The sequence below is a fragment of the Rana temporaria genome, chromosome 1 (genome assembly GCF_905171775.1).
Source record: "Rana temporaria chromosome 1, aRanTem1.1, whole genome shotgun sequence".
NCBI lineage: Eukaryota > Metazoa > Chordata > Amphibia > Anura > Ranidae > Rana > Rana temporaria.
The window spans coordinates 2,056,374-2,127,315 of record NC_053489.1 but is presented as its reverse complement, the minus strand read 5'-3'; the positions used below and the strand labels follow the sequence as shown (position 1 = coordinate 2,127,315).

The 70,942-nt window shown below is 51.5% G+C and overlaps 3 protein-coding genes and 4 non-coding genes across 8 annotated transcripts; 2 read left to right on the top strand and 5 right to left on the bottom strand.

The window, feature by feature from the left end:
- The first annotated feature begins 2,103 nt into the window (after positions 1-2,103).
- On the top strand, positions 2,104-8,531 carry LOC120920388 (RING finger protein 39-like). The gene is made up of 2 exons (XM_040332485.1): positions 2,104-2,237; positions 6,381-8,531. The coding sequence occupies exon 2, from the start codon at positions 6,383-6,385 to the stop codon at positions 7,373-7,375; it is 993 nt and encodes a 330-aa protein (XP_040188419.1). The 5' UTR covers positions 2,104-2,237; positions 6,381-6,382; the 3' UTR covers positions 7,376-8,531.
- A 4,101-nt stretch (positions 8,532-12,632) lies between these two features.
- Positions 12,633-41,360, top strand: IDH3B (isocitrate dehydrogenase (NAD(+)) 3 non-catalytic subunit beta). 2 transcript variants are annotated; one of them, XM_040332361.1, is made up of 12 exons: positions 12,633-12,742; positions 12,874-12,954; positions 16,050-16,148; positions 16,547-16,667; positions 16,774-16,834; positions 18,459-18,591; positions 19,389-19,522; positions 19,810-19,912; positions 22,465-22,611; positions 22,729-22,823; positions 23,811-23,871; positions 40,732-41,360. In XM_040332361.1, the coding sequence occupies exons 1-12, from the start codon at positions 12,710-12,712 to the stop codon at positions 40,807-40,809; spliced, it is 1,146 nt and encodes a 381-aa protein (XP_040188295.1). In that variant the 5' UTR covers positions 12,633-12,709; the 3' UTR covers positions 40,810-41,360. The 2 variants fall into 2 exon arrangements, with proteins under 2 accessions (XP_040188295.1, XP_040188211.1); XM_040332277.1 differs by lacking the exon at positions 40,732-41,360 and adding an exon at positions 34,536-35,141.
- LOC120925165 lies at positions 14,676-14,867 on the bottom strand. The gene has a single exon (XR_005746553.1). It is a non-coding gene; the product is annotated as a U2 spliceosomal RNA (small nuclear RNA).
- Positions 41,361-44,506: 3,146 nt separating the features above from the next.
- On the bottom strand, positions 44,507-61,130 carry NOP56 (NOP56 ribonucleoprotein). Its single transcript, XM_040332153.1, has 12 exons — positions 61,047-61,130; positions 54,074-54,163; positions 53,720-53,834; positions 52,021-52,182; positions 51,644-51,842; positions 50,781-50,968; positions 49,523-49,674; positions 48,917-49,017; positions 47,315-47,463; positions 46,837-46,958; positions 46,368-46,514; positions 44,507-44,958 (listed from the first exon to the last, which is right to left on the bottom strand). Exons 1-12 carry the CDS (start codon positions 61,047-61,049, stop codon positions 44,656-44,658), a joined length of 1,731 nt encoding a protein of 576 aa, XP_040188087.1. The 5' UTR covers positions 61,050-61,130; the 3' UTR covers positions 44,507-44,655.
- On the bottom strand, positions 46,613-46,680 carry LOC120925391. The gene has a single exon (XR_005746666.1). It is a non-coding gene; the product is annotated as a small nucleolar RNA SNORD57 (small nucleolar RNA).
- LOC120925392 lies at positions 47,040-47,115 on the bottom strand. The gene has a single exon (XR_005746667.1). It is a non-coding gene; the product is annotated as a small nucleolar RNA SNORD56 (small nucleolar RNA).
- On the bottom strand, positions 51,048-51,180 carry LOC120925413. Its single transcript, XR_005746687.1, has one exon. It is a non-coding gene; the product is annotated as a small nucleolar RNA SNORA51 (small nucleolar RNA).
- Positions 61,131-70,942: the final 9,812 nt, after the last annotated feature.

Sequence of the window (70,942 nt, the reverse complement as noted above, 5' to 3'; positions counted from 1 at the left end):
TGTGTCACCCAGTCCTGTGTCACCCAGTCCCCTGTGCCACCCAGTCCCCTGTGCCGCCCAGCCCTGTGTCACCCAGTCCCCTGTGTCACCCAGTCCTGGGTCACCCAGTCCCCTGTGCCACCCAGTCCTGTGTCACCCAGTCCCCTGTGTCACCCAGTCCCCTGTGTCACCCAGCCCTGTGTCACCCAGTCCCCTGTGCCACCCAGTCCTGTGTCACCCAGTCCCCTGTGTCACCCAGTCCCCTGTGTCACCCAGTCCCCTGTGTCACCCAGCCCTGTGTCACCCAGTCCCCTGTGTCACCCAGTCCCCTGTGTCACCCAGTCCTGTGTCACCCAGTCCCCTGTGTCACCCAGTCCCCTGTGCCACCCAGTCCCCTGTGCCACCCAGCCCTGTGTCACCCAGTCCCCTGTGTCACCCAGTCCTGTGTCACCCAGTCCCCTGTGTCACCCAGTCCTGTGTCACCCAGTCCCCTGTGTCACCCAGTCCTGTGTCACCCAGTCCCCTGTGCCACCCAGTCCCCTGTGTCACCCAGTCCCCTGTGTCACCCAGTCCTGTGTCACCCAGTCCCCTGTGTCACCCAGTCCCCTGTGCCACCCAGTCCCCTGTGCCACCCAGCCCTGTGTCACCCAGTCCCCTGTGTCACCCAGTCCTGTGTCACCCAGTCCCCTGTGTCACCCAGTCCCCTGTGCCACCCAGCCCTGTGTCACCCAGCCTTGTGTCACCCAGCCTTGTGTTACCCAGTCCTGTGTCACCCAGTCCCCTGTGTGACCCAGCCTTGTGTCACCCAGTCCTGTGTCACCCAGTCCTGTGTCACCCAGTCCCCTGTGCCACCCAGCCTTGTGTCACCCAGTCCTGTGTCACCCAGTCCCCTGTGTCACCCAGCCCTGTGTCACCCAGCCCTGTGTCACCCAGTACCCTGTGTCACTCAGTCCCCTGTGTCACCCAGCCCTGTGTCACACAGTCCCCTGTGTCACTCAGTCCCCTGTGTCACCCAGCCCTGTGTCACCCAGTCCCCTGTGTCACCCAGTCCCCTGTGTCACCCAGTCCCCTGTGTCACTCAGTCCCCTGTGTCACCCAGCCCTGTGTCACCCAGTCCCCTGTGTCACCCAGTCCCCTGTGTCACCCAGCCCTGTGTCACCGAGCCCTGTGTCACCCAGCCCCCTGTGTCACCCAGCCCTGTGTCACTCAGTCCCCTGTGTCACTCAGTCCCCTGTGTCACCCAGTCCCCTGTGTCACCCAGCCCTGTGTCACCCAGTCCCCTGTGTCACCCAGTCCCCTGTGTCACCCAGCCCTGTGTCACCAGCCCTCTGTCACCCAGTCCCCTGCTGTTGCCAAGTTCTCTGTCGCCATGTCCTCTGTTACCCAGTCCCCTGCTGTCACCAAGTCCTCTGTCACCCAGTCGCCAAGTCCTCTGTCACCCAGTCCCCTGCTGTCGCCAAGTCCTCTGTCATCCAGTCCCCTGCTGTCGCCAAGTCCTCTGTCACCCAGTCCCCTGCTGTCGCCAAGTCCTCTGTCATCCAGTCCCCTGCTGTCGCCAAGTCCTCTGTCACCCAGTCCCCTGCTGTCGCCAAGTCCTCTGTCACCCAGTCCCCTGCTGTCGCCAAGTCCTCTGTCACCCAGTCCCCTGCTGTCGTGACATGCTGAATCTGGTGACAAGGGACAAGTGGCAAGTGACATTTCTGAGTGTCTACGATGCTCTCCTGTGCCCACTACCTCTGGCCACATGCGGTATTGCATGCAATTGAAGTCAATGTGGAACAAATAATTTTCGTTTCCATTGACTTCAATGGGGAAACTCGCTTTGAAATGCGAGTGCTTTGGATTACGAGAATTCTCCTGGAATGGATTATGCTCGTAATCCGAGGTTCCACTGTAATATATATATATATCTCCCTAGCCCTATGTGCTTTCATATCTGTCTTATCTTTATATAATACGCTCTTTAAATGTTTCTTTAAAATGTCTGGTTTTCTCTTTTATGAACAAGAAAATAATGACGTTATGATCTTGGGCTGGTATAATAATGCTATGGGGCTGGTATGAAATGTTTTCCAGGGCTGGTTTTTACTCCCAGTCCGGCCCTGATGGTGTGGGGGGAGGGGGAGCTAAGCTCAGAGAAGAGCAGAGCATTGTGGGAAATGGAGTTTTCTGTTCCTACAATAGTAATCTCTTCCTGGAACACACACACGGTCTACACTGAATAGAGAGGCTATGAGGAGGACCAACCCTCCACCAAGGTAAGTTCTGCCTTCCTATGGAAGCTCCATGGACTCTGATTTCCAGACACATTTAATATCCCCTTCTAGCCAACTACGTCAAAGTGATTCCTCTCCTCTCTGGCCAACCTGCGTCAAAGTGATCCCCCCCCACCAGCTGCGTCAAAGTGATCCCCCCCCACCAGCTGCGTCAAAGTGATCCCCCCCCACCAGCTGCGTCAAAGTGATTCCTCTCCTCTCTGGCCAACTGCGTCAAAGTGATCCCCCCCACCAGCTGCGTCAAAGTGATCCCCCCCCACCAGCTGCGTCAAAGTGATCCCCCCCCCACCAGCTGCGTCAAAGTGATCCCCCCCCCACCAGCTGCGTCAAAGTGATCCCCCCCCCACCAGCTGCGTCAAAGTGATCCCCCCCCACCAGCTGCGTCAAAGTGATCCCCCCCCCACCAGCTGCGTCAAAGTGATCCCCCCCCCACCAGCTGCGTCAAAGTGATCCCCCCCCACCAGCTGCGTCAAAGTGATCGCCCCCCCCACCAGCTGCGTCAAAGCAATTCCCCTTTTGGCCAACTGCATCATATTGATCCCCCCCCTCTGGCCGGCTGCGTAAAAGCGCCCCCCCCCCCTGGCTAACTGGGTCATATTGACCCCCTCTCTGGCCGACTGCGTCATATTGACCCCCTCTCTGGCCAACTGCGTCAAAGCGCCCCCCCCCCTCTGCCCAACTGTGTCAAAGCGACCCCCCTCTCTGGCCAGCTGCGTCAAAGCAACCCCCCCCCCTCTGCCCAACTGTGTCAAGGCGACCCCCCCCTCTGCCCAACTGTGTCAAAGCGACCCCCCTCTCTGGCCAACTGCGTCAAAGCGCCCCCCCCCCCTCTGCCCAACTGTGTCAAGGCGACCCCCCCCTCTGCCCAACTGTGTCAAAGCGACCCCCCTCTCTGGCCAACTGCGTCAAAGCGCCCCCCCCCCCTCTGCCCAACTGTGTCAAGGCGACCCCCCCTCTGCCCAACTGTGTCAAAGCGACCCCCCTCTCTGGCCAGCTGCGTCAAAGCAACCCCCCCCCCCTCTCTGGCCAACTGCTTCATATTGACCCCCCCCCCCCTCTGGCCAACTGCGTCATATTGACCCCCCCCTCTGGCCAACTGCGTCATATTGACCCCCCCCTCTGGCCAACTGCGTCATATTAACCCCCCCTCTGGCCAACTGCGTCATATTTACACCCCCCCCTCTAGCCGACTGTGTCATATTGATCCCCCCCCCTGGCCAACTGCGTCATATTTACACCCCCCCCCTCTAGCCGACTGTGTCATATTGATCCCCCCCCTCTGGCCGGCTGCGTAAAAGCGCCCCCCCCCCCCGGCCGACTGCGTCATATTGACCCCCTCTCTGGCCAACTGCGTCATATTTACACCCCCCCCCCCCCCCCTCTAGCCGACTGTGTCATATTAACCCCCCCTCTGGCCAACTGCGTCATATTTACACCCCCCCCCCCCCCCCCTCTAGCCGACTGTGTCATATTAACCCCCCCTCTGGCCAACTGCGTCATATTTACACCCCCCCCCCTCTAGCCGACTGTGTCATATTGATCCCCCCCCTGGCCAACTGCGTCATATTTACACCCCCCCCCCTCTAGCCGACTGCGTCATATTGACCCCCTCTCTGGCCAACTGTGTCAAAGCGACCCCCCGCCCCTCTCTGGCCAACTGTGTCAAAGAGACCCCTCTCTTGGTCAGTTGCGTCAAAGCGATCCCCTCTCTGGCCAATTATGTCAAAGCGATTTCCCCCCCCCCCCCTCTCTGGCCAACTGCGTCATATTGACCCCCCCCCCCTCTAGCCGACTGTGTCATATTGATCCCCCTCTCTGGCCAACTGTGTCAAGGCGACCCCCCCCCCCTCTGGCCGGCTGCATCAAAGCGATCCCCTCTCTGGCCAACTACGTCAAAGCGTTTGTTTTTTTTCCCCTCTGGCCAGCTGCGTCAAAGCGCCCCCCCCCCCTCTGGACAACTGCATCATATTGACCCCTCTCTCTGGCTGACTGCGTCAGAGCGACCCCCTCTCTCTGACCAACTGCGTCATATTGACCCCCGCCCCCCCTGGCCGACTGCGTCAAAGCGACCCCCTCTCTCTGGCCAATTGTGTCAAAGCGATTACCCCCCCCCCCCCTCTGGCCAGCAGCATCAAAGCGACCCCCTCTCTGGCCTACTGCTTCATATTGACCCCCCTCTGGCTGACTGCGTCAAACCCCCCCCGGCCAACTGCATCATATTGACTCCCCCTCTCTGGCCTACTGCGTCAAAGCGACCCCCCCCCTCTCTGGCCAACTGCGTAAAAGCCAATAAGCGCCAGCTGGAAGTGAAAACAACCCTGGACAAAAATCAAGCAGTGCACATCCACAATAAGGAAAACAAATACAAAGTATAAGGGTGGACAGCAAAATAGTGATCTATGCCAGTAACAAGGCCAGTAGACAGTGGACAGCAAAATAGTGATCTATGCCAGTAACCAGGCCAGTAGACAGTGGACAGCAAAATAGTGATCTATGCCAGTAACCAGGTGGATCCCCACAAAAAAAAAAAACCCTCAAAGTAATTAATATATATGCAGCGCCCTCTAGAGTGTGCTACTGGTAGTGAAAGTATGTAAAGCATAGCTGGCTCTGAGTAAGTCCTGAGTCTTTCTTTATATCTGGGTCAGGGTTACTAGGGGCCAGGGCAGGGTGACTCATTCTGGCAACTCTCTGGTGCCTCCCCCGGCCTTTACACGCACATGAACTTTAATGGCCTCCCAGCCTTAGTCTGTAGGGTTCAATATTGAGTTGGCCCCGCCCTTTGCAGCTATAACACCTTCACCTCTTCTGAGAAGGCCGTCCACAAGGTTTAGGAGGGTGTCTATGGGAATGTTTGACCGTTCTTCCAGAAGAGCATTTCGTGAGGTCAGGCACTGATGTTGGACGAGAAGGTCTGGCTCACAGTCTCCACTCTAATTCATCCTAAAGATATTTTATCAGGTTGAGGTCAGGACTCTGTGCAGGCCAGTCAAGTTCCTCCACCCCAAACTCACTCATCCATGTCTTTATGGACCTTGCTTTGTGCACTGGTGCGCAGTCATGTTGGAACAGGAAGGGGCCGTCCCCCAAACTGTTCCCACAAAGTTGGGAGCATGAAATTGTCCAAAATGTCTTGGCATGTTGAAGCCTTAAGCCTTCCCTTTACTGGAACTAAGAGGCCAAGCCCAACCCCTGAAAAACAACCCCCCACCATAATCCCCCCTCCACCAAATGATTTGGACCAGTGCACAAAGCAAAAATGACCAACTGAGCAGGATTGCTTGTGACATTATTGACCTAATATGGCCGTGTTGGGTCAATGGGGCCCACAAGGCCAATGTTGAGTCAATGGGGCCCACAAGGCCAATGTTGAGTCAATGGGGCCCACAAGGCCAATGTTGAGTCAATGGGGCCCACAAGGCCAATGTTGGGTCAATGGGGCCCACAAGGCCAATGTTGAGTCAATGGGGCCCACAAGGCCAATGTTGGGTCAATGGGGCCCACAAGGCCAATGTTGGGTCAATGGGGCCCACAAGGCCAATGTTGAGTCAATGGGGCCCACAAGGCCAATGTTGAGTCAGTGGGGCCCACAAGGCCAATGTTGAGTCAGTGGGGCCCACAAGGCCAATGTTGAGTCAATGGGGCCCACAAGGCCAATGTTGAGTCAATGGGGCCCACAAGGCCAATGTTGGGTCAATGGGGCCCACAAGGCCAATGTTGAGTCAATGGGGCCCACAAGGCCAATGTTGAGTCAATGGGGCCCACAAGGCCAATGTTGTTTCAATGGGGCCCACAAGGCCAATGTTGAGTCAATGGGGCCCACAAGGCCAATGTTGGGCCTCAGTTCATTGGGTAGAAGTGACCGCTTCCTTCCAAGTTCTGACCAAGCCAGAGCTCATCCTTCGTCACCATTACCACACATAAGGTGTCTGTGGTGTCCACCAACCAACCATCATATTCCAACTGAAAACGACCTCTTGGGAATGGGAGTGTGAATGTGATTGGTGGCTCTGGGGTAACACTGACAGTTCATATTACGGATTAATGGACTTTCTACATGTTTTCTATCTTAATAAACAATCCTGAGAGTCTAATCTTCTCGCTTTCCTCTTTTTTTGCTCCCAGCCATGGCGTCTTCTCATCTGAAAGTGTTGCTGGAATGTTCCATCTGCCGTGCGGTTTATACGGACCCCGTCAGCCTGAAATGTGGACACAGCTTCTGCTGGGACTGTATTCATTGCTGGCTGGATACACAGGAGGGGTCCGGAAGTTACTCCTGTCCGGAATGTAGAGATGAGTTCCTCAGACGGCCTTCACTGAGGAGGAACGTAACGTTGCATAACGTAGTGGAGAGTGTCATGTCTGCTGAGCCCGGTGAGGAGGACACCGGGGTCTCCTGTATTCACACTCCAGTACCTGCTGTTAGATCCTGTCTACATTGTGAAGCTTCTCTGAGTGACGATCACCGGAGAGTTCAGTCGTCCAGGCCACGCCCCCAACCTACCTCCACATTACAGCGCTCATACCACCCTGCTGGAGGACCAAACGTTGGGGCTGTACAGCAACCACAGAGGCTGTCGGTGTTTGCGGATATCTTACTGGACGTGGGCACAGCCGGTAACCGTCTACAAATATCAGAAGATTTGAAAACGATCACCTCGTTGGATGAGAACCTGGATCGTCTAGAAACGCCCGAGAGATTTCAGAGTCCTCAGGTGTTGAGCAGTCAGACTTTCTCCTCGGGGCGACATTACTGGGACGTGGACGTGGAAGAATCGGGGTACTGGAGAATCGGGATGTGTTACCCCAGTATAGGCAGGAGGGGAGATCAGTCGGAGGTTGGATACAATAGAAAGTCCTGGTGTTTGAAGGGAAAGTGGGTCAGTGAGTATTCGGTGATGCATAACGGCTATAAGATCCCGGTCCCCGTGCCTTTGGATGACTCCATTTACAAAATCAGGATCGATCTGGATTATGAGGCCGGGAGGATCTCCTTTTATGATCTGTGTGACCCGATCCGACACCTCCACACCTTCACCACCACCTTCACCGAGCCCCTCCATGCTGCCTTATATATTTTGGAAGGTTCTACAAAGATATGTGGGGGGAATCAGATGTGAGAAATCTGCCCAGAGACTGGTGACATCACAGGGCGGAGAATCTGATTGCAATACTCAGCCAATGGGAGGAAACATGGGACAAGAAACAACACTACTAATATTTAGTGTTCTGTAATGATGAAGACGTTGTGTAGCTTCTCCAAGCCACTACTTCAGCTCCACAAATGTCGGGAAGATACCCCATCTATTATAGGAACACCTGAGGGCCCATTGACCCAACGTTGGCCTTGTGAGCCCATTGGCCCAACGTTGGCCTTGTGAGCCCATTGGCCTTGTGGTCTCATTGACCCAAAACAGCCTTGTGGGCTCATTGACTCAACACTGGCCTTGTGAGCCCACTGACCCAACGTTGGCCTTGTGGGCTCATTGACCCAAAACAGCCTTGTGGGCTCATTGATTCAACACTGGCCTTGTGAGCCCATTGACCCAACGTTGGCCTTGTGGGCCCATTGGCCTTGTGGGCTCATTGACTCAACACTGGCCTTGTGAGCCCATTGACCCAACGTTGGCCTTGTGGGCCCATTGGCCCAACGTTGGCCTTGTGAGCTCATTGACCTAACATGGCCTTGTGATGTACATGGTTGAAGATGTGAATTGTCAAATCACAGAGAGATGGTAGAACGGCATTATATGTGGTAGTACGATGATGAAGAAGGCCCCCAACCGCTATTCAAGGATGGTTGTTCCATTTGACAGAGATTCATTCTTGAGAGGACAACTGTTTTTCGAGAGTCAAGGCCATCTACATCACAATAGAACTACCACCCCGAAACATGGGTGAGGGCCTTTTCGACACCTTCTTCCCCGTCCTGCTCTTGGTAAGCTAAAGAACGTCTTCAACACGACAGGACAAGTCCAGTTGAGTGCAGCTAAGTGTTGGAGAATAAAAGGGACTGGGAATCCTAAGCGAGGTCAGTGACCCCCGACCCCCCAAAAAAATCTCCCATAGACTTTCATTGGGGTTCAGGTGCAATGTTCGAGGTTTGCAGAATTCCCGAGTTCAGCAAACGTCTAGTGATCTGAAGTGTGGTATGCTTAGTCATCACTTGTTATGTACGGGGGAGGGGCGAGGGGTTTATATCTGTTGACTATCAATGTTATTTTTTACTTTCTATAATAATAAATGATAAACAGATGTCGGCAAATCACTGATTTATTATAGTTGCATTCTGTGTGTGATTGGACCTTTTTTTGAATTTGGAGTGCGCAAAGCCCAACATTTACCTGTTACTAACCATCTACACTACAGCTTGAGGCCGAGGTTCCTCACACGTGGGAGGCCTACAGGTTGGGGCCGAGGTTCCTCACACATGGGAGGCCTACAGGTTGAGGCCGAGGTTCCTCACACGTGGGAGGCCTACAGGTTGGTGCAGAGGTTCCTCACACGTGGGAGGCCTACAGGGAGAGCCAAGGTTCCTCACATGTGGGAGGCCTACAGGTTGAGACCGAGGTTCCTCACACGTGGGAGGCCTACAGGTTGAGACCGAGGTTCCTCACACGTGGGAGGCCTACAGGTTGAGGCCGAGGTTCCTCACACGTGGGAGGCCTACAGGTTGAGGCGGAGGTTCCTCACACGTGGGAGGCCTACAGGTTGAGGCCGAGGTTCCTCACACATGGGAGGCCTACAGGTTGGGGCCGAGGTTCCTCACACGTGGGGGGCCTACAGGGAGTGGCCGAGGTTCCTCACACATGGGAGGCCTACAGGTTGGGGCTGAGGTTCCTCACACGTGGGAGGCCTACAGGGAGAGCCGAGGTTCCTCACACATGGGAGGCCTACAGGTTGGGGCTGAGGTTCCTCACACGTGGGAGGCCTACAGGGAGAGCCGAGGTTCCTCACACGTGGGAGGCCTACAGGTTGATGCCAAGGTTCCTCACACATGGGAGGCCTACAGGTTTGGGCCGAGGTTCCTCACACGTGGGAGGCCTACAGGTTGAGGCCAAGGTTCCTCACACGTGGGAGGCCTACAGGGAGAGGACAAGGTTCCTTACAGTGGGGGCCTACAGGGAGAGGACAAGGTTCCTTACAGTGGGGGCCTACAGGGAGAGGACAAGGTTCCTTACAGTGGGGGCCTACAGGGAGAGCCGAGGTTCCTCACACGTGGGAGGCCTACAGGTTGGGGCCGAGGTTCCTCACACGTGGGAGGCCTACAGGGAGAGGCCGAGGTTCCTCACACGTGGGAGGCCTACAGGTTGGGGCCGAGGTTCCTCACACGTGGGAGGCCTACAGGGAGAGGCCGAGGTTCCTCACACGTGGGAGGCCTACAGGTTTGGGCCGAGGTTCCTCACACGTGGGAGGCCTACAGGTTTGGGCCAAGGTTCCTCACACATGGGAGGCCTACAGGTTGAGGCCGAGGTTCCTCACACGTGGGAGGCCTACAGGTTTGGGCCAAGGTTCCTCACACGTGGGAGGCCTACAGGTTGATGCCAAGGTTCCTCACACGTGGGAGGCCTACACATAGTTGCCAACAGTCCCGAGACAATCCCGAGTTTGGGACCCTCGTCCCGAATTAAGCTTGTCACGATTATTTTCCCAGGATTTTGCTTTTGCCCCAGGAAAATCGGGAATGTTTTAGGCTGAAAACGGCAGCGGCTACACAAAAAATGGCTGCCGCCACTGCCACGAGTGTTGTTTGCCCCTTGTGTTCAGTGCGGAGTAGACTGGCACAGCCAATCAGCTTCTTTCCCCACTCTCCACTGAACACAAGGAAGCACAAGCCAGGAAGCCTGCTGCACCCGCCGCCGCCAACAACCCTCCGCCCCCACCGTGTGTCCGATGAGCGGGGATGGAAGGACCGGGGCTCCGCTGGCTGGGGACACCATGAAAATATAGTCCGGCTGCTCGGTAATGCGGAGATCTCAGCCTCCCTGTGATGTTCCTCCCTCCATGAACAAATAACCGTTAGACGTGATTAACCCCTGAGGAGCCGCACTGTCCCCCGTCACCAATCCACTTCTCCGCACTTCCTATAGTGACATTATGTACCCAGCGGTGATCCCCCCCCTCCCTCCATTATTCCCTCCGCACTCTGCTCCTTCCCGCGCCCTGTCACCCTCTGCTGTCACTGAGCTAGATTCAGGTAGGGGCGCGCATAGTTACGGCGGTGCAGCGTATCGTATTTACGCTATGCCGACGCAACTTACAGGAGCAAGTGCAGTATTCACAAAGCACTTGCTCCGTAAATTGTGGCGGTGTAGCGTAAATGGGGCTGGCGTAAGCCCGCGTAATTCAAATGTGGAAGGGGGGGGCGTGTTTTATGTAAATAATGGATGACCTGACGTGATTGACGTGTTTTACGAATGGCGCATGCGCCATCCGTGTACATATCCCAGTGTGCATTGCTCCCGAGTACGCCGCAACGACGTATTGGTTTTGACGTGAACGTAAATTACGTCCAGCCCTATTCGCGAAACGACTTACGCAAACGACGTAAAAAATTCAGATTTCGACGCGGGAACGACGTTCATACTTAACATTGGCTGCGCCTCCTAATAGCAGGAGCAACGTTACGTCGGAAAAGCCTTAATGCAAACGACGTAAATAAATTGCGCCGGCCGTACGTACGTTTGTGAATCGGCGTATCTAGGTAATTTGCATATTCTACTCCGAAAACGCCCCTAGCGGCCAACGTAATATTGCACACAATTATACGCCGCCGCATTCAAGCCTATCTGCCTTTGAGAATCGGCGTAACGATACGCCGACGCAGATTTGAAATTACGGCGGCGTATCTGGAGTTACGCCGCCTTTTACGGTAACTCCACTGTCATCCTCGGAGTCACATGTGCAAAAAGTGGGGGAGGAGAGAGTAGTCTGACTTGGGTTGTGGAGCTCTCGCCGCACAGGCGCAGTGCTCCCATCTCACACATCGGACTCGCTCGGCCAGCCATGAGTCTCTTCCAAGGTCCGGGTCACATGACGACATCGGCCGGGGGTGTGGTCAGAGCGGAGGGAGGGACCTGTAATCTGAGATCCGCCCCACTTCCACCCCAGGGCCCCGCCCCCGGCTTCTCCTGTCGGTGTCACGCGTTCGGACCGCACCAGTCTGTCTGGGGACTCACTCACCCGGGAAAGTCAGGTGACGCCCTGTGAGGGCGGTGATTGGCTCCTGTCTCAGACCTTCCCCGAGGCATACGATGAGTGACTCCGCCCCCCACCTAGGTGGGAGTGGTGCACTCGGCACGTGACCCCGGTAATGAGCTTCCCCTCACCCGGATGTATAGTGTTTCCGAGCTCCTTATAAACCCCGCCCCGGGCACAGACGGGCAACTCATAGGGAGCAATCCGTCCAATCACAACCCGCTCTATATATCCTCCCGCCTTCTCTCTATGTCTTCTATAACTCCTATCTATAGATAAATCCGCACTATCCGTCACCCGCACACCCCGATATCACCCGCCGGGCTACCCACAACTCCCCGCGACATCTATGCAAATATCGGGGCGGAGACATCGCGTCCTATCCACACAGATCACCGGGGGGCGGGGCGACAGAGCCTGAGGGGGCGGATATCTCCACTCTTCACACACCCACCTATCATCGACTCCCTGAGACATCTATGCAAATATCGGGGCGGAGACATCGCGTCCTATCCACACAGATCACCGGGGGGCGGGGCGACAGAGCCTGAGGGGGCGGATATCTCCACTCTTCACACACCCACCTATCATCGACTCCCTGAGACATCTATGCAAATATCGGGGCGGAGACATCGCGTCCTATCCACTTAGATCACCGGGGGGCAGGGCGACAGAGCCTGAGGGGGCGGATACCTGTCACTCTTCCCACTCCCATCTATCATCGACTCCCTGACACAGCGATAGGGGCGGAGACACTTAGATCATTGAGGGGGGGGGGCGGATACCTGTCGCTCTTCACACACACACACACCCACCTATCATCGACTCCCTGAGACAGCTATGCAAATATAGAGGGCGGAGACATCGCGTCCTATACACTCAGATCATTGTAGGGGGCGGGGCGACAGAGCCTGAGGGGGCGGATACTTGTCACTCCTCCCACCTATCAACAACTCCCTGAGATAGCTATGAGGGGGCGGAGACATTGCGTCCTATACACTCAGATCATTGTAGGGGGGCGGATACCTGTCGCCTATCAAATTGAATGGCCCTATTGACAGAAGGAGGAGGGCGGGGACTGCGTAGGGCGGGGTTGGGTGGCGTGTAAATATGTAAGCGGGCGGGACTTCAGTGATAGAGGCGGAGTCAGGATCTAATGGGGGGGGGGGGCGGAGTTTATCACGCGCAATGGGTTGAGGACACCGGAAGTGGCTGACTGTCCTCTCTTCTACTTCCGGGTCACTTCTATTTCTATCATGGCGGTCAGGCAGTTGTTTGCAGCGGCAGAGGTGAGACTCCCTGTGTGGTAAAGCTGTATAGAGGGTGTCCCCTCTGAGGGGAAGCAGCATGCTCCCAGTGAAGGTCAGATCTCCTCATTCTGTGACCTGTCAGTAATTCTTCTCTCTCTCTGTCTCCATAGAGATGTGTCTGGGGTTCCTCCCTCCTCCGGAGGTCACTCTCCTCCTCCTCCTCCGTCCTCCAACAGGCCGCCAACAGCCAGGTGAGTGTGCCGTACCGCGGGGGCGGAGCCCCGCCACCCCTAACCGCCAATTAGCATTCATCCCATCCCTCTCGGAGCCGTTCCTGTTTAATAACCCATTTTTAGGCCTGAAAATGACATAAAACCCCCAAAACATGATATATATTCTGAAAGCAGAGACCCCGAAGAATAAAATGGAGGAGGTTCCACCTTTTTATGTCACACGGTATTAGCGCAATGCAAAATTTCAGTAAAAAAAATACACTAAAGTTCATTTTTTGGGTACAAAGATGCAATAAATCCCACAATGTTTTGGTAAAATATAAAAGATGAGGTGGCACCGACTAAATTGGCACCCAACATGCCGAGGCTTAAGATCACATGTGACCTGCGAAACCGCAACAGTCTTCAGTTCCCAATATTGTCCATAGGTGGTGCTATGAAAGCCCCTACAGGTCGTCCGTTTACACGCATGTATTTACAGTTATAGGGGTCCTCAAACATTTTGGGGGGGATGTTGGGTTCTTCCATGGAATTTGACTCTTTTTTTTTATACTAAACTTTTTTTATTTATTTTTTTCATCCCATAGAGGACAAAAAAGTCACCTATGAGATGCATATTTTGGTGACAGGTTCTCTTTAATGAGACATCGGGGGTCTAATATCAGCGAGCCAAAGTTCAGTGATCTCCACCCCCCACCCATCCTCCTACTCTCCTGATCGCAGGTCCACTGATGGGTTTCCGGGGGGGGGGGGGAAACACTTTAAAGCCACCGATGTAGGTTTTTTTTTCTATTGAAAAGCCTGTGGCGTGCAAAACACAACCCAAAAACTCCACCCGGTGCAGGGAAAAATGTGCACACACATAAAGAGGTGCAACAAAAAACTGTGACGGGTGCTGCGTCAATTGGCCCTCCAAAAAGGACCCAGCTCTGATCCCCCGGGGCGTTAGGCTCCTGGCAGGGAAAAGAGTAATCTGTGGTCCAAGCAGCCGAAGCCATATGGACCCATCTCGGTCCAAGCAGCCGAAGCCACAAGGACCCAACATCCTTGGAGGGACTGCCGAAACAGAACCCTCCTCGGTGAGGCTCCCCCGAAGGGAGACCCCATGAGAGCCGGTGAACCTAACCAGAAGGCCGAGTCCACCAACTCCCAAGACTTTCAGAGCAGGCCCGAGGACCAGCACCCTACTCGTCACACATAAAAGTGCTGTGCACCAACAAAAAGAAGACGTAACGTGACAAACAGTGGGTAAAATAAAAAAGAAAGTGAGGGAGAAGGAAGGTGGGAGAGGTGAGTGGAAATTGACCAACGTGCAATACATTGGCCGGCCCTCGGGCCAGGAAACAAAAATTCCACTGGTCCTAGCCAAAAGGCTCGGCCCTAGAGGCAGGTGTTAAAAAGTGTGTGTGTGGAGATCAGTGGCCTGAAGGTGCCACACGATGAGTGCCCCTCAAACACTCGTGCAATGTATGTCACCCCTGGACTGCCACTCCAGGGGCACTATCTCCACAGGCTTTCCAACGGTCCCTAGCCCCCGGTCTGGACCGGCAGCACCCTTCCCAGCCAGGAAGGTAGGAGAAGCCCACCCAAGAAGGCTACTACCCACAACCCCCATCCCTCCCACCTAATCACATTCGGGAAATACTACCTGCTCCTCCTGACGAAAAGAGGATCAAGGGTTCTCTCCCGAACAACTGACTGGGGCAGACACCATCAAATCCAGGCCAGGGACCCGGCCCTTCAGCTTCGACCTCATGCCTCTCTGTCCAAATCAGAAGGCTTTCACCTCCACACCAGCAGGCTTAGTGTCCACCGACTGCCATCCCTTTCCCCCTTGCCGGGTACTGGGGACAGTCAGCATAGAACCACCTACTGGCAACTGATAAGAACAGATACTACACTTGATCTTAGCCAAAAGGCTGAGAAGCGATGTAGTTTCCACAGCAGTGGTAGTAAAAGGGTTAAAGAGACCCCATCACTACCCTTCCCTCCCCCCTCTCCTGCCTCCTACACAGGGGGTGGGGCTTATTGGGAGGGGTCAGCGTTTGTGCATGCCACGATGGAAAGTCCCTTCCCTTAGTGACAGGGTCTCTTTACAAACACCTTCCCATAAATTACCCCAATAGATGTGTCTCCAGGGGGCGGAGTTGTCCCTCCAGTGGGCAGGCTTGTCTATTAGGTGGTAAGTAGAGTCCTGTGGGTGGGATCATCTCTCCTCTGTGTGGGTGGGTGGGATCATCTCTCCTCTGGGTGGAGTTCTCTACTGTGGGTGGGATCATCTCTCTCTCCTCTGTGTGGGGTAATTTCTCCAGTAAGTGGCGTTGTCTCTCCAGTAGGTGGGGTTGTCTCATCAGGGGGGGGGGGTCCATGTCTTTTCAGTGGGTGGGGTTGTCTTTTTTTTCATTGGGTCGGGTCATCTCTCCAGGGGGTGGTATTGTCTCTTCAGAGGGTGGGGTCATCTCTCCCGTAAGAGGAGTTGTCTCTTTATTGGGGGGGGGGGGGGTCATGTCTCTAGAAAGTGGAGCTGTTCCTTCAGTGAGTGGGGGGTCATCTCCCCTCTTGGTAAAGTAATTTCTTCAGTAAGTGGGTGGGGTTGTCTTTTCAGTGGGTGGGGTCATCTCTGTAGTAAGAGGAGTAGTCTTTTCAGTGGGTGGGGTCATCTCTGTAGTAAGAGGAGTAGTCTTTCGAGTGGGTGGGGTTGTCTTTTCAGTGGGTGGGGTCATCTCTCTAGTAAGAGGAGTAGTCTTTTCAGTGGGTGGGGTTGTCTTTTCAGTGGGTGGGGTCATCTCTGTAGTAAGAGGAGTAGTCCTTCCAGTGGGTGGGATTGTCTTTTCAGTGGGTGGGGTCATCTCTCTAGTAAGAGGAGTAGTCTTTCCAGTGGGTGGGGTCATCTTCCCTCTTGGTATTGTCATCTCTTCGGTAAGTGAAGTTGTCCCTCTAGTGGGTGGGGGTCATCTCTCCAGTGGGTGTGGTTGTCTCTTTATTGGGTGGGGGTCATCTCTCCAGTAAACGGAGTTGACTCTCTCGTGGGTGGGGTTGTGTCTCCAGTGGGCGGAGTCGTCTTTGTCCTGAGTGTAATGTAATGTCATTCTCTGTCTTCTGTGATGTCATAGGGGGAGGCGGGCCTGTCGGAGGGGGCCTTCCGTGTCACTATGATCCCCGGGGACGGAGTGGGTCCGGAGCTCATGCACTCTGTGAAGGAAGTCTTTAAGGTGAGTGACTTATATGGTGACATCATCTGGGCACCCCCCCCCCAGTCCCCAGAGCTCGGATCAGCTGGCAACCAGACTGAACCACCTTCCTCCAGAACTCTATATTCATGTACCATGAATGTACCATATTCTTCTACCATGTGACCCTTCTGTGTGCCCCGCCCCCTGTGTGTGCGACATGTCAGTTTGCCCCGCCCCCTGTGTGTGTGTGTGTGTGGTGCTGCCCCGGGGGGTAAATGTAAACTGTTAGCTGCTAGTGCTGGTACATGCTCCTCCTCCTCCATACCCAGAAGTACTGTGTATTTCCTTCAGCTCTCCATGTTGATTGGCCCAATGCTGTCACATGCTCCTTCATACTTGCAAGTACTGTGTATTTCCTTCTCCTTCTCCTCTTGCAGGCTGCCGATGTCCCGGTGGAATTCGACGAGCATCACCTGAGCGAGGTGCAGAACATGGCGTCCCCTGAGAAGCTGGAGCAGGTGCTGAGCTCCATGCAGGCCAATAAAGTGGCTATTAAAGGTAAGTCATCATGGCCACACAGGTCACATGGTACGGGGTGATAAAGTGATAAGACGGAGGAGGGGATAGACTGTGTGTTTGTGACGTGTCCTCTGTCTCTCTGCAGGGAAGATCCACACCCCCATGGAGTACAAAGGTGAACTGGCCTCCTATGAGATGAGACTCAGGTATGATCTGTATACCTGTATAATGGACCACAGGAGATTGGGGGGGGGATAATGGACCACAGGAGATGGGGGGGGGGAATAATGGACCACAGGAGATGGGAGGGGGAAGTAATGGACCACAGGAGATGGGAGGGGGAAGTAATGGACCACAGGAGATGGGAGGGGGAAGTAATGGACCACAGGAGATGGGAGGGGGGAATAATGGACCACAGGAGATGGGGGGGGGGGGGGGGGGAATAATGGACCATGGGGGGGGGGATAATGGACCATGGAAGGGGGAAATAATGGACCATGGGGGGGGGGGAGATAATGGACCACAGGAGATGAGGGGGGGAGGGAATAATGGACCACAGGAGATGGGAGGGGGAAGTAATGGACCACAGGAGATGGGAGGGGGAAGTAATGGACCACAGGAGATGGGAGGGGGGAATAATGGACCACAGGAGATGGGGGGGGGGAATAATGGACCACAGGAGATGGGAGGGGGAAATAATGGACCATGGGGGGGGGGATAATGGACCATGGAAGGGGGAAATAATGGACCACAGGGGGGGGGGGGGGATAATGGACCACAGGAGATGAGGGGGGGAGGGAATAATGGACCACAGGAGATGGGAGGGGGAAGTAATGGACCACAGGAGATTGGAGGGGGAAATAATGGACCACAGGAGATGGGGGGGGGGGGATAATGGACCACAGGAGTTGGGAGGGGGAAATAATGGACCACAGGAGATTGGAGGGGGAAATAATGGACCACAGGAGATGGGGGGGGGGGGGGGGGGATAATGGACCACAGGAGATGGGAGGGGGAAATAATGGACCACATTAGATGGGGGGGGGGGGGAATAATGGACCACAGGAGATGGGAGGGGGAAATAATGGACCACAGGAGATGGGGGGGATAATGGACCACAGTAGATGGGGGGATAATGGACCACAGGAGATGGGAGGGGGGATAATGGACCACAAGAGATGGGAGTGGGGGGGTACAATGGACCACAGGAGATTGGGGGGGGGGGATAATGGACCACAGGAGATGGGGGGGGGGGGGAATAATGGACCACAGGAGATGGGAGGGGGAAATAATGGACCACAGGAGATGGGGGGGGGATAATGGACCACAGGAGATGGGAGGGGGGGGGGGAATAATGGACCACAGGAGATGGGGGGGGGGGATAATGGACCCCAGGAGATGGGAGTGGGGTATAATGGACCACAGGGAACAAGGCCCTGCAGAACCACCAGGCATGGGGCAGGGTAGTGAGGGACTGTTGGGGATGGGCAAGGGAATTGTCAGGCATGGAACAGGACAGTGAAGGAACTGTTGGAGATGGGCTGGGGCCACGATGGAGCTGTTGGGCATGGAGTGGGGCCACGATGGAGCTGTTGGGCATGAAGTGGGGCCCCATAGGAGCTGTCGGGTGTGGGGCTAAGGGACTGTCAGGAAAGGGACGGTGCTGTGAGGCACCATAGGTGATAGAACACGGCTGTGAGGAACCACAGGGGATGAGGAAGGTAGGCCTTCACTCTGAACTGATGATAGGAGCTGCCTAATTGTGTGACATCACACTGGATTATGATTTCCCAGAATCCCCAGTAACAGGAAGTCTCCTCCCCCTCACAGACGGAAGTTGGATCTCTTTGCCAATGTGGTTCATGTGAACAGTCTACCGGGATACAAGACCCGACACAACAACCTGGACCTGGTCATCATCCGAGAGCAAACCGAGGGCGAGTACAGCTCCCTGGAACATGAGGTACATTGGGGGTCGGGGGTGGGGGGGTGGAGCACGAGGTACACAATGAAGGGAAGTATGTAGTATATTGGGCGTGGATGTGGGTAGGAGGTTGGTTGGGGGGAGGTTGAGTGGACGTGGTTGGGGAAGGTTGATTGAACGTGCTTGGGGTAGGAGGTTGATTGAACCTAGTTTGGGGGAGGTAGGAAGTACATTGGGCGTGGTTGGGGGTAGGAGGTTGATTGGACGTAGTTTGGGGGAGGTAGGAAGTACATTGGGCGTGGTTGGGGGTAGGAGGTTGATTGGACGTAGTTTGGGGGAGGTAGGAAGTACATTGGGCGTGGTTTGGGGTAGGAGGTTGATTGGACGTAGTTTGGGGGAGGTAGGAAGTATATTGGGCGTGGTTGGGGGTAGGAGGTTGATTGGACGTAGTTTGGGGGAGGTAGGAAGTACATTGGGCGTGGTTTGGGGTAGGAGGTTGATTGGACGTAGTTTGGGGGAGGTAGGAAGTACATTGGGCGTGGTTTGGGGTAGGAGGTTGATTGGACGTAGTTTAGGGAAGGTAGGAAGTACATTGGGCGTGGTTGGGGGTAGGAGGTACATTGAGCGTGGTTTGGGGGAGATAGGAGGTACATTGGACGTTTTTGTGGGGTGGTAGGAGGTACATTGGGCGTGGTTGGTGGGAGGAAGGAGGTTGATTGGACGTGGTTGGGGGAGGAAGGAGGTTGATTGGACGTGGGGGGGCACTGAAGGTATGTGGGGGAGGTGCACCTCATAGCAGCCCTTGTGTGATGGATTTGGTGTGTTTTGGGGTGTAGAGTGTCAGCGGAGTCATCGAATGTCTGAAGATCATCACCAGAGTGAAGTCCAACCGGATCGCCAAGTTTGCCTTTGATTACGCCACGAAGAAAGGACGTTCCAAAGTCACCGCTGTCCACAAAGCCAACATCATGTGAGTCCCGGGGGGGGGGGGGGGGGAGGGGTCGTTCCGTCACTCCTCTGACGGTGTGGGGGAGGGAGCGCTCGGATTGGAAGGGAAACCTCTCCCCCCTCTTTATGGTTCCTTCCTCCCAGGGAGGTCTGAGGTCATCACCTCCTCTACACAACCGGAGGATGGGCGGGGAAACATAGCTGTAGGCGGTTCCTCTATTACTGTGACACGCCCTCATCCTTCTCACATAGTAAATTGTTCATTACCTTCTCTGTGACTAATTCCTGTGATCTGTTTCCACCAATCAGGAAGCTGGGTGACGGTCTGTTCCTGCAGTGCTGTAAGGAGGTGGCGGAATTGTATCCCAAAATCCAATACGAGACAATCATCATCGATAACTGCTGCATGCAGGTGAGGACACTCCCCCTTCACCCCCCCCCCCCCAGGACACTCCCCCTTCGCCCCCCCCCCCACAGGACACTCCCTCTTCACCCTCCCCCACAGGACACTCCCCCTTCACCCTCCCCCACAGGACACTCCCCATTCACCCACATTACACCCGCAGGGCACTCCCCCCCCTCACCCACAGGACATTCACCCTCACCCGCAGGATGCTCCCCCCTTCACCCTCATCCACATCACACCCTCAGGACACTCCCCTTCACCCTCCCCCGCAGGACACTCCCCCTTCACCCCCCCTGCTGGACACTCCCCCTTCACACTCACCCGCAGGACACTCTCTCTTCACCATCACCCGCAGGACACTCCCCCTTCACCCTCACCCACAGGACACTTCACCCTCACCCACAGGACATTCACCCTCACCCGCAGTAAACTCTCCCTTCAGCCTCATCCACATTACACCCTCAGGACACTCCCCCTCACCCGCAGGACATTCATCCTCACCCGCAGGACACTCTCTCTTCACCCTCACCCACAGGGCACTCTCCCTTCATCCTCACCCGCAGGACACTCTCCCTTCACCCTCATCCACATCACACCCTCAGGACACTCCCCCTCACCCGCAGGACATTCATCCTCACCCGCAGGACACTCTCTCTTCACCCTCACCCACAGGGCACTCTCCCTTCATCCTCACCCGCAGGACACTCTCCCTTCACCCTCATCCACATCACACCCTCAGGACACTCCCCCTCACCCGCAGGACATTCACCCTCACCCGCAGGACACTCTCTCTTCACCCTCACCCACAGGACACTCCCCCTTCACCCTCACCCACAGGACACTTCACCCTCACCCACAGGACATTCACCCTCACCCGCAGGAAACTCTCCCTTCAGCCTCATCCACATTACACCCTCAGGACACTCCCCCTCACCCGCAGGACATTCACCCTCACCCGCAGGACACTCTCTCTTCACCCTCACCCACAGGGCACTCTCCCTTCATCCTCACCCGCAGGACACTCTCCCTTCACCCTCATCCACATCACACCCTCAGGACACTCCCCTTCACCCTCCCCCGCAGGACACTCCCCCTTCACCCCCCCTGCTGGACACTCCCCCTTCACACTCACCCGCAGGACACTCTCTCTTCACCATCACCCGCAGGACACTCCCCCTTCACCCTCACCCACAGGACACTTCACCCTCACCCACAGGACATTCACCCTCACCCGCAGGAAACTCTCCCTTCAGCCTCATCCACATTACACCCTCAGGACACTCCCCCTCACCCGCAGGACATTCACCCTCACCCGCAGGACACTCTCTCTTCACCCTCACCCACAGGGCACTCTCCCTTCATCCTCACCCGCAGGACACTCTCCCTTCACCCTCATCACACCCTCAGGACACTCCCCCTCACCCGCAGGACATTCACCCTCACCCGCAGGACACTCCCCCTTCACCCTCCCCCACAGGACCCTCCCCCTTCACCCTCACCCACAGGACACTCCCCATTCACCCACATTACACCCGCAGGGCACTCCCCCCCCCTCACCCACAGGACATTCACCCTCACCCGCAGGATGCTCCCCCCTTCACCCTCATCCACATCACACCCTCAGGACACTCCCCCTCACCCGCAGGACGCTCTCCCTTCACCCTCCCCCGCAGGACACTCCCCCTTCACCCTCCCCCGCAGGACACTCCCCCTTCACCCCCCCTGCTGGACACTCCCCCTTCACCCCCCCTGCTGGACACTCCCCCTTCACCCTCACTCGCAGGACACTCCCCCTCACCCGCAGGACGCTCTCCCTTCACCCTCCCCCGCAGGACACTCCCCCTTCACCCCCCCTGCTGGACACTCCCCCTTCACCCTCCCCCGCAGGACACTCCCCCTTCACCCCCCCTGCTGGACACTCTCTCTTCACCCTCACCCGCAGGACACTCTCTCTTCACCATCACCCGCAGGACACTCTCTCTTCACCATCACCCACAGGACACTTCACCCTCACCCGCAGGAAACTCTCCCTTCAGCCTCATCCACATTACACCCACAGGACACTCCCCCTCACCCGCAGGACATTCACCCTCACCCGCAGGACACTCTCTCTTCACCCTCACCCACAGGGCACTCTCCCTTCATCCACATTACACCCGCAGGGCACTCCCCCTCACCCGCAGGACACTCCCTCTTCACCCTCACCCACAGGACACTCCCTCTTCACTCTCACCCGCAGGACACTCTCCCTTCACCCTCATCCACATCACACCCTCAGGACATTCACCCTCACCCGCAGGACACTCTCCCTCACCCGCAGGACTCTCTCCCTTCACCCTCACCCGCAGGGCACTCGCCCTTCACCCTAACCCGCAGGGCACTCGCCCTTCACCCTAACCCGCAGGGCACTCGCCCTTCACCCTAACCCGCAGGGCACTCGCCCTTCACCCTAACCCGCAGGGCACTCGCCCTCACCTGTAGGGCACTCACCCTTCCCCTTCACCCACAGAACACTCCCCCTTCACCCTTCTGTGTAGTAATTGGTGTTTCTCTCACAGCTGGTACAGAATCCATATCAGTTTGACGTGTTGGTGATGCCGAATCTGTACGGGAACATCATTGATAACCTGGCGGCGGGTCTGGTGGGAGGAGCCGGTGTGGTTCCCGGGGAGAGTTACAGCGCGGAGTACGCCGTGTTTGAGACGGTGAGTTCATGCTGTAGGGGCGGGGTCGGCTGGATTCCCATAATTCTCTCATTCATCCGACCCAGGAGGCTGCAAGCCAAACATTTACCCAGCATGCTGCTTGTTCTGTCTCCCCAGGGGGCCCGCCATCCCTTCGCCCAGGCCGTGGGCCGGAATATCGCCAATCCAACCGCCATGTTACTGACCGCCACAAACATGTTACGCCACCTCAAGTAAGTGACGGCCAATGTGTCCCCTCCAGTATGTCATGTGACTTGGGGCCTGTGTATGTGACACTGTGCTGTCTGCGGCCATATTGGTGGGGGGGTGTCTGTCTACACATCACTCTGTGGGGGTGGGGTCTTCTTCCAGAGGGCGTCTTTATACAGATCATTCCCTGGGTGTGGGGTCCCCTTCAGTTGCCTCAGGGGATCTGTATACACATCACGCCTCGGGGGTGGGGTCTTACTGCTGCCAGAGGGCGTCTGTATACAGATCACTTCTCAGGGGTGGAGTCTTACTGCTGTCAGGCGTCTGTATACAGATCACTCCTCGGGGGTGGGGTCTTACTGCTGCCAGAGGGCGTCTGTATACAGATCACTCCTCGGGGGTGGAGTCTTACTGCTGCCAGAGGGCGTCTGTATACAGATCACTCCTCGGGGGTGGGGTCTTACTGCTGCCAGAAGGCGTCTGCATACAGATCACTCCTCGGGGTGGAGTCTTACTGCTGCCAGAGGGCGTCTGTATACAGATCACTCCTCAGGGTGGAGTCTCACTGCTGCCAGAAGGAGTCTGTATGCAGATCATTCCTCAGGGGTGGGGTCTCACTGCTGTCAGAGGGCATCTGTATACAGATCACTCCTCAGGGGTGGGGTCTTACTGCTGCCAGAGGGCATCTGTATACAGATCACTCCCCCGGGGGTGGGGTCTCACTGCTGCCAGAAGGAGTCTGTATAAAGATCATGGGGGTGGGGGTCTCACTGCTGCCATAAGGAGTCTGTATACAGATCACTCCCCTGGGGGTGGGGGTCTCACTCCTGCCAGAGGGCGTCTGTATGCAGATCACTCCTCGGGGGTGGAGTCTGCTGAGAACCCAGAAAATTGTAAAAAGGTAGTTCAGTCTTCCAGGGTTGACCTATCGGAGGAGGCGGAGTCACTCTTTAATATAACAATATGGCTGCTGGTCGGGAATGACGAGAATTCTGTTTTTTTATTTCCAGCCTGGAATATCACTCCACCCTCATCTCTGACGCTGTGAAGAAAGTGATTAAACAGGGAAAGGTGAGAGACTGGCCTGCTTTTTGTACTGTTTGTGGAGGTCCAATAACAATTCTGTATCGCTTGTATAACAGGTTAACTCCACCCACTACACCAAATTACCCCACCCACCTCCCCCTCTAATGAAGGGCATTTCCTCCATCGTCCAGCGAGGGACACAAGAATTCGGTTGGGTTATACCACTGCCTACATTGTAGCGCTTTTTTTTTCTAGAACTTTGTCCAAACGCAGACCCCAAGCCCCTCCCACCAACTTCCTGTATACACCAACTTCCTGTTTCAGCTCCAAAACCTACCCAACTGGTTTGTTTACATATCAATTGAGGGGGCGTGGCTTCCTTAAAAAACACACAGTCTCAAAAATATATCTAACTCCATATTATGGCAAGACAATAAAAACACAACACAATCAGATCCCCAGCTCCTTCGTATCCCCCGTTCAGCAGATCCCCAGCTCCTTCGTATCCCCCGTTCAGCAGATCCCCCCAGCTCCTTCGTATCCCCCGTTCAGCAGATCCCCAGCTCATTCGTATCCCTCGTTCAGCAGATCCCCAGCTCATTCGTATCCCTCGTTCAGCAGATCCCCAGTTCATTAGTATCCCCCGTTCAGCAGATCCCCAGTTCATTAGTATCCCCCGTTCAGCAGATCCCCAGTTCATTAGTATTCCCCGTTCAGCAGATCCCCAGTTCATTAGTATCCCCCGTTCAGCAGATCCCCAGTTCATTAGTATCCCCCGTTCAGCAGATCCCCAGTTCATTAGTATCCCCCGTTCAGCAGATCCCCAGTTCATTAGTATCCCCCGTTCAGCAGATCCCCAGTTCATTAGTATCCCCCGTTCAGCAGATCCCCAGTTCATTAGTATCCCCCGTTCAGCAGATCCCCAGCTCATTCGTATCCCCAGTTCAGCAGATCCCCAGCTCATTCGTATTCCCGTTCAGCAGATCATTCGTATCCCCGTTCAGCAGATCCCCAGTTCATTAGTATCCCCCGTTCAGCAGATCCCCAGTTCATTAGTATCCCCCGTTCAGCAGATCCCCAGTTCATTAGTATCCCCCGTTCAGCAGATCCCCAGTTCATTAGTATCCCCCGTTCAGCAGATCCCCAGCTCATTCGTATCCCCAGTTCAGCAGATCCCCAGCTCATTCGTATTCCCGTTCAGCAGATCATTCGTATCCCCGTTCAGCAGATCCCCAGTTCATTCGTATCCCTCGTTCAGCAGATCCCCAGATCATTTGTATCCCTCGTTCAGCAGATCCGCAGCTCATTAGTATCCCCAGTTCAGCAGATCCACAGCTCATTAGTATCCCCGTTCAGCAGATTCCCCAACTCATTGGTACCCTCGTTCAGCAGATCCCCAGCTCATTAGTATCCCCCGTTCAGCAGATCCCCAGCTCATTAGGGACACGCGCCTGGGCCCCTCTTTTGAGGGACACATCTCACTCATTTTATACTGACCCTGTATCCTTCTTGCTCAAAACGGGAATGCTGGTAGTCAAATGGGTTGGCTTACAACCTTTCTGTTTGCCGGTGTCCTGACCTCCTCTAGGCGACAGTATAACCCGACTCCACTGAATTTCTGTGTCCTCCAATGGACTGCAAGAAATAGATTTTTACCGCAAGTATAAAAAAAATCGTTTAACACTCTTACTGCATCCCCCCCCCCCCAAAAAATACACCCTCGCTCTGTATCTCCACCCAGAAATAATCCCTCCCACTCTGTATCTCCACCCAGATATAATCCCTCCCACTCTGTATCTCCTCCCACTCTGTATCTCCACCCAGAAATAAACCCTCCCACTCTGTATCTCCACCCAGATATAATCCCTCCCACTCTGTCTTCACCCGGATATAATCCCTCCCACTCTGTCTTCACCCGGATATAATCCCTCCCACTCTGTCTTCACCCGGATATAATCCCTCCCACTCTGTCTTCACCCGGATATAATCCCTCCCACTCTGTCTCCACCCAGATATAATCCCTCCCACTCTGTCTTCACCCGGATATAATCCCTCCCACTCTGTCTCCACCCAGATATAATCCCTCCCACTCTGTCTTCACCCGGATATAATCCCTCCCACTCTGTCTCCACCCGGATATAATCCCTCCCACTCTGTCTTCACCCGGATATAATCCCTCCCACTCTGTCTTCACCCGGATATAATCCCTCCCACTCTGTCTCCACCCGGATATAATCCCTCCCACTCTGTCTTCACCCAGAAATAAACCCTCCCACTCTGTATCTCCACCCAGAAATAAACCCTCCCACTCTGTATCTCCACCCAGAAATAAACCCTCCCACTCTGTATCTCCCCCCAGATATAATCCCTCCCACTCTGTCTTCACCCGGATATAATCCCTCCCACTCTGTCTTCACCCGGATATAATCCCTCCCACTCTGTCTCCACCCAGATATAATCCCTCCCACTCTGTCTTCACCCGGATATAAACCTTCCTACTCTGTTGTCTCCACCAGGATATAAACCCTCCCACTCTGTCTCCACCCAGATATAATCCCTCCCACTCTGTATCTCCACCCGGATATAAACCCTCCCACTCTGTATCTCCACCCGGATTAAAACCCTCCCACTCTGTTGTCTCCACCCAGATATAAACCTTCCCACTCTGTATCTCCACCCAGATATAAACCTTCCTACTCTGTTGTCTCCACCAGGATATAAACCCTCCCACTCTGTCTCCACCCAGATATAATCCCTCCCACTCTGTATCTCCACCCGGATATAAACCCTCCCACTCTGTATCTCCACCCGGATTAAAACCCTCCCACTCTGTTGTCTCCACCCAGAAATAATCCCTCTCACTCTGTATCTCCACCCGGATATAAACCCTCCCACTCTGTTGTATCCACCCGGATATAAACCCTCCCACTCTGTTGTCTCCACCCAGATATAAACCCTCCCACTCTTGTCTCCACCCGGATATAAACCCTCCCACTCTGTTGTCTCCACCCGGATATAAACCCTCCCACTCTGTATCTCCACCCGGATATAAACCCTCCCACTCTGTTGTTTCCACCCGGATATAAACCCTCCCACTCTGTTGTCTCCACCCAGATATAAACCCTCCCACTCTTGTCTCCACCCGGATATAAACCCTCCCACTCTGTTGTCTCCACCCGGATATAAACCCTCCCACTCTGTATCTCCACCCGGATATAAACCCTCCCACTCTGTTGTTTCCACCCGGATATAAACCCTCCCACTCTGTTGTCTCCACCCAGATATAATCCCTCCCACTCTGTTGTCTCCACCCGGATTGAATCCCTCCCACTCTGTTGTCTCCACCCGGATATAATCCCTCCCACTCTGTTGTCTCCACCCGGATATAAACCCTCCCACTCTGTTGTCTCCACCCGGATATAAACCCTCCCACTCTGTTGTCTCCACTCAGATATAATCCCTCCCACTCTGTATCTCCACCCAGAAATAAACCCTCCCACTCTGTCTCCACCCGGATATAAACCCTCCCACTCTGTATCTCCACCCAGATATAAACCCTCCCACTCTGTTGTCTCCACCCAGATATAATCCCTCCCACTCTGTCTCCACCCAGATATAATCCCTCCCACTCTATATCTCCATCCGGATATAATCCCTCCCACTCTGTATCTCCACCCGGATATAAACCCTCCCACTCTGTTGTCTCCACCCGGATATAAACCCTCCCACTCTGTATCTCCACCCGGATATAAACCCTCCCACTCTGTATCTCCGGATATAAACCCTCCCACCCTGTCTCCACCCAGATATAATCCCTCCCACTCTGTTGTCTCCACCCAGAAATAAACCCTCCCACTCTGTATCTCCACCCAGAAATAAACCCTCCCACTCTGTATCTCCACCCAGATATAAACCCTCCCACTCTGTATCTCCACCCAGATATAAACCCTCCCACTCTGTTGTCTCCACCCAGATATAATCCCTCCCACTCTGTCTCCACCCAGATATAATCCCTCCCACTCTATATCTCCATCCGGATATAATCCCTCCCACTCTGTATCTCCACCCGGATATAATCCCTCCCACTCTGTCTCCACCCAGATATAATCCCTCCCACTCTATATCTCCATCCGGATATAAACCCTCCCACTCTGTATCTCCACCCAGATATAAACCCTCCCACTCTGTATCTCCACCCAGATATAAACCCTCCCACTCTGTTGTCTCCACCCAGATATAAACCCTCCCACTCTGTTGTCTCCACCCAGATATAAACCCTACCACTCTGTATCTCCACCCGGATATAAACCCTCCCACTCTGTATCTCCGGATATAAACCCTCCCACCCTGTCTCCACCCAGATATAATCCCTCCCACTCTGTTGTCTCCACCCGGATATAAACCCTCCCACTCTGCTGTCTCCACCCGGATATAAACCCTCCCACTCTGCTGTCTCCACCCGGATATAAACCCTCCCACTCTGTTGTCTCCACCCGGATATAAACCCTCCCACTCTGTTGTCTCCACCCAGATATAACCCCTCCCACTCTGTTGTCTCCTTCCGGATTAAAACCCTCCCACTCTGTTGTCTCCACCTGGATATAAACCCTCCCACTCTGTTATCTCCACCCGGATATAATCCCTCCCACTCTGTCTCCACCCAGATAAAATCCCTCCTACTCTGTTGTCTCCACCCAGATATATATACCCTCCCACTCTATATCTCCATCCGGATATAAACCCTCCCACTCTGTATCTCCACCCGGATATAAACCCTCCCACTCTGTATCTCCACCCAGAAATAAACCCTCCCACTCTGTATCTCCACCCGGATATAAACCCTCCCAGTCTGTATCTCCACCCAGAAATAAACCCTCCCACTCTGTATCTCCACCCAGAAATAATCCCTCCCACTCTGTATCTCCACCCAGAAATAAACCTCCCACTCTGTATCTCCACCCGGATATAATCCCTCCCACTCTGTCTCCACCCGGATATAAACCCTCCCACTCTGTATCTCCACCCGGATATAAACCCTCCCACTCTGTATCTCCATCCGGATATAATCCCTCCCACTCTGTCTCCACCCGGATATAAACCCTCCCACTCTGTATCTCCATCCGGATATAATCCCTCCCACTCTGTCTCCACCCGGATATAAACCCTCCCACTCTGTATCTCCATCCGGATATAATCCCTCCCACTCTGTCTCCACCCGGATATAATCCCTCCCACTCTGTCTCCACCCGGATATAATCCCTCCCACTCTATATCTCCATCCGGATATAAACCCTCCCACTCTGTATCTCCACCCGGATATAAACCCTCCCACTCTGTATCTCCACCTGGATATAAACCCTCCCACTCTGTATCTCCATCTGGATATAAACCCTCCCACTCTGTATCTCCATCCGGATATAAGTCCTCCCACTCTGTATCTCCACCCAGATATAAACCCTCCCACTCTGTATCTCCACCTGGATATAAACCCTCCCACTCTGTATCTCCACCTGGATATAAACCCTCCCACTCTGTATCTCCATCTGGATATAAACCCTCCCACTCTGTATCTCCATCTCGATATAAACCCTCCCACTCTGTATCTCCATCCGGATATAAGTCCTCCCACTCTGTATCTCCACCCGGATATAAACCCTCCCACTCTGTATCTCCACCTGGATATAAACCCTCCCACTCTGTTTCTCCACCTGGATATAAACCCTCCCACTCTGTATCTCCATCTGGATATAAACCCTCCCACTCTGTATCTCCATCCGGATACAAGTCCTCCCACTCTGTATCTCCACCCGGATATAAACCCTCCCACTCTGTATCTCCACCTGGATATAAACCCTCCCACTCTGTATCTCCATCTGGATATAAACCCTCCCACTCTGTATCTCCATCCGGATATAAGTCCTCCCACTCTGTATCTCCACCCGGATATAAACCCTCCCACTCTATCTCCACCTGGATATAAACCCTCCCACTCTGTATCTCCACCTGGATATAAACCCTCCCACTCTGTATCTCCACCTGGATATAAACCCTCCCACTCTGTATCTCCACCTGGATATAAACCCTCCCACTCTGTATCTCCACCTGGATATAAACCCTCCCACTCTGTTGTCTCCACCTGGATATAAACCCTCCCACTCTGTTGTCTCCACCTGGATATAAACCCTCCCACTCTGTATCTCCATCTGGATATAAACCCTCCCACTCTGTATCTCCATCTGGATATAAGTCCTCCCACTCTGTATCTCCACCCGGATATAAACCCTCCCACTCTGTATCTCCATCTGGATATAAACCCTCCCACTCTGTATCTCCACCCGGATATAAACCCTCCCACTCTGTATCTCCACCCGGATATAAACCCTCCCACTCTGTATCTCCACCTGGATATAAACCCTCCCACTCTGTATCTCCATCTGGATATAAACCCTCCCACTCTGTATCTCCATCCGGATATAAACCCTCCCACTCTGTATCTCCACCCGGATATAAACCCTCCCACTCTGTATCTCCACCTGGATATAAACCCTCCCACTCTGTATCTCCACCTGGATATAATCCCTCCCACTCTGTCTCCACCTGGATATAAACCCTCCCACTCTGTATCTCCAATCCGGATATAAACCCTCCCACTCTGTATCTCCACCCGGATATAAACCCTCCCACTCTATCTCCACCCAGAAATAAACCCTCCCACTCTGTATCTCCACCTGGATATAAACCCTCCCACTCTGTATCTCCATCTGGATATAAACCCTCCCACTCTGTTGTCTCCACCTGGATATAAACCCTCCCACTCTGTTGTCTCCACCTGGATATAAACCCTCCCACTCTGTATCTCCATCTGGATATAAACCCTCCCACTCTGTATCTCCATCTGGATATAAACCCTCCCACTCTGTATCTCCATCCGGATATAAGTCCTCCCACTCTGTATCTCCACCCGGATATAAACCCTCCCACTCTGTATCTCCATCTGGATATAAACCCTCCCACTCTGTATCTCCACCTGGATATAAACCCTCCCACTCTGTATCTCCACCCGGATATAAACCCTCCCACTCTGTATCTCCATCCGGATATAAACCCTCCCACTCTGTATCTCCATCTGGATATAAACCCTCCCACTCTGTATCTCCATCCGGATATAAACCCTCCCACTCTGTATCTCCACCCGGATATAAACCCTCCCACTCTGTATCTCCACCTGGATATAAACCCTCCCACTCTGTATCTCCACCTGGATATAATCCCTCCCACTCTGTCTCCACCTGGATATAAACCCTCCCACTCTGTATCTCCAATCCGGATATAAACCCTCCCACTCTGTATCTCCACCTGGATATAAACCCTCCCACTCTGTATCTCCACCCGGATATAAACCCTCCCACTCTATCTCCACCCAGAAATAAACCCTCCCACTCTGTATCTCCACCTGGATATAAACCCTCCCACTCTGTATCTCCATCTGGATATAAACCCTCCCACTCTGTTGTCTCCACCTGGATATAAACCCTCCCACTCTGTTGTCTCCACCTGGATATAAACCCTCCCACTCTGTATCTCCATCTGGATATAAACCCTCCCACTCTGTATCTCCATCCGGATATAAGTCCTCCCACTCTGTATCTCCACCCGGATATAAACCCTCCCACTCTGTATCTCCATCTGGATATAAACCCTCCCACTCTGTATCTCCACCCGGATATAAACCCTCCCACTCTGTATCTCCACCCGGATATAAACCCTCCCACTCTGTATCTCCACCCAGAAATAAACCCTCCCACTCTGTATCTCCATCCGGATATAAGTCCTCCCACCTTCTAACATCACTGTCACCCCCCTGTTGCCATCCTCCGTCTTCTCCCGGTAATCTTTATGAATTTCGTCTCGCACTCTCTCCTGTGTATGAAGCCGCACCGGTTTGGGGTTCTGCACTCTTTGCATGGCTTTATAAAGAAGTGACCCCGATAATTCACCACCCCAAATCATCCATTGTTACCCCTGGAGGAAATCTGCCAATTTGAAGTTTCCTCTGTGCTGCTTTCGTTTTTCTGCTTTTTTTTTTTTGTACTTTTTTTTTTTTTTTTTATTATTATTATTATTTAATTATATTCTGTTTTGCTTTACACCATTTTGCTTCAATATTATTTTAATTTGCAATTTGTATAAATAGAAAGAATTAAAGGAATTGTAAATATCTTCCTTTCCCTTAGTGCCGTCCTCCTTCACTTACCTCATCCTTCCATTTTGCTTTTACATGTCCTTATTTCTTCTGAGAAATCCTCAGTTCCTGTTCTTCTGTCTGTAACTCCACACCGTAATGCAAGGCTTTCTCCCTGGTGTGGAGGGGGCGAGCAGGAGTGTCAGGATGCCCACTAACACACAGCCTCTTTCTCTATCTGCAAAGTAGAGAGTGTCCTGACCCTCCTGCTCGCCCCCTCAAGAGGCTTTCTCCACACCGGGGAGAAAGCCTTGCATTACTGTGTGGAGTTACAGACAGAAGAACAGGAAGTGAGGATTTCTCAGAAGAAATAAGGACATTTAAAAGCAAAATGGAAGGATGAGGTAAGTGAAGGAGGACGGCACTAAGGGAAAGGAAGCTATTTAGGGAAAAAAAATCTCCTTTACAACCCCTGTAAGTTCAGAAATAGTGCAGAGTGCAGGATGCATCTGATCTCTATAGGGGGCGCCTTCCATATGAAGTGTCGGGGGTTCTGTGAGTTTGGTGTTGGAAGTGGGATAGGTAGGGTTGGTGGTGTGCGCTGTGTTCTGGCTCCGTGGATCAGCTGATGCTCCTTAGCTGGGTAGTACAACCTTGGACCATACCATCCTATATTTTACTGGTTACCAGCACAACTCTACACTGTGCCAGTACAACCTTGGACTGTACCATCCCATATTGTACTGGTTACCAGTACAACCTTGGACTGTACCATCCCATATCTTACTGGTTACTAGTACAATCTTGGACTGTACCATCCCATATTTTACTGGTTACTAGTACAATCTTGGACTGTACCATCCCATATTTTACTGGTTACTAGTACAATCTTGGACTGTACCATCCCATATTTTACTGGTTACTAGTACAATCTTGGACTGTACCATCCTATATTTTACTGGTTACTAGTACAATCTTGGACTGTACCATCCCATATTTAACTGGTTACCAGTACAACCTTGGACTGTACCATCCCATATTTCACTGGTTACCAGTACAACCCTGGACTGAACCACCCTATATTTTACTGGTTACCAGTACAACTCCGTACTGTACCATCCCATATTTTACTGGTGGCCAGTACAAGTCTGGACCGTACCATCCCATATTTTACTGGTGGCCAGTACAACTCCAGACCGTACCATCCCATATTTTACTGGTGGCCAGTACAACTCCAGACCGTACCATCCCATATTTTACTGGTTACCAGTACAACTCCAGACCGTACCAGCCCATATTTTACTGGTTACCTTACCAGTACAACTCCAAACCGTACCATCCCATATTTTACTGGTTACCAGTACAACTCCAGACCGTACCATCCCATATTTTACTGGTTACCAGTACAACTCCAGACCGTACCATCCCATATTTTACTGGTGGCCAGTACAAGTCTGGACCGTACCATCCTATATTTTATTGGTTACCAGTACAACTCCAGACCGTACCATCCCATATTTTACTGGTTACCAGTACAACTCCAGACCGTACCATCCCATATTACAGCCAGAAGACCTTGAGTCTGTCTGGGATCTTTCTCCACCCGTGTCCATCCTTCCTACTCTGATATGTTCTCCTCAGCCTGTCCCTGTCTTCTGTCTTTTTATACTCCAGTATACCACCTTATAGACCGGATACATCCTAAATATATCCATTTATCCAACTGTCCATCCAGAGCCTCTGGTTTATAGACAGGATACATCCTAAATATATCCATTTATCCAACTCTCCATCCAGAGCCTCTGGTTTATAGACCGGATACATCCTAAATATAGAACCATTTATCCAACTGTCCATCAAGAGCCTCTGGTTTATAGACCGGATACATCCTAAATATAGATCCATTTATCCAACTGTCCATCCAGAGCCTCTGGTTTATAGACCGGATACATCCTAAATATAGATCCATTTATCCAACTGTCCATCCAGAGCCTCTGGTTTATAGACCAGATACATCCTAAATATAGAGCCATTTATCCAACTGTCCATCCAGAGCCTCGGGTTTATAGACCAGATACATCCTAAATATAGAGCCATTTATCCAACTGTCCATCCAGAGCCTCGGGTTTAATGCCATTTTAGGTCTGTTAGTCCTCATCGGTAAATGACATGGAAGATGGAACGGCTTATGTGACGTTCTTGGTGGCTTCAGGTGCCGTTAGAATAAGAAGGGAAAATAGTTGGCTGTAGACCTGCACTGGTGGTGCTTGGCCATTTTTAGGTGGAACTCTAGACTGAGGAGCTTGGTAGGGGGTCATTGGGTTATACATGGAGGGAGGTGTAATGAGATTTATGTAGGTAACATCTCTTTGGAAGGGTATGTACCCTGTTATTGCTTTTCATTTTCATCTCTGCTTTGCCTCCATTGCTTTTCAGTTCTGTATTCATCCGCCATTTTGTTTTTGTTCTTTCTTTTCCCTTTTCGTGTGTGTGTGTGTGCGCTTCCCCCCCATCATCTTCCTCCCAGGTGCGGACGCGAGACATGGGCGGTTACTCCACCACCACCGACTTCGTCAAAGCTGTGATTGACAACCTGCAGGCTCGATATGCTCAATAATGTCATTCCCATGGACCACCCCCCCCCCCCATTCTACAGCCCCCCCCCCCCCAAGAGTGCCATGTCCACCACAAGTCACTTGTGCCTAGCTGAAATGACCCAGAATCCTCCACCTTTCCCTTCCCCTCTTGATAGGCCACGCCCATTCTTGGGAGGAGATACCTTCATAAAATATGGCTCTTCTGATTTCTGGGCCTCTAACTCGTATCTACAGTAGAGATGACTTCTCTTGGCTACCTGAGAGATGTAAGAGCCATCATATGATCTTCAGAAGGTGGAAATTGATTGTTCACCTTCGGAGAAGACAGTCAGATCCCTCAGTAGCATTAGATGGAGTCTCCAGCTTTGTCCAAGCCGTAGAGAACCCCCAACCTGAATTCCTGGAGGACAAGCTTTGGAATTTGGAATGAAATTTCCGGGGTTTAGGAATCCTTGATGTTTATTTTTGTATCCAGTGTAAATAATATTTATAAATTGGCCGTATTGCACCAGATAATAAATGTTTGTGTCACAAGAGTAAGAGTGTTCTGTCTGTGTTCTCATCAAAAATATGGAAAGAGTGACAAATGTTTGCGTTCGTGGAAAGGCGATGACAGCGTTTCACTGGTGATCCATATTCAGAGGAGAAGGATGTTGGAATAATACAAGGCTACAAAATGTCCCATGAAAATTGGGGGCAAAATGTTACCCCAGAAGAGCCAGGATTGGCCATTCCCTTTCTCCAGTATAGGAAGAGCATGCCCTGTGAGAAGAGTTGGCCCATGTGATGTCTCCACAGTGGGTTCAACCAATCACTGTCTCTGGTGTGGGATGGACAAGAGCGTTGGCTCTGTGGAGTCCTGGGAGCTGGGTTCAGCCATTCATTGTCTGAGGTGTGGGAAGGGCAGAGTGTTGGCTCTATGAAGTCCTGGAATGCTGTGTTTCACCATTCGCTGTCTCCGCTGTGGGAAGGGCAGAGTGTTGGCTCTATGAAGTCCTGGAATGCTGTGTTTCACCATTCGCTGTCTCCGCTGTGGGAAGGGCAGAGTGTTGGCTCTATGAAGTCCTGGAATGCTGTGTTTCACCATTCGCTGTCTCCGCTGTGGGAAGGGCAGAGTGTTGGTTCTTTGACAGCCTGGGGAGCTGGGTTCCGCCACTTGTCATCTCCGGTGTGGGAAGGCTAGAGAGTTGGCTCTGTGATGTCTTGGGGAGCTGGGTTTGGCCATTTGTAGTCTAAGGTGTGGGAATGGTGACGTTTTGGTTTGGGGGAGCTGGGTTCAGCCATTCACTGTCTCCAGTGTGGGAAGGGCAGAATGTTGACTTGGATGTACTGGGGAGCTGGGTTCAGGCATTCACGGTCTCCAGTGTGGGAAGGGCAGAGAGTTGACTTGGATGTACTGGGGAGCTGGGTTCAGCCATTCACGGTCTCCAGTGTGGGAAGGGCAGAGTGTTGACTTGGATGTTCTGGGAGATGGGTTTAGCCATTCACGGTCTCCAGTGTGGGAAGGGCAGAGTGTTGACTTGGATGTTCTGGGAGATGGGTTTAGCCATTCACGGTCTCCAGTGTGGGAAGGGCAGAGTGTTGACTTGGATGTTCTGGGAGATGGGTTTAGCCATTCACGGTCTCCAGTGTGGGAAGGGCAGAGTGTTGACTTGGATGTTCTGGGAGCTGGGTTTAGCCATTCACGGTCTCCAGTGTGGGAAGGATGGTGTATTGACTCTGATGTCCTGGGGAGCTGGACTTCTGTGAGGTGGAAGACACTCTGTCCTATGGAGGTTTTTGGATATCTGCTACACACACATGTAGCTGAATTCAGCTAGGCGGGCGCATAGTTGCGGCGGCGTAGCGTATCGTATTTACACTACGCCGCCGTAAGTTTGCAAGGCAAGTACTGTATTCACAAAGTACTTGCCTGCTAAGTTACGGTGGCGTATCGTAAATGCGGCGGGCGTAAGCGTGCCTAATTCAAAATAGGCTGAGGGGGCGTGTTTTTATGTTAATATGGGTTGACCTGACGTGATTGACGTTTTTTAGGAATGGCGCATGCGCCGTCCGTGTACATATACCAGTGTGCATTGCGGCCAGGGCTTTTTTTCAGGTGGAACTCGGTTCCACCACCTCTGGCTCAGACCCTTTGGCGCCTGCTCACCACAATCACTTGTAAACACAGAAGTCTAGTTTCTGTGTTTACAAGTGACAGCTCTGCACTCTGTATGTAATGCAATCCTGGTATTTACTGCCCCTTTAAGACCCTTCTACTGTTTGTGAAATTTGAATGGGGTCGTGGTTGAGTTCCTGCACCTATTTCTTGAGAAAAAAAGCTCTGATTGCGGCAAAGTACGCCGCAAGGACGTATTGGTTTTAATGTGGACGTAAATTACGTCCAGGCCTATTCACGGACGACTTACGCAAACAACGTAACATTTTCAAATTTCGACGCGGGAACGACGGCCATACTTAACATTACTAGTCCAGCTATTTGATGGAATAACTATACGCCTGAAAATGCCTTACGTAAATGGCGTATCTGTACTGCGTCAGCCGAGCGTACGTTTGTGAATAGGCGTATCTAGTGATTTACATATTCTATGCCGAACTCAATGGAAGCGCTACCTAGCGGCCAGCCTAAATATTGCACCCTAAGATACGACGGCGCAAGCCGTCGTATCTTAGCTAGGTTTAAGTGTATCTTAGCTAGGTTTAAGTGTATCTCTGTTTGAGAATACACTTAAACTTAGGACAGCGCAAATTCCGAGTTAGGTCGGCGTATCTACTGATACGCCGGCCTAATGCCGCGTACACACCATCACTTTATGTGATGAAAAAAAACACATTTTTTGTGAAGTAAAAAAACGATGTTTTTGAAACTTTTCAAAATGCTCTAGCAAAGCGCGGTTACGTTCAGCACTCTTTTCCATTGAAGCTCGCTTCATAACTAGCTTCTGATCATGTGCGGGTTTAAAAACTTCATTTTAAACGTCGTTTTAGCCTACACGCGGTGATTTTTTGTGACACAAAAAAACGTTTTGAAAAACGACACAAAAAATTGAAGCATGCTTTAATTTTTTTTGTAGTTTTTCACAAGACATAGAACGATGTCTTCCCCCACACACGGTCATTTTTCAAAACGTCGGTTTTTTTCATCACATAAAGTGATGGTGTGTACGCGGCATTACTCTTACTGAATCTGGCCCTGTGTCCAAAGCTTGTACACAGTGTAGGTGGGGGGAGGCGGGGTGTAGGGTGTGGGGGCAAAAAGGATTAATTTTAGTTATCTCTTATTATGTTTAATGAGTTGATAATTGAATTGATAATGGTGGTGTCAGTTGTCAAGTTCAGCTGGCATTGAAGGAAGGTCTGATAAAGCCTCCAGCAGGGTGAAGCCCACCGGAGTTGTCTGCCGCCTCCTGTACTGCAAATCCGATATCCTACAGCAGACATTGCCCTGTGTCATCCAGCCCGAGGGAAGGAAGATTCTATAGGTGATGCTGAGCTCCCAGGATGGAGGAGGGAGTGGGGAACATGTTCCCCTGAATAAAGCTTGGAAGATCTCCATATGCAGTAGAAAGTGGACAATCCAAGTTCACAAGATGGCACAATAGCCCAGGTCAGATTGGCTACTGTGATGCAATGAGACAGATCTGAGGTCTAAAACCTGGCCATATAGTTCCCGGGGGCTCATACAGATGCCAGCCGTCCCAGAGCAAATCCAGGCACGATCCAGAACCTGCCGAACAGAATCGGAGCTCTCCTTCAACGTATCTGTAATTACAGACCGCTATAGTATAGGTCTCTACTTGGGAGTGCCTGCCCAACACGCTGTCTATGTCTAAAGAGAAGAATCCCACTTGTAATGGCAGGATGGTGATGTCACTCAGAGGAGCAACCTGCATTGCATACCAGTCTCATCCCAGGCCAGTTCCACTCATACCAGTCTCATCCCGCCCCAGTTTCACCCATACCAGTCTCATCCCAGGCCAGTTCCACCCATTCCAGTCTCATCCCGGGCCAGTTCCACCCATACCAGTCTCATCCCGCACCAGTTCCACCCATACCAGTCTCATCCCAGGCCAGTTCCACCCATACCAGTCTCATCCCCGGCCAGTTCCACTCATACCAGTCTCATCCCGCCCCAGTTCCACCCATTCCAGTCTCATCCCGCCCCAGTTTCACCCATACCAGTCTCATCCCAGGCCAGTTCCACCCATTCCAGTCTCATCCCGGGCCAGTTCCACCCATACCAGTCTCATCCCGCACCAGTTCCACCCATACCAGTCTCATCCCAGGCCAGTTCCACCCATACCAGTCTCATCCCAGGCCAGTTCCACCCATACCAGTCTCATCCCAGGCCAGTTCCACTCATACCAGTCTCATCCCGCCCCAGTTTCACCCATACCAGTCTCATCCCAGGCCAGTTCCACCCATTCCAGTCTCATCCCGGGCCAGTTCCACCCATACCAGTCTCATCCCGCACCAGTTCCACCCATACCAGTCTCATCCCAGGCCAGTTCCACCCATACCAGTCTCATCCCAGGCCAGTTCCACCCATTCCAGTCTCATCCCGCGCCAGTTTCACCCATACCAGTCTCATCCCGGGCCGGTTCCACCCAGACCAGTATCATCCCGGGCCAGTTCCACCCAGATCAGTCTCATCCCAGGCCAGTTATTCTCATTCCACAATCTTTTTATTGGCCAGTTCTGCCCATACCAGAGGCTCATCACAGGCCTATTTGATCCATACCAGTCTGATTCCAGGCCAGTACTGTCCATTCAGAGACTCATCCCAGCCAGTTCAATCCACACCAGAGACTTATCCCAGGCTAGTTCCGCCCATACCAGAGACTTATCCTGGGCCAGTTTCACCCATACCTAAGACTCATGCCAGGCCAGTTCTGTCCATTCTGAGACTCCTCCCAAGCCAGTTCTGCTTATACCAGAGATTTATTTCAGACCAGTTCTGTCTATTCCAGAGACTCATCCCAGGCCTGTTCCACCCATACCAGAGACTTATCCCAGGCCAGTTCCACCCATACCTGAGACTCATCCCGGGCCAGTTCCACCCATGCCAGAGACTTCTCCCGGGCCAGTTCCACCCATGCCAGAGACTCATCCCAAGCCAGTTCCACCCATACCCGAGACTCATCCCGGACCAGTTCCACCCATACCAGAGACTCATGCCAGGCCAGTTCCACCCATACCAGAGACTCATGCCAGGCCAGTTCCACCCATACCAGAGACTCATGCCAGGCCAGTTCCACCCATACCAGAGACTCATGCCAGGCCAGTTCTACCCATACCAGGGACTCATCCCAGGCCAGTTCCACCCATACCAGGGACTTATCCTGGGCCAGTTCCACCCATACCAGAGACTCATCCCAGGCCAGTTCCACCCATGCCAGAGACTTCTCCCGGGCCAGTTCCACCCATGCCAGAGACTCATCCCAAGCCAGTTCCACCCATACCAGAGACTCATCCCAAGCCAGTTCCACCCATACCAGAGACTCATGCCAGGCCAGTTCCACCCATACCAGAGACTCATGCCAGGCCAGTTCCACCCATACCAGGGACTCATCCCAGGCCAGTTCCACCCATACCAGGGACTCATCCTGGGCCAGTTCCACCCATACCAGGGACTCATCCTGGGCCAGTTCCACCCATACCAGGGACTCATCCTGGGCCAGTTCCACCCATACCAGAGACTTATCCCAGGCCAGTTCCACCCATACCAGAGACTCATCCTGGGCCAGTTCCACCCATGCCAGAGACTTCTCCCGGGCCAGTTCCACCCATACCAGAGACTCATCCCAGGCCAGTTCCACCCATACCAGAGACTTCCAAGTCAGTTCTCCATGGTGAAGTCATCCCTGTGGACAGACAAACACAAACTTCTTCCTTCATGACATAAGTGGCAGCACTTTTATATGAGCCATGTCAGCATGTTCATATCTTTCGGCTCCTATGCCCTTCCAAGGAATGAGCTACATGAAGACTTTAATGAGTATAATAACAGGACAGTCCTATAGTGGCTAAAAACATCATCCCGGCTCCTCCTATGGAAGGTGGTTTAGTTTTTCTGTATATGGCTCCTCTGTTTTGAGTATGTTTACTGTATTTCCTCCTTTGCAGGTCCGTACGACAGATATGGGCGGGTACGCCACCTCTCTGGATTACACGCAGGCCGTTATCAACAGCCTCAATTCCTAGAAGGTCTTCAGGGGAGGAGTCCCAGCCATGTGACACTCCTCATCTCTCTGACTCATCGACTATTGCACTGCATAGATCAGCCCACGCGGTTCTCATGACCTGAATGTTTTTATCAGTCCCATAGCAACTTGCTTTACCCCCGGGTGTACCTGTCGACACTTCTTTTGCCTGGAGGACTTATGGCATCAACACTATGAGGCCTCTCTTTATAAATTCACAATTGTGGGAAATCCAGCCAAATATTTAACTTATTTTAATGGAACACGAGTTTCATTAATTAATCATTGCCGCCTGGCTGTTTTTCCCCCCTTAAAATAATCCATGCCTTTCACATCCGAACATCTACAGATTTAAGAAAATTGGGCAAACAATTTATAAACAGGCCCCTTAATGTATATGCTGTCTGTACACACTGCTGATTTTCTGGAGTCCCATCATTCCTTTGCGTCCCGGTGACGCCCCCATTCTTTTGCTGCCTTTGCTGTCTTGACCCACAAATTAGTGTGATGTGAAATATTACTGAAAAATAAAGTGTTTGATGTGTGTGATAAGAGTGCTGTATTTACTGATCTGTCCTGGAGAGCCTGAGATAGAAAATAAATAAGTACACCCCCAACGTCGTTTACCATCACCACCACTTCAGGTCCATGAAATCAGGTTCCCGTGTTCCAGATTAGGTGCCATGGATTAGAACCTCCTTAGGGAGTTGTGTTTCTACGGCCATTTTAGTAATTATTGCAGCAATAATGCACTTGGAAAGAGCAGAGAGGACAGGATTGTAGCATAAAAGTTGTGTCCCCCCCCCACCAAGAACCAAACTGCTAATCCTGGCACAGCAAGGCCTCCAGTTCCTCATCGATTGTAGAGATACAATTCGATATGTGCAATTTGTTTAGTTCTGAATTTCCACATTTTCGGATTTACGAAATTACGAATTTACGAACTTTTGAATTATTCAAGAATTTGAAAATCGGGAAATAAAAAATTTGGAAATTCCAAAATACAGATTTAGAAAATTCGAATTTCGGAATATCGAGATTTCGGGAATTCGAAAAGCAGATATTCGAAAAGCGGATATTCGAAAATTCGGAGTTAGAAAATTCGAATAAAGTGCCATTTGTGAAGGTCCCGTCTGTAATCCCACATTAGTCCTCTGTATGCAACTTCCTGGGTGGCAAACTACTCAAGAGCCCAGAAGGGTATTTGCAGACTTCTTATGCACTTGGAAAGAGCAGAGAGGACAGGATTGTAGCATAAAAGTTGTGTCCCTCCCACCAAGAACCAAACTGCTAATCCTGGCACAGCAAGGCCTCCAGTTCCTCATCGATTGTAGAGATACAATTAGATATGTGCAATTTGTTTAGTTCCGAATTTTTCAATTTCGGATTTACGAAATTACGAACTTTTGAATTTTCGAAAATTCTAAATTTCAGAATTTGAAAATCAGGAAAATAAAAAAATTTGGAAATTCCAAAATACAGATTTCAAAAACTCTAATTCTGAAATTGGAAATTTCGGAATATCGAGATTTCGGGAATTTGAAAAGCGGATATTCGAAAATTTGAAATTTCAGAAATTCAAAGTTAGAAAATTAGAAATTCCAGAATCCGGAAATTCTCTATTCGGAAAATTCTATAATCGGAAATTCCAAAATTCTAAATTTGAAGTTCGGAAATCCGATTATTCAGAATTTGAATTTCGAAAATAGGAAATCCCAAAATTCAGAATTTGAATTTCGAAAATTCAGACTTCGAATTTCGGAAATTCGAAAATTGGGATTTTCAAATTCTGAATTTTTAACATTTCTGAATCTCCGAATTATCAAATTTCTGAATTTTTGAATATTTGATTTCATAATTTTCAAATTTCCAGCATTTCCAAAAAAGCAAAAAAAAAAAACACGAATGAAACTAAAACGAACAAACTACCATGAAGTCTAACAGTATCTGTATCAAGAAACCTGTCATGGGGATAATTGTAGAAGAAAGCTCCTCTTCTGGAACTTCAAAACATGGATCAGCAGATGAGAGTTGAAGAAACATATGACCATTCATGAAGGTGGCAAGAAGACGACTTATTACCAACCTTACCAAGGCAGGATCTACTTGCACCTTGGAAGTGAGGGAAGTGCCATTTGTGAGGGTCCCGTCTGTAATCCCACATTATTCCTCTGGGTGGCAAACTACTCAAGAGCCCAGAAGGGTATTTGCAGACTCCTTACCTCCAACCCGGCAGGTGTCCAGAAAAAGAGATCTAGAAGATCTATAATGCCTTGAAAAAGTATTCACCCCCCTTGACTTTTTCCCTATTTTGTTACATTACAGCCTTTTAGTTCAATGTTTTTTTTAGTCTGAATTATATTTGACGGATCAGAACACAATAGTCTAAGTTGAAGTAAAATTAGAAAAATAAACATAAAACTTAATAAAAAAACTGATAACTGTCATGTGCGTAAGTATTCACCCCCTTTGTTATGAAGCCCATAAAAAGCTCTGGTGCCACCAATTCCCTTCAGAAGTCACATAATTAGTGAAATGACGTCCACCTGTGTGCAATCTAAGTGTCACATAACCTGTCAATTACAGACACACCTTTCTGAAAGGCCCCAAAGGCGGCAAACACCTAAGCAAGAGGCACCACTAACCAAACACTGCCATGAAGGCCAAGGAACTCTCCAAACAAGGAAGGGACAATGTTGTTGAGAAGTACAAGTCAGGGTTCGGTTATAAAACCAAAAAATATCCAAATCTTTGATGATCCCTAAGAGCTCCATCAAATCTATCATCACCAGATGGAAAGAACACGGCACAACAGCAAACCTGCCAAGAGACGGCCGCACACCAAAACTCACGGCAAGGAGGTCATGTGTGCCCTGGAGCATATAGCTCACCGGCCACCCCTGGAGCAACGGGGCATGTCGTGGACGGCCCAGCATGTAGCTAAAAGGCCAGCACACGCTCAATGGCCAAACTCGGGGGGGGGGGGGGGGGGGGTACTACGAGGATCCAGTCCGTCACCCAGTTGGCAGTTGATTGTAGATCTTAGGATCCAAAAATGCAGAACATAAAAGAAAAACATTGCAAAAAATCCCCAGGCCACATGGGCCCTTAGGAGCAATGCCATTCTCCTGTGCTAGGCAGAAAAGAAAACACACACATGGGATGTACCCAGGGGGACTACCCCCTGGGTACATCCCCTGGGAGGTACTGTGTTTAACATGCTGTTTTTCTGCCTAGTCAATCTCCTAGCAGGAGGATAATACCCCATGGTCAAGATGCTGCTGTGTCCGTCCATGAACGGAAGAGAAAAACAGGGGACCAAGCCTGTGGCAAGAGCTTCAGAGAGACGTTCACTGAAGGGACACTAGCTTAAAAAAAACCAATAAGGTCTCAGCCAAGCTTGTGGTAAGGCTGGGTGGAGATTTCCTGAAGGGGGACATCATAACCCCAAAGCGATCATGAATAGGAAAATGCCCCGTGGTGCAGGATCAAGACAAAAAATAAAAAATAAAAAAGAAAGTTCACCAAAATCCAAATTTTCTTGGGTCAAGTACTAAATAAACTCAGAAGCCTAGCTGCCCAAGGCTCCACCTCAAGGGCCTACCACCCCCAGGCTCTGCTGCCCTCCCAACTGTACATGTGTGAAGAGCAGTTTCTCCTCATTGCACACCTTTCTATTCAACACACAGACTCAGATCTCGTTATATACAAAACTTTATTCTGTATTTTACAATGGGGAACCTTCTAGCTCATTGTCCTCAAGCTTCATAATTCTGTCCATAAAAAAAAAAATAAAAGTATGAAATGAAACCACGGCCTTATAGTCTTTAAAGCGCGCAGCTGCCGCTCAGTCGTCATCCTCATGGCGCACTTTGGCTCTCTTTTTTTTCTTGTTTTCTGTGGACGGGGTCTCTCCTGTGGACGATTTTTTCTTCTTGGGGGTCTGTGCCTCCTCTTCCTCCAAACCGTTCTCAGAAACCTCCCCCTCCGACTTTCGTTTCTTTTTCTTCTTGCTGGGTGTTGTAGTCTCCTCCTCCTCTGACACCTCAACCACCTCCACCTTCTTTTTCTTCTTCTTGCTGGACTGCGGCTCCTCCAACACTACTTCTTCCTCCGCCGCCTCTGCCTTCTTTTTCTTCTTCTTGGGCGTCTGAGAAGACAAACGAGAGCCCTATTGTAATCATATGACATACAAAAAGCATAACTCCCCCCCCCCCCCATACCTACAACTACCGAGAAGTAACGTCCGGACAAATCTAGTAACGAATACTGAATGCGCCCTGAAGAAGCTCAACGGTGAAACACGTTGATGCACTTGAGATCACATTATGTAGTTTCATATATACGATTAACAATTTTGTATATTATATGTGTTTAGGTCTTAAATATTTTTCCATATCCTCATTGTTTACTGTGCCATTAAAATCCGACCTGGGGCTACCCCCTCTTTTTGTATTTCCATTACCTACGGATGTGACAATGCGAGTGCTGTCCCTTCATACATTTCAATGACCGGAAGAGTCGGCACCACTTTTCTTCCAGGAGTCTAAACCAGTGGCCCTCAACCTCAGTCCTCAAGTACCCACCCCCCCCCCCCCCCCCCCAAACGGGCACTCAGATTTTCCTGGGCACAGCCACTTTAAAATCAATATCATTGACAAGAGCCATTTTTAGCCAAGGGAAGTCATCAAAACACGGCCCCCATTGAGGGGTACTTGAGGACCAAGGTTAAGAACCACTGGTCTAAATGAAAAGCCCAGTAAGGTGCACCCTCAACAGCTTCACCTCCAAATCATTCTCCATCCCAAGAATGTCAGGAAGGGGGGCGTTTGGAGCTTTATGCCAGCAATAACTGAAGGACCATAACATGTTAAAAAGGTGGTGGGGGGGGGGGTGGTCTATATGGTTAGCAATGACAAAACCATAGCATGTTCGAGATGACAGGAGGCGTTAGATACACAAGGGAGTGTTATGTGCTTCATATTGTTGGCAATGACTGTAGGACCATACCAAGTTGATAGATTGTGTTGGGACGGTCAGCGCTCTACAGCAGTGGTCATCAACCTTGTCCTGCAGGGCCCACTAACAGGCCAGGTTTGCAAGATAACTGAAATGCATCACAGGTGATATCATTTGCTGCTCAGTGATTGCAGTATTCTAGTCTGCATCTCCCCAAGGTAATACATAAAACCTGGCCTGTTAGTGGGCCCTGCAGGACAAGGTTGATGACCACTACTCTATAGTGTTGGCAATGACAGGACCATGCCATGTTGGAGATAGCAGGTGATATTCCTTCACGCCCATCTAAATCCAAATCCTGCCAAGGCTCACCTTTGCTATGTTTGTGCATGGAACAACCTTCCCAGATATTCCCCATTAGACAGGACAAGGATGTGGCCAGCAGCCCCCCGCCGGATAATCTCAACCTCCAGTCTAAGATCTGTAGCAGCTACCTGGCCTTTTTTGGAAGGGGGGTCCCTATGACTGCTGGTGAATACCAAAAACCAGTGCACAAGAGAGTACACCCATTATCTCTACCGAGCCCATCATGGCCCTCACCTCTGCTTCCTCTGTGCTTTGCACTGGTGCGGACTCTTCTTGCCCAGTCTCTGCAGCCAGTTCCGCTAGCCTTTTCTTTTCACGCTTCTTGCGCTTCCGTTCTTTCTTCTCCAATTTCCTCTTGATCTCAGTTACGACTTCTGTGGCCTGAAAAAACAAAGGGAGGTTTGAACTCAATCCAACCCTCAGATGACAGAGCTTCCTCCCCTTTCTCTGCTCCACCATGCCTGGAGTCAACACTAGTCGGATCAGGCTCATTAAATCAGTTTATGCCTCCATTTTTTGTCAGGAGAAAAATGCGTCATCACTTCCGACACCCCCAGCTAGGAGCTTCTTCCAACCTGGTGGTGCAACTGGCCTTTCTAGTTAGAGCAACCAGAAATACCGACCTCCACCCAGGCCTAACCGAAGAGTACGTTTCTACCACCCCCCAAGCTTCCGTGACTAGAGAGGCCAAGGAGATACTGACCTCTGCTTGGGCCTCCTTCATGACATCAAGGTTTTTGCGTGGAGCATCCCCGGTCTCGTAGAACGTCAGCCGTTCCTCCACCTGCTCTCTCAGTTTATCTCCATACACGTTGGTCGGGATTTCTGCAAATGAGATAAACATTAGACAAAATCTCACCATTACCGGAGGATAAGAGGAGACCCACCAAGTGGCAGACCTCCGCTTCGCTCAGACACAAGCTTATCAACATACACCGCAAGGTGATATACTGTTGACGAAAAATTATTACCATCATTGCAAAGCAGAAAGGAAATTCCAGGGATGGGTCTTGGCCAAGGAAATAAAGGTCTATAGATGTAATTTACCCATTTCTTCATAGTCCACTTTTACTTACCGCCACATAGTCTGGTTTATAGATTAACCACCCCTCCCCCCCCCCCCCCCCAATTGCCTTCAACTTCACAACGGTATCTACATATATCAACAGGCGGCACCTCACCTGAGAAGCAGTCTATGCGGGAGGCGATGCTGCACTTGTTAGCCAGATACCGAGAGATCCGCCCCTTGTTCTTGGCGGCAGCACGTCCGATGAAGGTGGAGTGGAAGATGAGGCCGTATTTCGGGGTGTTTCCTTTAGTCTTCAGGGCCCTGCAATGGAATCAGCTAAAGATTTGTAACAAGATACAGTTAAGACTAAAAACAGGAGGAGTGCTACCGAGCCTATGCAGCCAGGGGACGTAATGGGTACCCCCGTCGCCTCCCTCGAAAGCCGGGGGGAACCGCAATGGGTACCCCCGTCGCCTCCCTCGAAAGCCGGGGGGAACCGCAATGGGTACCCCCGTCGCCTCCCTCGAAAGCCGGGGGGAACCGCAATGGGTACCCCCGTCGCCTCCCTCGAAAGCCGGGGGGGAACCGCAATGGGTAACCCCCTCGCCTCCCTCAAAAGCCAGGGGGAACCGCAATGGGTAACCCCCTCGCCTCCCTCAAAAGCCAGGGGGAACCGCAATGGGTAACCCCCTCGCCTCCCTCAAAAGCCAGGGAATGGTCTGCCTCCACTGGGCCTGTGAACCTCCTGAATTGCTAAATAAACTGAACTAGCAACAAATTTCCTGATCTTCCACTACAGAGGAGGAAGCCACCACCTTGTGTCCCAACTGTATATGGGATGTAGCCGCAATGGACACGTCCCAACTGTATATGGGATGTAGCCGCAATGGAGGAGTACACTGGTATGCGCAGCACCAGTAAATCAAGTCTTGGAAACCCTCCTGTTCATAAACAGCACTGCCGACAGGCTCTGAGCCGTGGCAGAACCAGATGGCTGACGCCACCAGGAGGTACTGGCAACGATTAAAGCACACATGAGCGATGGTGTATGCAGGCGCAATGAATCATGGGAGCTATAATAAAAGATGTGCGCGGTTTGTCAGCATCCACCACCAGTGGAATGTACATCTTCCCTGAACCGCATAAGTGAAATCTAGGACCAGGTTGGCATTTGTATGCACTGTTCTGGGTCCCAGGATAAGCACTGGCAGAATTATAAGCTTCAGCCCCCTGTTAGGACACAAGCAAGCTAAAAGCCATCATGACAGGTCCACTTTAACACCTCAACTCTCCCCTAGCATTGTCAATGTGACAAGACATCACTTCTTCACTACTGAAGTAGACCTGGAGGGTGCTGCAAACAGGTCCACACACTAGTTGACCTTCAGAACACAAACCAGCTGGAGCTATGAAATCTTAGAGGAAGACGATATGGGGGGGGGGGTCTGAGTTTTACAAATCTGGCATAGAGACAATCAGCTGTTAGGGGTCTTAGTCTACACTCATGTACTGATATATACATTTGTGTACCCAGGGTTGGGGTGTATGTCATGTCCCCCCCACCCCCAAAACCCATCAGAAAGGATCAAAGGCATCACTCTGACCTGCACAGCTGCTCACAGCCCCTCAGGCACACGTATATTCACACACAGCGAGTAGAGGGCGTTGTTCAGACTCTGGGGCGGCGGTTATCACTCACGCAGCGGCAGGCGCCAGCATGTCAAACACCGGCACCCAGTTAACTGCCATCACTACAAGCGCCCGGCAGTTGTACCTGAATAGAGCTTTCTCCGCTCCAAGGATCTGGACGGTGGAGGCCGGGTACTTGGCCAGGTTGGTTAGACTTCCAGCGTGGGAGATGAGGCGAGCTCCAACCTGCGTGATAGAATAAAAATCAGTGGGGGTGGCAGACATGGTGATAAAAATACAAGATGAGCAGAGAGACGGTGGTGACCATGTAGGAGCTCAGGCAGCACAGATCAGCAGTGAAAAGTTTTCAGCAGCAGGCTCAGGGGATTGACAGATTATACTGATACATCATCTCTGTGCCAAGGCCAACCCGGCTCCAACTGTGGGGGAAATTCTCATGCCCCCCCAAAAGTTAAATGTTAATCCTTTGTATACATCCTGGAAATTTAAGTGACACCACCTCTTGTTAAAGTTTAGGTCCCGGACCCCCAACCCCTCTAGCACCAACACCTATTCCCACATCCAGGTCTACCACCCTCTCCAGTCCCCGATTAAAGCTTTTAATCCATACTTCCACCATTGCAGATATCTATTGATGACTGGCACACAGTAAAAAAAAAAAAAAAAAAGTTCAGTTTTTAATCATGAAGCTATATTGGGTCAGGTTAGTTTAGATTTTAGCAATACTGACCACTTCTCCGATAAGGGCAGACAGGCTGGGGGCCACTTGGGTCATCTTGGATCTCAGATATTCCTGCAGGCCTTTGCGGTATTCGGACAAGGAGATGACACGGGTGGAGAAGCTCTCAATATTGATCAGGTCGATGGGAGAGATGTCCATGCCTGGGGGAAGAGAGGAAAGTATGTTAGACTTACGGTATCCCCGTACACAAATCTACACCACCTTCAAAGACAGCACAGGGTGGGGTGTGGACACAGTAGGAAAGGTGCACAAGAGCAGATTCCTCCCTATGGAAGCATGTAAACCCAGACTATAAAAGCCCATAAAACTAACAGAAGCAACGAAGAAGAAGCCCACAGAGAAGCCAACGAAGAAGAAGCCCACAGAGAAGCCAACGAAGAAGAAGCCCACAGAGAAGCCAACGAAGAAGAAGCCCACAGAGAAGAAGCCCACAGAGAAGCCAACGAAGAAGAAGCCCACAGAGAAGCCAACGAAGAAGAAGCCCACAGAGAAGCCAACAAAGAAGAAGCCTACAGAGAAGCCAACAAAGAAGAAGCCTACAGAGAAGCCAACGAAGAAGAAGCCTACAGAGAAGCCAACAAAGAAGAAGTCTACAGAGAAGCCAACAAAGAAGAAGCCTACAGAGAAGCCAACGAAGAAGAAGCCTACAGAGAAGCCAACGAAGAAGAAGCCTACAGAGAAGCCAACGAAGAAGAAGCCTACAGAGAAGCCAACGAAGAAGAAGCCTACAGAGAAGCCAACGAAGAAGAAGCCTACAGAGAAGCCAACGAAGAAGCCTACATGTTCAAATAAGATGTGGAGCAAAACCTGCGATACATGGAGTGACAGATGAGAGGACCAACACCCCCCACCATCCATAGACCTCACCGAGGAGAACCACCACACCCATCACCCTTAGACTTCATGAGGTCCAACCAACTCCCCCCCACCACCTATAGACATCACCAAGATGAACCACCAACCATCACCCACCCCCGATGACTGTAGTACAGGACGTGCTCAGTAACCTCAGGTGACATCACACAGATCAGTGGATTGACAGATTAAAATTAACATCATTGCAACGTCCAATAATTCCCAACAGGGGGCTGACCACCAAATCCCCAGTAATCCCCTCACCCAAAGGATGACCAATAATGGAGCCCACAGAGAGGCCAAGGCGAAAGCCCACAGAGAGGCCAACCAAACCTCCCCATTCACCTCAACACAAATGGATCACACTTTGATTTATGGCGTGCCAACTTACCCATGGAGGACCTGGAAGCATCCAGGATGGCCTGGGCCTTGGCACCGTCCATTATGATCTCTTCCATGTCTTCTAGTTTCTCCTCGCTCAGTTCTTTCCGGTTGCCAATGAACTTGGCCATTCGGCAGTAGGTGTAGTTGTCAGCGACGATCTTGATCAGCTCTGGGAAGTGATATCCGTACCATTCTCTGAAAGAAAAAAAGGATACTGCTATGAGCCACAGACCCAGATAACCTGTTACAGATCTACCAGAGAGGACACAGCAGAGGTTGTCGCCCCGATAACAATACAGTCCAGGCACAAGGCCAGGCTGTGGTGTAGACAGAGACGTTACTATTCCTCCTCTTTCTGTACAGCCAGTGGGGGAGGCAACACTGTCTGTGGTAAGCAATGGGAGGACCAAGTGTCTTTACACCAAATGGGTATGAGAGTTCATGAGCTGGGAGTTGCAGCACACCAACTTCCGTTTCTGAGGAGCTACACAAACTAAGACCTATGCTTGACCATTCCTGCACCCACTTGGGCTCTCCTTCAAAGAGTTGCACATACCCAAAAACACCCTAGAGAGGCCATACCCACCCTAGCTCCCCACCCATGAGCGACACCCTACAATAATTGAGAAGAACCCATAAAAAGCTGCAGATATCCAAAGGTTATCGCTTATGTGCAGCTTTTTATGGGTTCTTCTCAATTAGGGTTTTAGGGTGCACCCATAAAAAGCTGCACATAAGCGATAACATTTGGGTATCTGCAGCTTCATTGGCAAGCCTCGGAGAAGCCTCATTCACCCAAACAACCTCCAACCCTGAAGGAGCCACATCATGGAGGATCTTGCCCCCACCACATTCCGAATGTGCACCTACCTGACCCTCATGGAAAAGGTGTTGATGTCCTTGTCCAGTTGGTCCAACAAACTGATAGACTGGATGATCATGTTGTCTACACGGTTGACGTTGAACTTGACTTTGGCTCGGGAGTAGCTGTGCCCCAGGCCGAGCTGCGCCTTGGAGGCCGACTCAGCCGTCAGACCCTTCACCAGGGCATGGAAATGTAGCCGGATACCTGCAAGGAAGACATCATTTCAGGCTTTGCATACAAGGAGATTGTAGGCGGACATCTTTGCCTCAGACTCCAAAACCCACCATGGCAACCCCCTCTGATCATACACTGGACAACACATGTACAATCTCACTACCAATCACATGATCGTAGCTGACCAGGTTCCTCTCCAGCTCCTTACCTCGGATTATCTCAGGAACCACCCCGGTGGTATCGCATTTGATGCTTAGCTCTTCAAAGACGGCGGCTCCGATTTTGCCATCGCTGACACCAAGGAGGGCCTTTTTCTTCTTGGCAGGCATGTGGGTTTCCAGGAGGAGTTTCAGATCCTCATGGAGGACACCTGGGGGGGGAACCACAAATTGGAATCAAGATGAAAACGCCAACCAACTAACACCCCCTCCCCAATACTATAGTACAGGACGTGCTCAGTAACCTCAGGTGACATCACACAGATCAGTGGATTGACAGATTAAAATTAACATCATTGCAACGTCCAATAATCCCCCAACAAGGGGCTGACCACCACATTCCCTGTAATCCCCTCACCCAACAAAAATTGACCCCCCCATAGCCATAAGTCCCCAATATCCCATCAAAGAGCACCCCCCCCCCTTCAGAAATATCACCACCTCACACCAACAGGGCTGACCATTAGTTGAAAAAGAACTTCCAACCCCGCCAAGAACGAACTTCCAACCCCGCCAAGAACGAACTTCCAACCCCGCCAAGAACGAACTTCCAACCCCGCCAAGAACGAACTTCCAACCCCGCCAAGAACGAACTTCCAACCCCGCCAAGAACGAACTTCCAACCCCGCCAAGAACGAACTTCCAACCCCGCCAAGAACGAACTTCCAACCCCGCCAAGAACGAACTTCCAACCCCGCCAAGAACGAACTTCCAACCCCGCCAAGAACGAACTTCCAACCCCGCCAAGAACGAACTTCCAACCCCGCCAAGAACGAACTTCCAACCCCGCCAAGAACGAACTTCCAACCCCGCCAAGAACGAACTTCCAACCCCGCCAAGAACGAACTTCCAACCCCGCCAAGAACGAACTTCCAACCCCGCCAAGAACGAACTTCCAACCCCGCCAAGAACGAACTTCCAACCCCGCCAAGAACGAACTTCCAACCCCGCCAAGAACGAACTTCCAACCCCGCCAAGAACGAACTTCCAACCCCGCCAAGAACGAACTTCCAACCCCGCCAAGAACGAACTTCCAACCCCGCCAAGAACGAACTTCCAACCCCGCCAAGAACGAACTTCCAACCCCGCCAAGAACGAACTTCCAACCCCGCCAAGAACGAACTTCCAACCCCGCCAAGAACGAACTTCCAACCCCGCCAAGAACGAACTTCCAACCCCGCCAAGAACGAACTTCCAACCCCGCCAAGAACGAACTTCCAACCCCGCCAAGAACGAACTTCCAACCCCGCCAAGAACGAACTTCCAACCCCGCCAAGAACGAACTTCCAACCCCGCCAAGAACGAACTTCCAACCCCGCCAAGAACGAACTTCCAACCCCGCCAAGAACGAACTTCCAACCCCGCCAAGAACGAACTTCCAACCCCGCCAAGAACGAACTTCCAACCCCGCCAAGAACGAACTTCCAACCCCGCCAAGAACGAACTTCCAACCCCGCCAAGAACGAACTTCCAACCCCGCCAAAGGATGAGCATGACCCTCAGATGACACACCCCCCAATTTGCTCACCCAAGGCCAACCCACGTTATTACCTTCAGAGAAGGCATCACACCCCCAAATGATGCCCTCACCCAACAAAAGCCAACCCTCCCTTTATTACCTTCAAAAGTGACGTCACACATGCCCAATAATCACCTCACCCTCTCAACCCACCTCCCCCGCTTCCTTACCTTCAGAGATGGCGTTCACATTCTCCAGGGCGCTCTGGGCGGATTTAAATGGCGAAAATGCCACCAGCTTCACTATGGTGTTGAACTTTCCGATATTCTGCAGCGACTCCTCCACCTGCAGGCAGAAGTGGACATATTTGTGATCAATCGCTGGGAGCAACAACAATGCTGAATGGTGGCTTCATCCCTTCTAACCCCTCCCACCAGTACATGACTGCAAATCAGTGACAGCTACCGCCATCCAGCCAACAGAGGCCCGGGGGGGGGGGGGGGGGGTTACACTGCGCACCTACCGCAAGCCAAGGACTAAACACCTCTGTACACCACTGTCACTGAGGAGCGCAAACAACTCACCTGAGGAAGCAGCATGCCGATCTCCTCCACCTCCTTCACCCCAAACAGGGCGTAGCCCGCCGCATGCTCAAATAAGATGTGGAGCAAAACCTGCAAGACAAGGAAAGATCAGATGAGTGGGGGGAGAAGATTGGGGAAGGAGGAGAAGCGGAGGAGAACAAGATTGGGGAAGGAGGAGAAGCGGGGGAGAACAAGATTGGGGAAGGAGGAGAAGCGGGGGAGAACAAGATTGGGGAAGGAGGAGAAGCGGGGGAGAACAAGATTGGGGAAGGAGGAGAAGCGGGGGAGAACAAGATTGGGGAAGGAGGAGAAGCGGGGGAGAACAAGATTGGGGAAGGAGGAGAAGCGGGGGAGAACAAGATTGGGGAAGGAGGAGAAGCGGGGGAGAACAAGATTGGGGAAGGAGGAGAAGCGGGGGAGAACAAGATTGGGGAAGGAGGAGAAGCGGGGGAGAACAAGATTGGGGAAGGAGGAGAAGCGGGGGAGAACAAGATTGGGGAAGGAGGAGAAGCGGAGGAGAACAAGATTGGGGAAGGAGGAGAAGCGGGGGAGAACAAGATTGGGGAAGGAGGAGAAGCGGGGGAGAACAAGATTGGGGAAGGAGGAGAAGCGGAGGAGAACAAGATTGGGGAAGGAGGAGAAGCGGAGGAGAACAAGATTGGGGAAGGAGGAGAAGCGGGGGAGAACAAGATTGGGGAAGGAGGAGAAGCGGGGAGAACAAGATTGGGGAAGGAGGAGAAGCGGAGGAGAACAAGATTGGGGAAGGAGGAGAAGCGGGGGAGAACAAGATTGGGGAAGGAGGAGAAGCGGGGGAGAACAAGATTGGGGAAGGAGGAGAAGCGGGGGAGAACAAGATTGGGGAAGGAGGAGAAGCGGGGGAGAACAAGATTGGGGAAGGAGGAGAAGCGGGGGAGAACAAGATTGGGGAAGGAGGAGAAGCGGGGGAGAACAAGATTGGGGAAGGAGGAGAAGCGGGGGAGAACAAGATTGGGGAAGGAGGAGAAGCGGGGGAGAACAAGATTGGGGAAGGAGGAGAAGCGGGGGAGAACAAGATTGGGGAAGGAGGAGAAGCGGGGGAGAAAAAGATTGGGGAAGGAGGAGAAGCGGGGGAGAAAAAGATTGGGGAAGGAGGAGAAGCGGGGGAGAACAAGATTGGGGAAGGAGGAGAAGCGGGGGAGAACAAGATTGGGGAAGGAGGAGAAGCGGGGGAGAACAAGATTGGGGAAGGAGGAGAAGCGGGGGAGAACAAGATTGGGGAAGGAGGAGAAGCGGGGGAGAACAAGATTGGGGAAGGAGGAGAAGCGGGGGAGAACAAGATTGGGGAAGGAGGAGAAGCGGGGGAGAACAAGATTGGGGAAGGAGGAGAAGCGGGGGAGAACAAGATTGGGGAAGGAGGAGAAGCGGGGGAGAACAAGATTGGGGAAGGAGGAGAAGCGGGGGAGAACAAGATTGGGGAAGGAGGAGAAGCGGAGGAGAACAAGATTGGGGAAGGAGGAGAAGCGGAGGAGAACAAGATTGGGGAAGGAGGAGAAGCGGGGGAGAACAAGATTGGGGAAGGAGGAGAAGCGGAGGAGAACAAGATTGGGGAAGGAGGAGAAGCGGAGGAGAACAAGATTGGGGAAGGAGGAGAAGCGGGGGAGAACAAGATTGGGGAAGGAGGAGAAGCGGGGAGAACAAGATTGGGGAAGGAGGAGAAGCGGAGGAGAACAAGATTGGGGAAGGAGGAGAAGCGGGGGAGAACAAGATTGGGGAAGGAGGAGAAGCGGGGGAGAACAAGATTGGGGAAGGAGGAGAAGCGGGGGAGAACAAGATTGGGGAAGGAGGAGAAGCGGGGGAGAACAAGATTGGGGAAGGAGGAGAAGCGGGGGAGAACAAGATTGGGGAAGGAGGAGAAGCGGGGGAGAACAAGATTGGGGAAGGAGGAGAAGCGGGGGAGAACAAGATTGGGGAAGGAGGAGAAGAGGGGGAGAACAAGATTGGGGAAGGAGGAGAAGCGGGGGAGAAAAAGATTGGGGAAGGAGGAGAAGCGGGGGAGAAAAAGATTGGGGAAGGAGGAGAAGCGGGGGAGAAAAAGATTGGGGAAGGAGGAGAAGCGGGGGAGAACAAGATTGGGGAAGGAGGAGAAGCGGGGGAGAACAAGATTGGGGAAGGAGGAGAAGCGGGGGAGAACAAGATTGGGGAAGGAGGAGAAGCGGGGGAGAACAAGATTGGGGAAGGAGGAGAAGCGGGGGAGAACAAGATTGGGGAAGGAGGAGAAGCGGGGGAGAACAAGATTGGGGAAGGAGGAGAAGCGGGGGAGAACAAGATTGGGGAAGGAGGAGAAGCGGAGGAGAACAAGATTGGGGAAGGAGGAGAAGCGGGGGAGAACAAGATTGGGGAAGGAGGAGAAGCGGGGGAGAACAAGATTGGGGAAGGAGGAGAAGCGGGGGAGAACAAGATTGGGGAAGGAGGAGAAGCGGGGGAGAACAAGATTGGGGAAGGAGGAGAAGCGGGGGAGAACAAGATTGGGGAAGGAGGAGAAGCGGAGGAGAACAAGATTGGGGAAGGAGGAGAAGAGGGGGAGAACAAGATTGGGGAAGGAGGAGAAGCGGGGGAGAACAAGATTGGGGAAGGAGGAGAAGCGGAGGAGAACAAGATTGGGGAAGGAGGAGAAGCGGGGGAGAACAAGATTGGGGAAGGAGGAGAAGCGGGGGAGAACAAGATTGGGGAAGGAGGAGAAGCGGGGGAGAACAAGATTGGGGAAGGAGGAGAAGCGGGGGAGAACAAGATTGGGGAAGGAGGAGAAGCGGGGGAGAACAAGATTGGGGAAGGAGGAGAAGCGGGGGAGAACAAGATTGGGGAAGGAGGAGAAGCGGGGGAGAACAAGATTGGGGAAGGAGGAGAAGCGGGGGAGAACAAGATTGGGGAAGGAGGAGAAGCGGGGGAGAACAAGATTGGGGAAGGAGGAGAAGCGGGGGAGAACAAGATTGGGGAAGGAGGAGAAGCGGGGGAGAAAAAGATTGGGGAAGGAGGAGAAGCGGGGGAGAAAAAGATTGGGGAAGGAGGAGAAGCGGGGGAGAACAAGATTGGGGAAGGAGGAGAAGCGGGGGAGAACAAGATTGGGGAAGGAGGAGAAGCGGGGGAGAACAAGATTGGGGAAGGAGGAGAAGCGGGGGAGAACAAGATTGGGGAAGGAGGAGAAGCGGGGAGAACAAGATTGGGGAAGGAGGAGAAGCGGGGGAGAACAAGATTGGGGAAGGAGGAGAAGCGGGGGAGAACAAGATTGGGGAAGGAGGAGAAGCGGGGGAGAACAAGATTGGGGAAGGAGGAGAAGCGGGGGAGAACAAGATTGGGGAAGGAGGAGAAGCGGGGGAGAACAAGATTGGGGAAGGAGGAGAAGCGGAGGAGAACAAGATTGGGGAAGGAGGAGAAGCGGGGGAGAACAAGATTGGGGAAGGAGGAGAAGCGGGGGAGAACAAGATTGGGGAAGGAGGAGAAGCGGAGGAGAACAAGATTGGGGAAGGAGGAGAAGCGGAGGAGAACAAGATTGGGGAAGGAGGAGAAGCGGGGGAGAACAAGATTGGGGAAGGAGGAGAAGCGGGGAGAACAAGATTGGGGAAGGAGGAGAAGCGGAGGAGAACAAGATTGGGAAGGAGGAGAAGCGGGGGAGAACAAGATTGGGGAAGGAGGAGAAGCGGGGGAGAACAAGATTGGGGAAGGAGGAGAAGCGGGGGAGAACAAGATTGGGGAAGGAGGAGAAGCGGGGGAGAACAAGATTGGGGAAGGAGGAGAAGCGGGGGAGAACAAGATTGGGGAAGGAGGAGAAGCGGGGGAGAACAAGATTGGGGAAGGAGGAGAAGCGGGGGAGAACAAGATTGGGGAAGGAGGAGAAGCGGGGGAGAACAAGATTGGGGAAGGAGGAGAAGCGGGGGAGAACAAGATTGGGGAAGGAGGAGAAGCGGGGGAGAACAAGATTGGGGAAGGAGGAGAAGCGGGGGAGAACAAGATTGGGGAAGGAGGAGAAGCGGGGGAGAAAAAGATTGGGGAAGGAGGAGAAGCGGGGGAGAAAAAGATTGGGGAAGGAGGAGAAGCGGGGGAGAAAAAGATTGGGGAAGGAGGAGAAGCGGGGGAGAACAAGATTGGGGAAGGAGGAGAAGCGGGGGAGAACAAGATTGGGGAAGGAGGAGAAGCGGGGGAGAACAAGATTGGGGAAGGAGGAGAAGCGGGGGAGAACAAGATTGGGGAAGGAGGAGAAGCGGGGGAGAACAAGATTGGGGAAGGAGGAGAAGCGGGGGAGAACAAGATTGGGGAAGGAGGAGAAGCGGGGGAGAACAAGATTGGGGAAGGAGGAGAAGCGGAGGAGAACAAGATTGGGGAAGGAGGAGAAGAGGGGGAGAACAAGATTGGGGAAGGAGGAGAAGCGGGGGAGAACAAGATTGGGGAAGGAGGAGAAGCGGAGGAGAACAAGATTGGGGAAGGAGGAGAAGCGGGGGAGAACAAGATTGGGGAAGGAGGAGAAGCGGAGGAGAACAAGATTGGGGAAGGAGGAGAAGCGGAGGAGAACAAGATTGGGGAAGGAGGAGAAGAGGGGGGAGAACATTGAGGAGGAAAAGGGGAGAACATTGGGGAGGAGGAGAAGAACATTGAGGGGAACCAACACTACCCATAGATGACATCCCCAATAACATGGAGGTCCAACCCCCCCCCCCCCCGAAGACATCACCGAAGAAAATCACCAAACGGCACCCCCCCCCCCCCCAATGACTAGTACAGGACGTGCTCAGTAACCTCAGGTGACATCACACAGATCAGTGGATTGACAGATTAAAATTTACATCATTGCAACGTCCAATAATCCCCCAACAAGGGGCTGACCACCACATCCCCAGTAATCCCCTCCCCCAACAAATAATCACACCGGTGCGATTTCTTAGCGGGATCCCGCCATTCACATTACTCTGCTGCGGGGGGTGTCGGCATAAAGTCGCCAATGGCGTCAATGTGATGCGATTTCAGCCGTACAAACTGAATGATTGAACTCCTATCGCACAGACCGCGCATGCGACATGTGCATGCGGTGTCCGGCATTGCATAAATGTGAGCCTTACCCCCCCTGGGGGGTCACACTGACTCCAGGAATGAAACGGTGCGACTTCAATCAGAACTCACCATTTCCTTCCCGACTTCGGGGGGCGATTACAGAGACAGGTTTCTGCACAGACCTAAAAAAAAATGGAAATCGCGCCCAGAAGTCGCCAAAAGTAGGACAGAAACGACTTTTGGGAATTGGTGCGGCGATTCGGACGCTGCCAATTGTCGCTGATTTGCACGTCAAATCGCATCAATCTGAACCAGGGCTGAGGACCGGTTCAAACGCAATGCATTTTTGCTGCGTTCCAGAAACGCATCAAAAATGCACCGGAAGCATTCTGTACGCTTTCTTCTAGGACAGGGATATGCAATTAGCAGACCTCCAGCTGTTGCAGAGCTACAACTCCCATGAGGCATAGCAAGACTCTGACAGCCACAAGCATGACACCCAGAGGCATGATGGGACTTGTAGTTTTGCAACAGCTGGTGGTCCACTAATTGCATATCCCTGTTCTAGGTCCAGTCTTTCCCGCATCAAACGCATGGATATTCGTAATACAGCGGAACCTCGGATTGTGAGTAAGGCGGTTAGCGAGCGTTTCGCAATACAAGCTCCCCCCCCCCCCCGATTGGCGACACCATGAGCAGGATTCTAGCTAATAGTGAGTGCAGTACCGGGTTTGGCCTGAGGTGCGGGGGGGCACCAGAGCCAATTGGAAATTCCCCCTTTCCTGGGTATTTGCGAGCCTTTATGGGAGTTTCCGAGGCTCTCTGCATTTTTCCTGCACCGCACTTTACTGGAACGTGCTAAAAACGCATCAAAATAGCACGGGAACATAGTGGGGGAGGGGGCACCGCACGGGGGGGGATATGTCATGTGACTGGAGAAGTTGCGCACAAATTTTAAAACATTTAATTTTTTTAGATGTGTAAATATATATATATATTTTTTTTTTTTTAGCAGACCCTAGAGAATAAAAAGACGGGAGTTGCTATTTTTTGTTGCACGGTATTTGTATCAAATGCATTTTTTTTTTTTAATGGAAGTGTCTCCCCCCCCCCCCCCCCCAAAAAATAAATAAGAGGGTCCTAAACGTGTGTCCTGTAAAAGGCATTTAGAACCCGTCACCTGATGGGAGAATTTTTTTGGTGGCGTCGTTTGTCGCCAATTATCGAGTTGCGTGCGATTATAAAAGTGCGACGCGTTTGGTGTCCATTGACTTGGCATAAAAACATTCTACAAAATATATAGAGATACAAAATTCAGGCCAACTTTACTGTTAAAACAAAACAGTAAAGTTAATTTTTTTTTTTAATGGAAGTGTCTTTTTCCTCCCCAAAAAAAAAAAAATTGCAATTACTACAAATACCATACAATAAAAAATTGCAACTCCCGTCTGTTTAGTCTCTGGTAAATTATATATATATAAATAAAACACACAAAAAAAAAAAAATTATATATACACACAAAAAAACAATATACATATAAAAACAATTACACACATAAAAAAAATATATATATATATATATACACATACATACACATATACACACACACACACACTATATACAATTGTTTTTTTTTTTTTTTATGTGTGCAATTGTTTGATATATATATATATATATTTATATACACACAAAAAAAAAAATGTATATATATTTCCTATAATAATGAGATGGAGGGAATATTAGGGGGAGATGGTAAAGCTGTGATCACGTGGCCTGTAGGCCTCTATAGAAGATCACACACACGTGTTCTCCCCACAGGACAGGCCTGAGGCCTACAGAGCGATCTCTACACCGGAGACACCCCTCATCACCATCACACACCCCGATCTACACCCATCATCCTCTACTACTCCCAACATCCACCACATGTCTCCCCCTCCACCATCACACCCACCATGATTACTCCGCTCCGTCCTCCTCCCGCGCCGGTAACAGACTGAGCTCCGACCGCCTCGCCTCCTCACCACCCTTCCCCGACTCCACCCACTCCGCTCCTCCCTCCAATCACCGCACACGCCCGACACCGCCCCTCCTCCAATCACCCTCCGCACACTTCTGCTTAATCCCGCCTCTTCCGGCGCCGCTACTCCCCGCCTTCTCCGGCGCCGCCCCCCCCCGCCAATAGCCGTCCGTGTGCCTGAAGACGGAGGTGCGCCGCAGCCAATCACTAGAGAGACAAGAGAGTGGAAAGAGGGGAGGGGGAGAGAGAGAGAGACGACGCATACAGTGCGGCGTGCCCTGTTGTGGGACTCTATGGTAGGTCGGAAGACCCTGGCCGGCCATGTGGGGTAGAGAGAGAGAGAGAGAGCACGTGGTTGAGATCAGAGGAGTTCTCCTGTGTCCCCTTTATACCCTATATATATACTACATATATACTCTCTATATACACCACATCTATACTCTGTGTATATATATATATATACACACTACATCTATACTCTGTGTGTGTGTATATATATATATATACTACATATATACTCTCTATATACACCACACCTATACTCTGTGTATATATATATATACTACATATATACTCTATATATATATATATATATACACTACATCTATACTCGGTGTGTATATATATATATATATACTACATCTATACTCTCTCTCTCTATATATACACTACATCTATACTCTCTATATATATATATATATATACACTACATCTATACTCGGTGTGTATATATATATATATATATATACTACATCTATACTCTCTCTCTATATATACACTACATCTATACTCTCTCTATATATATATATATATATATATATATATATATATATACACTACATCTATACTCTGTGTATATATATATATATATACTACATCTATACTCTCTCTCTCTATATATACACTACATCTATACTCTCTATATATATATATATATATATATATATATATATATATATATATATACACTACATCTATACTCGGTGTGTATATATATATATATATATATACTACATCTATACTCTCTCTCTATATATACACTACATCTATACTCTCTCTCTATATATATATATATATATATATATATATATATACACTACATCTATACTCTGTGTATATATATATATATATACTACATCTATACTCTCTCTCTCTATATATATACTACATCTATACTCTGTGTATATATATATATATATGTAGTGCTACCCCTCAGGAGCCGCTGGTTGTTTTTGGGATCGGTGAATTAAGTTACCTCTAATCGTTGTCTAGGGGTGATGGTAGTGAGTAGAGCAGTATACGAATGTCCAATCAGTGAAATAGGTTTTCTGAATGCTTTATTTCTCGGCCCAACATCAACATGAAGTATGATAGGAAAGGTTGATGAAGTAAGAAAACCTTGCAGTATCAGGCTTGGATGGAAGACGAGCAATCCTGCTCTCAGTAGTAGTAGATACAGTTCGTCGCCACTCCAGCCAGAGTGGGTAAAGCGCCCCCAGACAGACTCCTGCCACAGGCCTGGCAGCCAAAGTGTCACTTTAAGGATGCTGGGAGGAACAGGTCTCTGCCACAGACCTGGCTCTGAGGGAGCCTATGCCACAGGCCTAGAACTTGGATACTTGAATAAGCTAAATGGTAGAGCGAATCCTCCCAGTAAATTTGCGCTAGGGTCACTGGTTGACAGTGCAAGTGTACCTGTCAATGTCCCGGTCACCAGATCCCAGATGGTTCGTTCAAGCAATTTTGGACAACCTGCCTGCGGGTTCTCCTCAAGCCGATCCCCCACCAAACAGCATACAGCCTGGGATCTCCTCAATAGAGCCTGGGACCCAGTCAGTCACTGGGGCCCCTCTGTGGCATCAGTCGATCCGGGCCAGGAGGGCCCAGAGTCAGGAACTCCATAAAGCGCACGACCCCAGGCCAGGTAGGCCATAGTGGTGGGGCCTGCGATGTGCGCACACCCCCTAAACGTGGGTGCCCCACCAGGAACCCTGCGAAGAACAACGGCCTCTGCCACAGAAATACTCCCTCCCATCATGCACATCGAGGCTCAACTCCTCATTAGCTGCTGGGAAAAAGCGTCTCCGCCTGGACCTCTCTGGTGCCAACTGTCGCCCAGGGATGTTACCACATCTCTAGAACGCAGTCTGACCCACAGAACAATCCAGATTTGGCGACACACATTTAACACAATTTGGAATGAGAGCAACTTACCTCTCTCATTCCCCCACTAACTTCAGCGTAGTGCCTTTACTGAAAGTAAGGGGGGCGCTACATGTAGTGTGTATATATATATTAGCTGAATACCCGGCGTTGCCCGGTCTTCCTATCTTAACCTTTTGGGGAGGAAAATCATAGTAATATAAATATACCCATCTTTTATATAAGGGTGTAGGTAAGGGTTAATTTAACTGTCATATATTTGTATTTGGCATATAAGTAATATGTGTAGCAGGTATTATTGAAATATCTCCAGGCGTACAGAAGTTATGTGGGAACATACATTTCCCATTGATTTGCATGGGACTTTAAACAAAAACCCCGATCCTCACAAATGGGGGTAGTTAAGGGATAAATTAACTATCCAATAGTTTAAGTGGACATATAAGTAAGATGTGACCAAGTGTTATCGAAATATCTACAGCCGTTTGGAAGTTATGAAGTAACATGTATTTCCCATAGAGTTGAATGGGACTTTAAAGTGTGTGTGTGTGTATATATATATATATATACACACTGTATATAATCATATATATATGTAGCATAGCTCCCAAATGTCCCTCATTCCTCCTCATGTGTCCCTCTGATAGATAGAGTTGTATATAAAATGCTCTTTTTATCTTTCAGATCGTGTTTCCCAGAGATAAACCTTTCCTCTGATCTCTAACTTTCTGCATTTGTACATTTTAAAAGCCAATATCAGGGAATATTAGTGGTAGAAAAAAGTCCTTGTGGATTTAATCTTTTTTATTTTTTTGTTAATTCTCCTTTAAGGGGGCGTGTCCTCTGCCTACATACGCTTGTTAGTAGGTGTCCCTCATTCCCATATCCAAATGTTGGGAGGTGTGATGTAGCACTTCCCCCGCAGGAGCTGCTGGTTATAATTTGGGCGGCGCGTTACCTCTGTCTTCTCGCTGTCCCGGGTGATGGGAAAGTCCGAAGAACTCCAATGTCCACACAATGCACTTCTTTTTCTGGGATTTATTTTGCAGAACTTTAGAAAAGAAGTTGGAGGGGCGCATACCTCCCAACATTTAGAAAATCCAATGCGGGACATTTTATTTAGGGGATGGGGGTGCCGGGGATCAAAGTTGTTGAGCGGGGGGGGGGGGCGCCGGGGATCAAAGTTGTTGAGCGGGGGGGTGGGGATCAAAGTTGTTGAGCGGGGGGGTGGGGATCAAAGTTGTTGAGCGATCAAAGTTGTTGAGCGGGGGGGGGGGGTTCTCCTACCTGTGCATAATATTCCTCTGTCCCGACACCCCGCCTGCGCCATTCCACTATAGCCCGCTCCGTATTTCCCGTCGCACTGTGATTGGGCGTATAGCGGTAATGTGCGGAGGCGGGACTTCTAGACGATCAATGACATGCCAGCCCCAAGCCGCACATGCCCCCCATACGCCCAATCACAGGGAACCGGACACCAAACATGGCGGTGGAACGCAAACATGGAGGCACGGAATGTCGCGCCCCGGGGCCCTGTTTTCCGGGATCCTAGTCTAGTCCGCGGGACCCCGGGACAGACTTTGAATTGCGGGAGGATCCCGCGGAATCCGAGACAGTTGGGAGGTATGGCGGGTGGAAGGGTAGGTAGGTAGGTTCCGGTGCATAATCACAAATAAAGAAACACTCCTTCTTCCAGCAAACCGTTCTCATCGCCCCTCCAGCCAGAGTGGGTATTGCCCCCCGGATAGGTCCCTCTCACTGGCCTAGCAGCCGGGATGGCGCACGGAATAAAGTCCAGTCTCTGCCACAGACCTTCCTTTCTGAGGAGACACTTGTGGTCCAGAATCCTCTGCCTCAGGATTCAGCACCCGGATCTCTCCAGTTTAGCTTTAGTAGAAGTTTTGGTCCCGACAGGCGACACTGTCCAGCCTCTCAGAGTATGGTGCATCCTCAGATGAAGTCTTCAGGCCTTCTCCCAAGATACCCGCCTCTTGCATGGTCCTCTCCAGGATAGGTCCTCCCCTGGCTCCCTTCATCAAGTGGCTTCCCCCCCCCCCCGCAGGACGGACAGCAGAGGATCGCCTCTGCAAAGCAGGCCCCAGTCAGACTACTGGGCCCACAAACAAAGTCACAGCCCCAGGCCAACGTGGTCCCGGAGCCAGGATTCAGGACATGCATCTCAGGCCAGGCGGGCCACCAGGAGCGTGGGACAACAGACAGACGACCTCGCCCTAATGGCATCTGCCCCTTAAAGCGGGGGTTCACCCTAAAAACGATGTTCTAACATTACATTCAGCTCACTCTCTACATTGACAGTATGCCGTTTGTTTTTTGCTGTACATACCTCGTACAGCTATTTTCTTCCCCGGCTTCCGGGTCGGGACTCCCGCGGGAGTGGGTGTTCCTATCCAGCAGGTGATTGACGTGATGACAAAAACGACCTCACCCCGTCGCATAAGGAGCGTCATGAGCTGCCGAAAGAAGCCGAACGACGAGTCGGCGCTATACGGCGCCTGCGCACCAACGTTCGACTTCTTTCGGCAACTCGTGACGCTCCTTTTACGACGGGGTGAGGTCGTTTTTGTCATCACGTCAATCACCTGCTGTATAGGAACGCCCACTCCCGCGGGAGTCCCGACCCGGAAGCCGGGGAAGAAAATAGCTGTACGAGGTATGTACCCCCGCTTTAAGTACCCCTAACCAGCATGCACAGCGAGCAACCACTCCCACTGATTCGCTGCTGAGGGGAATACCCAATACACCTTGACCTTGCTGCTGCCACCCTTGGCCTGGGATGGTAATGACACCCCCAGGCGAACAATGGTGGATACTCTCAGCACAGCCATGGCTGGAACAGAGGCTAAATTGCCCCTAATCACTTTTATCTGAGCCAAATAACAGCTCAGACCCCCACTAAATGTAAAGCAGCGCCTGTTCATCAGGAGCAGGGCGCTACATATACTACATACTGTATATAATCATATATATATATGTAGCGCCCTGCTCCTGATGAACAGGCGCTGCTTTACATTTAGTGGGGGTCTGAGCTGTTATTTGGCTCAGATAAAAGTGATTGGGGCAATTGAGCCTCTGTTCCAGCCATGGCTGTGCTGAGAGTATCCACCATTGTTCGCCTGGGGGTGTTATTACCGCCCCAGGCCAAGGGTGGCAGCAGCCAGGTCATGGTACATCGAGTGTCCCCCTTGGCAGTGAATCAGTGGGAGTGGTCGCCCCCGCTGTACATGCTGGGGAGGGGTACTTAAGGGACAGACGCCATTGGTGCGGGGTCCATTCGCACCTTATTGCCCGCCTGGCCGGAGGTGTGTGTTGTGAATCCTAGCTCTGGGACCACGTTGGCCCGGGGGATGCATCTTCGTCTGGTGGGCCCAGTTGTCTGACTGGGGACCGTACCGCAGAGGTGATCCTGTGCTGTCTGTCCTGCGGGAGGAAGCCACTCGATGAAGGAAGCCAGGGGAGGACCTATCCTGGAGAGGGCCATGCAAGAGGCTGGTACCTTAGGAGAAGGCCTGGAAACTACATATATATGTAGCACTACCCCCAAAGGAGCTGCTGGTTATTTTTAGGTGGCATGTTACCTCTGTTCCTTCGCCGTCTAGGGTATATAATGAGAGTTGGGAAAAACTTCACTTTAGGTTTCTTTTTCTGTGCTTTATTACCCAACGGGGTAGAAGAATAAAAGTTATAGTTGAAGAGGTAGAAGGGTAATAGGTAGTACCTTCAGGTGTATTAGTTTTGTTCGGAAACACTCCTCCTGCTTCCAGCGATAAACTTTCGTCGCCACTCTAGAGCGGGTATTGTGCCCCTGGACAGGCCTCTCTCACCAGCCTAGCAGCCAGAGAGGGTATTGTGCCCCTGGATAGGCCTCTCTCACCAGCCTAGGAGCCAGAGAGGGTATTGTGCCCCTGGATAGGCCTCTCTCACCAGCCTAGCAGCCAGAGAGGGTATTGTGCCCCTGGACAGGCCTCTCTCACCAGCCTAGCAGCCGGGGTGTCACACGGAAACTTGGTAAAGTCTCTGCCACAGACCCTCCCAAAGGTGGAGATATATTCGGTCCAAAATCCTTCTCAACACAGGATTCAGCACCCGGATCTGTCTTGAATAAACTCTTGTGAATTCAGAACTGACGGGCGAGCATCACTCAGCCTCTCAGTAATCGGCGTCCTTCGATGAAGTTCAAGGCCTCTCCTGAGATACCAGCCTCGTGCTCGGTGCTCTCCAAGACAGGTTCTTCATCGGGTGGCTTCCTCCCTCAGGACGGGTAGCACAGGACCACTCTGTGAACGTAGACCCAGTCTGATTACCAGGCCTACATAGTAGATCACAACCCCGGACCAACGTGATCCCAGAGCCCGGAACACTTGAACACGCACCCCCAGCCATGAGTGCCACACACGGGGGGTGGTGGGACGACAGCCAAGATAGACCACTACGACCCAAAACTAATGACGTCCATCCCTTAAGTACTCTCCCCCAGCATGCACAGCGAGGCGATTAACCCCCACTGATTGGCTGCCGAGGAAAAACACCCAATACACCCTGACTTGACTGCTGCCACTGCCACCCTTGGCCTGGGGTGGTACCAACACCCCAGACAACAATAGCGGTCACTCACAGTACAGCCATGACTGGAACAGAAGCCTATAATTTGGTAAAACAATACGGTCAGAGGTAACTATATCTCTGACCACCCTCTAAATTTAGGGCAGCGCCAGATATGAAAGTAGCAGGCTGCTACATATACTACATTCTGTATATAATTATACAGAAGGATGGAGACTCATGATGAGGTGTAGATGTCCCAGAGGGACTTTGTTGGTGACGAGGTGTGATGGTGGGCTTGGTGAGAACTCATAACTTACATTGGTGGGAGGCCTGTGATAGGAGGATGGTGACTCGTGATGAGGTGTGATGGTTGGATTGGCGAGAGCTCATATCATTGGTGGGAGGCCTGTGATAGGAGGATGGTGACTCGTGATGAGGTGTGATGGTTGGATTGGTGAGAGCTCATATCATTGGTGGGAGGCCTGTGATAGGAGGATGGTGACTCGTGATGAGGTGTGATGGTTGGATTGGTGAGAGCTTATATCATTGGTGGGAGGCCTGTGATAGGAGGATGGTGACTCGTGATGAGGTGTGATGGTTGGATTGGTGAGTGCTCATATCATTGGTGGGAGGCCTGTGATAGGAGGATGGTGATGAGGTGTGATGGTTGGATTGATGAGAGCTCATATCATTGGTGGGAGGCCTGTGATAGGAGGATGGTGACTCGTGATGAGGTGTGATGGTTGGATTGGTGAGATCTCATATCATTGGTGGGAGGCCTGTGATAGGAGGATGGTGACTCGTGATGAGGTGTGATGGTTGGATTGGTGAGATCTCATATCATTGGTGGGAGGCCTGTGATAGGAGGATGGTGACTTGTGATGAGGTGTGATGGTTGGATTGGCGAGAGCTCATATCATTGGTGGGAGGCCTGTGATAGGAGGATGGTGACTCGTGATGAGGTGTGATGGTTAGATTGGTGAGAGCTCATATCATTGGTGGGAGGCCTGTGATAGGAGGATGGTGACTCGTGATGAGGTGTGATGGTTAGATTGGTGAGAGCTCATATCATTGGTGGGAGGCCTGTGATAGGAGGATGGTGACTCGTGATGAGGTGTGATGGTTAGATTGGTGAGAGCTCATATCATTGGTAGGAGGCCTGTGATAGGAGGATGGTGACTCGTGATGAGGTGTGATGGTTGGATTGGCGAGAGCTCATATCATTGGTGGGAGGCCTGTGATAGGAGGATGGTGACTCGTGATGAGGTGTGATGGTTGGATTGGCGAGAGCTCATATCATTGGTGGGAGGCCTGTGATAGGAGGATGGTGACTCATGATGCGGTGTGATGGTTGGATTGGTGAGAGCTCATATCATATCATTGGTGGGAGGCCTGTGATAGGAGGATGGTGACTCGTGATGAGGTGTGATGGTTGGATTGGTGAGAGCTCATATCATTGGTGGGGGGCCTGTGATAGGAGGATAGTGACTTGTGATGAGGTGTGATGGTTGGATTGGCAAGAGCTCATATCATTGGTGGGAGGCCTGTGATAGGAGGATGGTGACTCGTGATGAGGTGTGATGGTTGGATTGGTGAGAGCTCATATCATTGGTGGGGGGCCTGTGATAGGAGGATGGTGACTCGTGATGAGGTGTGATGATTGGATTGGTGAGAGCTCATATCATTGGTGGGAGGCCTGTGATAGGAGGATGGTGACTCGTGACGAGGTGTGATGGTTGGATTGGTGAGAGCTCATATCATTGGTGGGAGGCCTGTGATAGGAGGATGGTGACTTGTGATGAGGTGTGATGGTTGGATTGGTGAGAGCTCATATCATTGGTGGGAGGCCTGTGATAGGAGGATGGTGACTCGTGACGAGGTGTGATGGTTGGATTGGTGAGAGCTCATATCATTGGTGGGAGGCCTGTGATAGGAGGATGGTGACTCGTGACGAGGTGTGATGGTTGGATTGGCGAGAGCTCATATCATTGGTGGGAGGCCTGTGATAGGAGGATGGTGACTCGTGATGAGGTGTGATGGTTGGATTGGTGAGAGCTCATATCATTGGTAGGAGGCCTGTGATAGGAGGATGGTGACTCGTGATGAGGTGTGATAGTTGGATTGGTGAGAGCTCATATCATTGGTAGGAGGCCTGTGATAGGAGGATGGTGACTCGTGATGAGGTGTGATGGTTGGATTGGTGAGAGCTCATATCATTGGTGGGAGGCCTGTGATAGGAGGATGGTGACTCGTGATGAGGTGTGATGGTTGGATTGGTGAGAGCTCATATCATTGGTGGGAGGCCTGTGATAGGAGGATGGTGACTCGTGACGAGGTGTGATGGTTGGATTGGTGAGAGCTCATATCATTGGTGGGAGGCCTGTGATAGGAGGATGGTGACTCGTGACGAGGTGTGATGGTTGGATTGGTGAGAGCTCATATCATTGGTGGGAGGCCTGTGATAGGAGGATGGTGACTCGTGATGAGGTGTGATAGTTGGATTGGTGAGAGCTAATATCATTGGTGGGAGGCCTGTGATAGGAGGATGGTGACTTGTGATGAGGTGTGATAGTTGGATTGGTGAGAGCTCATATCATTGGTGGGAGGCCTGTGATAGGAGGATGGTGACTCGTGATGAGGTGTGATGGTTGGATTGGTGAGAGCTCATATCATTGGTGGGAGGTCTGTGATAGGAGGATGGTGACTCGTGATGAGGTGTGATGGTTAGATTGGTGAGAGCTCATATCATATCATTGGTGGGAGGCCTGTGATAGGAGGATGGTGACTCGTGATGAGGTGTGATGGTTGGATTGGTGAGAGCTCATATCATTGGTGGGAGGCCTGTGATAGGAGGATGGTGATGAGGTGTGATGGTTGGATTGGCGAGAGCTCATATCATTGGTGGGAGGCCTGTGATGGGAGGATGGTGACTCGTGATGAGGTGTGATGGTGGGATTGGTGAGAGCTCATATCATTGGTGGGAGGCCTGTGATAGGAGGATGGTGACTGGTGATGAGGTGTGATGGTTGGATTGGTGAGAGCTCATATCATTGGTGGGAGGCCTGTGATATGAGGATGGTGACTCGTGATGAGGTGTGATGGTT

Bases quoted from the DNA above. Each gene is read 5' to 3' on its own strand.
- NOP56 (XM_040332153.1), bottom strand. The intron at 53,835-54,073 runs GTGAGTTGTTTG...TTCTGCCTGCAG, and splicing joins TCGGCATGCTGCTTCCTCAG to GTGGAGGAGTCGCTGCAGAA. The intron at 44,959-46,367 runs GTGAGGGCCATG...TTGTCTTCTCAG, and splicing joins AAAGCACAGAGGAAGCAGAG to ACGCCCAAGAAGAAGAAAAA.
- LOC120920388 (XM_040332485.1), top strand. From the start codon at position 6,383: ATGGCGTCTTCTCATCTGAAAGTGTTGCTGGAATGTTCCATCTGCCGT.
- IDH3B (XM_040332277.1), top strand. From the start codon at position 12,710: ATGGCGGTCAGGCAGTTGTTTGCAGCGGCAGAG. The intron at 12,743-12,873 runs GTGAGACTCCCT...CTGTCTCCATAG, and splicing joins AGTTGTTTGCAGCGGCAGAG to AGATGTGTCTGGGGTTCCTC. The intron at 22,824-23,810 runs GTAAGTGACGGC...TTTTATTTCCAG, and splicing joins AACATGTTACGCCACCTCAA to CCTGGAATATCACTCCACCC.